At 37.9% G+C, this 72,089-nt stretch overlaps 3 protein-coding genes across 6 annotated transcripts in view; 2 read left to right on the plus strand and 1 right to left on the minus strand.

Annotated features, from left to right (window-relative positions):
• Positions 1 to 19,556: 19,556 nt before the first annotated feature.
• LOC122359003 (class A basic helix-loop-helix protein 9) lies at positions 19,557 to 33,335 on the minus strand. 4 transcript variants are annotated; one of them, XM_043259061.1, is made up of 5 exons: positions 30,791 to 33,335; positions 25,924 to 26,056; positions 21,901 to 22,019; positions 21,755 to 21,823; positions 19,557 to 21,571 (listed from the first exon to the last, which is right to left on the minus strand). In XM_043259061.1, the coding sequence occupies exon 5, from the start codon at positions 20,648 to 20,650 to the stop codon at positions 19,844 to 19,846; it is 807 nt and encodes a 268-aa protein (XP_043114996.1). In that variant the 5' UTR covers positions 20,651 to 21,571; positions 21,755 to 21,823; positions 21,901 to 22,019; positions 25,924 to 26,056; positions 30,791 to 33,335; the 3' UTR covers positions 19,557 to 19,843. The 4 variants fall into 4 exon arrangements, 3 of the variants coding, with proteins under 3 accessions (XP_043114996.1, XP_043114995.1, XP_043114997.1); XM_043259060.1 differs by lacking the exon at positions 21,901 to 22,019 and having other exon boundaries at positions 21,755 to 21,863; XR_006252671.1 differs by lacking the exons at positions 19,557 to 21,571; positions 21,755 to 21,823; positions 21,901 to 22,019 and adding exons at positions 22,028 to 23,621; positions 23,726 to 23,816 and having other exon boundaries at positions 30,791 to 33,310.
• nufip2 (nuclear FMR1 interacting protein 2) lies at positions 30,218 to 40,806 on the plus strand. Its single transcript, XM_043259059.1, has 4 exons — positions 30,218 to 30,532; positions 33,342 to 35,036; positions 36,916 to 36,948; positions 37,148 to 40,806. Exons 1-4 carry the CDS (start codon positions 30,388 to 30,390, stop codon positions 37,198 to 37,200), a joined length of 1,926 nt encoding a protein of 641 aa, XP_043114994.1. The 5' UTR covers positions 30,218 to 30,387; the 3' UTR covers positions 37,201 to 40,806.
• Positions 40,807 to 49,826: 9,020 nt separating this feature from the next.
• nlk2 (nemo-like kinase, type 2) overlaps positions 49,827 to 72,089 on the plus strand; it is a 65,183-nt gene continuing 42,920 nt past the window's right edge. Inside the window, exon 1 of the mRNA XM_043258239.1 lies at positions 49,827 to 51,550. Within this exon, the coding sequence (XP_043114174.1) occupies positions 51,075 to 51,550 (476 nt within the window). The 5' untranslated portion in view covers positions 49,827 to 51,074. The remainder of the gene's footprint in view (positions 51,551 to 72,089) is intronic.

The raw sequence follows: 72,089 nt of genomic DNA on the forward strand, positions 1-72,089 counted from the left end.
TGTTTGTTTTTGTTTTGCGTTATCTTTGAATTGTAAAGCACTTTGGCCAATTATATAATCAAATATAAATATTGGTATATAAATAAATAACTAAGACTAAGATTTAAAATTTCATATGTTGCTTAACATATATATATATATATATATATGAACATTTTTGACAGTATTACTGTTATTAATTGTACTTTGTTGTAAAGGGTAAAATTAAATTTAAAAATCTAAACTAAAAATATAACTATATATTATATAAGTAACTGAACTGAGCCCTGTTCTGAACAACAAGAAAGTAGCTCTTTACTCTTCGCCTCCGGACTTCCAATAACCAGAGGATGCATTCAGAAAATGACACAGACAGACAAGGACGACGAAAAAAACTTGCCACCAAGTGGTTAAATTGTGGCTGATGAGATCCTGATGACCCCTTGCACAATAGCTTCAGATTTCACACCGTAAGAGTTGACAAATTACACACTCCCTCTGATTGGTGTAAATGTTCCTTCTTAAAACTGAGGCGTTGGCTTGCTGGAAAGCAAATGGCTGTAATCAAGCCTCACACAATCCATCTTTGCTTCTTGATGTATTTGATGAACACACACACCCACCTCTAAATATAACAATCACTCTAAATGAAAGCATTGGCCTGCTTCTAAGACTCTTGATTTTGCAGATATTTCATCAGCAGCCATAAGCCTGCAGGTTGGTTTTAAAGATTTCTTTATAACCGCAGCATCCGACGTATTTAAAGATATGAAATGACACTTTTTTTAGGTTATTCTCAGTATCTTGTGGATCACGTATCCACATGTTGCTATCTTTTGGGCCTGTGAGATCATTCATTTTTAGCAGGTGAAATACACAGGCAGTAGCAGACAATTCGTATGTCAACGGGGTGCGACGTCTTTTAAAATTTGTGTGAGATATGAAATATTCTTTTTTTCTGACAGGGGCAATTTACATCTTGTTTGGTAAGACTGTTATTTGTCCATCTTTATATCCATTGTCGTTTATCCATATTCAATGCTTTGATGTGGCAGACATTCCACAGTTTAACCTCAATGCCATAAAAACAATAATATTTTTACTACTGCATCTTATAAAAGAAAATGATCATTACCGCAAATGAAAAACTACTGAATATATACATCAATTATTGATTTAACTATTTAAATAATTATAATTATTTATAAATTAATAATTATTGATGTATATTAGTGCTTTTAATGATTAAATGCATTCAAATTGAAAGTTTACATAATATGTATGTTTGTGTGCTGTGTATATTATGTATATGTGTGTATGTATATATATATATATATATATATATATATATATATATATATATATGTATGTGTGTGTGTGTGTGTGTGTGTGTGTGTGTGTGTGTGTGTGTATATAGTTTCTGCACTTTTTTTTTTACATTTACACCAAAAACACTGATTTCTGATTTTCTATTCTATAAACTATTTTCACTCAAAAAATGCTATCACATTTAATACTTGCATAGAAGCAGCAAGCAATACATTTAATTAAATCTGAAGCTGAAGTAGAAAATATAAAATCATATCTGAAATTACATGAAAACTTTTTTACAATAGCGGCGGTGCAATGCGGGAGATACAGCGACTGTTTCATTGACGAAGGAATATGAAATACCTCTCCTCTGAACGCTGTGATACACCATTAAGAACTCCGTATTAAAGCCATGTAATCAAAATAAAGCAGATTGTGGTTTAAGCCACTTCCGTGCTCTGCATCTCAATCGTCCGAAACTGATTGTTGTGGGAATGTCACGAGAACGACATTTCAAGAATTGGAATAAAACTGCTACACTGCTGTTTTCTTTATAATACAACCTTACCATATCTCTCTCCAGTTCCCAAGTGTATCCCTGATTCATGTTAGCTGCCATTTACAATCAGTATTTCCTCTAGAGCCTGCAACCAAAATCTTGTACAGTTTTTTTTTTTTTTTTAGCTTATTCTAGAAGTGATGTACTTCTGGGAGCATAAAAACATCTGACTTTGATACGCATCTCTATTTTTTAGCACATGCCATAGAGGCACATCATAAACTCTGCAAAATTTAGCGAACTGCATCAATGAATAGCAGTTTGATACCTTAAAGGCCCCTGGGATAAATAAAACACAAGAAAGGATCTTCTCAAACCGGTCTCCTACAAGATCCAGCTATTGAACGTGAGCTCTTACCTGCAGCGCTAGATCAAAAGCATCGCATTTAACTGCTGTTTATTGCAGCAAATAGCCCAGAAGCACCTGCAACCACACAAGAGCTGCATACTCCCAAAATGAATGAGTCTGTTTACAGAATAATTAAAATTTAACTGCCTGATCGATGGCTCTGATTGTGTGTTTGATAGGGATGGTCCCCGGGGCCGGCTGGAGCCTGGAGCCGCATACACAAACCTCTTTGCCTCAGATATTAATTAATGCATGGATTTTCTGTCAGCCGTGGCAACAGTATTATAGGAGCCCAATAATGCTTTTAAATACAGTATTTTACATCTGCATTGATCTCTGCACCTCAGGGCTTGACTTGTTCAGCAGAACAACAAACTTAAGAGTCGGGAAAGTTTTCACATTAGATAAGATTATTTAACAGGGAGGTGCAGAGATTGTCCCTGCATTGCAGCAGCTTCTGAACAAGATGAGAAAGCATTGATTCTGCACCATTTCAACATCTGTGCCTGTCTAGAAAATGAAGCGTCAATATACTGTGGTATATGGATCCGTTTTTGTTTCCCTAGTTTACATATATTGAAAAAATCAAATTAAAAAAATTATATAAAATACAAATTCTACATAATAATAATAACAGGACGGGGGATTAGGTAAAACAGAAACATTTGAAATATTAAACATTCTAGACAAAAACAACAACGGCAATACCAATAATATTAATACTAATAAGAAGAAGTAGAAGAAGAAGTCATCGAAGACTAGGGAGAGCCCGAAATTAACTCACAATAAAATAAAATAAAATATATTTCAAATTTGGAAAAAGATACATTTGAAATATTGAACATTCTAGACAACAACAACAATATTGATAAAAACAACACTAAATAATAATAAGGCTAAAACTAATTCACAATAAAATTAAATGAATATTTAGAAACATTCAAAAGGTAAACATCTAGGCAACACTACTGCTACTACTGCTAAAATAATAATTGTAATAATAGTATTATTATCATTCTTATTATTATTAAGACTAGGTTAAGGCCAAAAATTAATTCACAATACAATAAAATAAAATATTATTATGAATATTATTATTATCATTATTATTATTCATCATAATCATCATCCTGCAACGTTCTACACTATTTCTAGGTCTCGAATCAAATATTACTGCAATAAGTAAATGACATGAAAGAAATTCACTTTTATCAACTCATGTTGATTCCAAAAACATGAGTCCAAAGGTAATTAAAAATGGACTTTTTACTTCCCCTATCTCATAACGCAAGGCTTCTAGAAGCAAGGTCCCATATCAGCAGAGAAGGCCAGCAGGGAAATAACCCCGGCCCAGTCTGTGTGGGCAATAGCTGCTCACTGCCATCCAAAGAGCAGTCACATTTCCCAATCCCCATCTGTTATACCGAGAGAGCCATTGGATGCAGGATACTGGCTGCAGTGGCTGACAGTGCGGTCCCATTTCTTTCTATCAGCACATTACTCAGATAGCTCATCAGGGTGACAACTAACCTGCTTGCAGCCGCCAGGCACAACAAGCTGAGACAGTGATAAAGATGCACTTTCAAATTCCTGCGATGGTGGTCCGCGAGTAGAGGTCTCCGTTGTCATTTCACTGATGTTGATATACAGACTGCTTGTGTGTCACGCCTATTTTTAGCACTGGGAAAAATTTTGAAAGTTATGTCACGGACGCAAAAGGAAGGGTTGATGAATACGTTCTGCCATTTATCTTCTCTGTGTCCCACTGTGTTTTATCACAAGCCATGCATCTGGACGGGAAAGCCTGAAAAGTCAACGAGCTTTTGGGTCATTCTGTGAAACGGTGCCTTTCCGGATAATAATGTGATTTTTAAAGTAAACATTCTGTGAGATAAAAATGTGCTACAGTATTATTAAATTGGTCGGTCGCAAAGTGTATAAATTATAGATAATATCTACATATAATATCTATTAGGACTTAATTATGTCTTCAGAAAGCTGACAATTTTTATAAATAATACATTAAATAAATTGCAAGCCTTGCTGATGGTTATGAATATAAATGTTCGCTTTATTATTATACAAACGCATAGATTTTCCACTTCTAACAGAGATAAGATAAAAGAAAAGAAAGTAATTAATTAAGAAAGTAATTAAAAGAAAAAATGAAAGAAAGAAAAAGTAATTAAGACTTCAACTCATCATTTAAGAGTTTAATTGCATAATAATGTAGTTATGAGTTAATAGCTATAATAATAATAATAATACAAAATAATAATTATTTTTATTTGATTTATGAATCTAGAGAATAAAATAAAATAAAACTAAATATCTGTATTTAATACATAAAATTAAATGTAAAAAATGCATTTCAATTACATTATTCTGTTGTTGTATTTAAAAACAAAATCTATATTTAAAACAAAAATATAAAATAAAGTGAAACATAATATAATAAAATAATTTTATAAAATAAAATTGCTGTATTTAAAACAAAATTGTATTTAACACACATAAAATAATTTTTATAAATTTAAAACGTATCTGGAGAATAAAATGAAATAAATGCTGTATTTTGAAAAATATAAACATAAAATAAATAAAATAATTAAAAATAAGGAAATTAAGGAAATTAAAAATGTTGCTGTGTTTAAAAAAACTTTTACAACTAAATTTACAGCTAAAAATAAAATAAAAAGGAATAAAATAAAACTACTATATTTATGTTGCTGTATATTCTAATATGTATGTATTTAAGGAAAAGAAAGGGACTCCTTCTTTTGTAGAATAACATTTGTAATGCAGAAAGCATATAGCTTACTAGGTGCATGGAAGAGCTACACGGCCTCTGCACCACATCTTGATCTACATGAAGGACGGCCAACCAGTGACCTCCATCTGATTACATCCATCCAGGCATTTCTTAATCTGCTTCTGCTATTTGGGCTGAAATTTCACGGCTGTCAATTTAAAAGGACATACTTTTTACAGCGCAAGAGGTCATCAACCTTTATAAGCCTGACTATTTTTCCAACGCCAGTTCGGAAAGCCTGCCTCAACGAGCAGCTGCCTACACGGCGTTTCATTACAGCTGTTTGCGAAAAATATGTCAGGCGGGACATACGATGGCAGCGGGTGCTATCTGAAAGCAGGAATAACCTCTATCTCGGTCCTGATGGATAAGAAGATAGGAAGGCAAGGTAGTGGCTGTGCATGTCGCAAAAGACATTAATGTAATGGAATAAGTTGAGAGCCCTCCGTCAAACTCAGTGCTCTTCGCCACTCTTCCTTTCCTGCTGCTTGTCTGTTGATTCATGCCAGATGAATTGCCTCTCCGCCAGCCTGCCCTCTCTAACTCGATGTAAAAGCCTTGAGCTCAGTGCATAATTCATTAGCAATGTGATTAGCTTCAAGTGCTACACTGATCGGTTGAACTGAGCTGGAGCTAGAAAAGAGCAAGGCAAGGAGACTTTCAAATAGCTCCAAGCTTACACATTAAACATGTGCTTCTAAATCCTAACCACATAATTAACTACCGCAAGTATTTCAATATTTTGTTTCATGTCGCACGTAAAGCTAACATTACGGGATGGGTGTTATTATACTAGCGCTGCTCTGTGTTGATAGAGGCCATAAACTATAATCGCTCTTGAGTACCAGCCTTATTAACCTCTTCTCAGATGGATTGGTACACAAGTCATCAATTTGCTCCTAGAAAACTTGCTTTAAGTTCGCCATCCGTCTTTGTCAGGAACAATCGCCAGCTTCATCACTCAAGCCAGGGAGGCAAGCGAGCGGGATTGGCACGGCGGTTCTTGTGACTTTCTTACTCCCTGCTGCCAGATTCTGCCTTCTTCCCAAGCTCTGTCAGAGGGGTTCTTCCGGAAGGTTGTCAAGGGCAAGGACAGGAGTGATGCCCAAGTGGTAACATTTCCAGTGGGCTTTGCCAACCCGATTATACATGCTATCTGCAAGTGGTCAGGCCTCAGCGGGGTGTCATGAGTGGACTATCCAGGACCTCCCTAATCCGTTAGAAGCTGCTGAATATGTGTGGTCAGAGAGAGGTCAGGCTTCAGCGCTTAGCAAAAATCTGCTGGAAAAAAAAGGTACTTTGGGAGAGACGGGCATGCTCATAACAAGGCTGTGCGCTTAAGGATGTCCTTTAAACTGCGATTCAGATCCTAAATTTAAACTGAATTTGAGGTGATGTACCAAACAGGATGCATTATTGCAAGGTATACAAACTAAAAAATTAAAATTAGATTACTGACTTTTTGAAAGACAGACAAATATGCACGGATGGACGGACAGAGAGACAGACAGACAGATAGATAGCCAGATTTCCTTTTTTTGTGCTCTCAGGCTATTGTTATTACAATATCTGATCGAAAGCTTCAGTTCACACCTTATTGAGTTTTGTGCAGTCTTTGCAATTTCCTGCAAAGTTGCCCGTTCTTTCCATTTCACCCTGTGTGAGCACGAGCCCGAGTCTGTCGGGAGCTGTCCGCGGTGCTGAAACCTGAGCTTTGCCAAACTAAACTGAACACTTTCCACTCTGTTCAACTGCTTTTGTTTCTCTCGCTAAACTCCAGGAGTGACTGCTTCTATTTTGTCACCGAGTCTTCAGGGATGACGTGCAATACTCCTAACCTCGTCTTTAATCCACAGTGCAACAGTAAAGAAATAAAACTCAGAGCTGCACTAAGGGCCAATTTACACTGAGGCTGACTCTTGAGGTTTTTAAGCTCAGGGAGCAAATGAGCCAAATCGATCAGGAATGCCGTCTCCTTTGGTAATGAGGAGACACAGGCCTCCCTGTGGAGAGAAGAACCTGGACTGCATGCAGGCTGGAAGGCAGCCTATTCACAATGAGATCCCTAGAGAAAAGACGGTGGCCCAAACAGCCACAAAGGGCTCTACTAGAGACCAATTAGGGACACTGCAATGTCAGGTAGAAAGTGGGTGAGCTGAAAAGGTTGCTTCTTTAAACCTACAGTTACAAGTGCATTTTTGGGTTTATTATTTTATGACCAATGTCTGAAGTCGTTGGTGTTGCTTTCAGCCACGCAGTACGTCACAATTAAGATAACTAGTGGAGTTTCGCTTCAGTCCTGTTTCTAGTTATGTGGCAAAGTACTGAAGCCCACAGAATAACAAAATAACAATAATTATGATAATAAGGTAATTGTGACTTTTTATCTCACGATTTAGACTTTGCAGAATTGCAAGATATAAACACTGAATCACAAGTTTGTGACAATATAAACGCAGAATTCAATCTTTTTTCTAGCAGTTCAAAGTTTACATCACACATTTGTAAGTTTGTACGTTTCACTAGGATTAAGCTTTTTCTGTGAAACTGGAGTAAATCTCACTTTTTACATTTTATCTGACAACTGAACTTTATTAGTTGAGCTGAAGTTGCTTGCAAGTCTGGGTTTATAGCTCTTAATTATGACTCTTTTTTTCTAAATTCTGAGTTGACATCCCACAGTTAACATGAAAAAAAAGACCAAACTGTGAGATATAAACTCCGAAGTGAGAGAAAAATAAAATCTGAATTGTGAGATAAAAAGTCCCTTTTACCTTTTTTCTTTTTTTTTTATTCTGTGGCGAAAAGAAGCTTCCATATTTGTCACAACGACTAAAGCTTGAGAGGGTTCCATTCACTCTCCTCCGCACCGGTGGAGAAATCAGCAGGCGTTGACGGCTTTCATTTTCACACCCTCGCTATCTGACAGGCCTGAGGGCATTATGTTTTAATAACAAATCAATAGCTGGGAGAAACTCTTCCTAACAGCAGCCAGAGCTGACAAACTAGCAACAAAACCCAGTTTTCCTTTCAAACGTTAATCTAACCTAACATGTAGCACAGGGGGAGGTGGCCGAGAATACGATCTGAAAGAATGGGTGCAGCGAAATAAGGTTATTCCATGAAATGTGAATGGGAGATGTAATGATGAAGATAGCAGGAAATTATTTCCTGCATGGGAAGCCTTCCACTTGCAGATATAATATGAGTGTTTAATTGAAACATTCAGCTCTCCCCTCGAGTTCTGCTTTCTAATCGATAGTTTTGCCTCAGGCTGGCTTAACAGTTGCTGGAGAATGGGGAGGTGAGATGGGGGCAAAAGGGGAAGGAAATGTGCACGCAATTAATTATAAATGGAGCTCTGCAGATTGAGCAAACTGCACGGGTCATAGAATTCGCAAGAACGCAGTTTAGCTGCCGTTTCCTTCGTAGATTGAAGCCCTCCATCTTGCGCCATGGGCTAATGAACGGCCTGATTGCTTTCCCTAATGAGAAGCACACTCTGGGAAATAGGTTCCTGCATCAGAATGGAAGAGTGGGTCAAGAATTAAGAAAAAAATCTAATTTGTCACTGATACAGACTGCATCGCTTTCTCTATCCTATATTTTTTTTCCCTCAGTGTTTTCTTACAGCCGTCCTGCTCTGGATTTTAAAGGCCAATCTGGCAAAGCCAAGACACTGGCACAAATGTAAACTGCTTAATTTCTATTCCATATCAGTTACCGGCCAATGTTAGACATTTTAGAATTTAATGAATCAGCTGATATTGTATATTCTGCTGAGTATAAGCAAAATATCAGCAACAAATATTAGAATGATTTTCTAAGGATTATGTCACACACTGAAGACTGGAGTAATGGTAGCTGGAAAAAGTAGCTTTTTTAATCAAAATAGAAAGGTTGTTATATTTACCAATTTTACACTTTTTATTGTCAGTACAGCCTCAGTGAACATAAGATGTCTTTCAAAGAGATAAAAATCTATAAACATTTTAAATAATAGTGTATGTTGTAGTGTGTTTATTTGAATTTTTGACCATTCTTCCAGAAGCGTATTTGTGAGGTCACACGCTGATGTTGAATGAGAAGGCCTGGCTCTTAGTCTCTGCTCTAATTCATCCCAAAGGTGTTCTATCGGGGTGAGGTCAGGGCTCTGTGCAGGCCAGTCAAGTTCATTCACACCAGACTCTGTCATCCATGTCTTGATGGACCTTGCTTTGTGCACTGGTGCACAGTCATGTTGGAAAAGGAAGGGGCCAGCTATAAACTGTTCCCACAAAGTTGGGAGCATTGAAATGTCCAAAATGTCTCGGTATGCTGAAGCATTTAGAGTTCCTTTCTCTAGAACTAAGGGGCCAAGCCCATCTCCTGAAAAACAACCCCACACCAAAATCCCACCTCCACCAAACTTGCACAGTGCAGTCAGACAAGTACCAGACTCTTCCATCAGATTGCCAGAAGAAGAAAGGCGAGTTGTCAATCAGAGAACGCGTCTCCACTTCTCTAGAGTCCAGTGGCGGCGTGCTTTACACCACTGCATCTGACGCTTTGCATTGCACTTGGAGATGTATGGCTTGGATGCAGCTGCTCAGACATGGAAACCTATTCCATGAAGCTCTCTGCACACTGTTCCTAAGCTAATCTGAAGGCCACATGAAGTTTGGAGGTCTGCAAATTACTGAAAGATGGTGACCTCTTTGCACTGTGCAATGAAATTTTATGACTGGATTTGTTGCACAGGTGGCATCCTATCACAGTTCCTGAGGTCGACCCATTCTTTCACAAATGTTTGTAAAAACGTGCTTGATTTTATACACCTGCGGCCATGGAAGTGATTGGAACGCCTGATTACGATTATTTGGATGGGTGAACAAATACTTTTGGCAATATAGTTCAGGTACGTATAAATGCTCTATCATGTTGGAAATATGTCCTACACCAAATCCAACCCTAAATCCACCCAATAATGTTAACAAATATTACGAATATTATTTTATGCAGATTTGAACTGTTTTGTCGAACCAAACGTCTATGAAAACCCATGGATATAAAGCCGGATATGTGTGATTCTAACATTTAAAAGCAACAGTTTTTAAATCTCCCAGCATATAATAAAGAGATAAAGAAAAATGTGTGTGAAAAGGAATAAAAGGTGTCTGAGTTTTACTGCCTCTGGTGTTCATTTCTTTTGGAAACTGCAGTGATATGTACTTATAGGTACGTATTTCGTGTCTCGTTTATGCCATAAGACCAGGTAGATTTATTTTGCACTGTATAATTTCAATATTACAAGAAACTAAGTATCTGCTCATTTGAATTGACCAGAGCTATGATATCAAAGCATGCCTACTTTCTCTCAATATTTTTAACAGCTCATGATTTGGGGCTTTACATTGGGAAGAGTGGATGGATTACAGTGCCTAAGGCCCAAATAATAAGACACAGACCTCATTGTCTTGGAAGTGATGGCAATATCAGGGCTTTTTCTCTGGAGAGTCACTTGCAACTTGTTTGTTCTAGCAGAACAATTTACCAGGCTGGAGTCTCGTGATTCCTGTTGTGTATTAATTGACCTGAGAGCACAAAAATAACCACGCTGTGTCTGCACTGGTTATCGTCAATTAGACGATTCTACATGACTGCATCTAGTCATCATAGTTCAACCTTGCTTACAATTACAGATTATGTCAAGCAGATGACCACAACCCCTCCACTTGCCCGGTGGGTGCTAACAAGCTGTTTTTACTCTCTAGTTTTAATTAACAAAGACATAGCATGCTGTAGACACTAACTCTGGGGAACAGCGGCATTTCATAGACAGATGAGGCATGAGCTGCTTTTCCCTGAGCACTGTACTTTACTCTGTAAGGATGCAGTAAAAGTCAAGTGGATATATGTAGCAAATGCTCTAACATATCAGGCCAGGCACAGCACATGCAAATGAGAGAGTGCAAGAAAATTGGATCGCGGAGCTTTGAAGGTTATCACCATGCGTCTGGCCACTGGCAGCTCTGTGGTAAATAAGTGTTGAGAAAAGACTGAGGGTCTCGTCTTAGGAAGCAGAAAGGTGAGTCACTCTAATAAAGAGATACCGTCAAAAACTCTCTTTTCGCTTCAAATGCATCGCATCATTTGCAGCAGCTGGACATGTTCAAGGATTTATTTCTTAGGAAAAAAAATGCATGAACAAGATTTGTGATTCTTTTGAAATCTTTTTGGAATTTTTATCAGTTGTATTCATTGTACATAGAGTATGGGGCCAAATGTGACACTTAGTAATCATTTAAGAAAATGATGAATCAAGGATGATCAACACGACTGAATTTACAAAGTAAAAAACACAGTCACATTGTAGTTTGGGGGCTACTAAATTTTACCTAGGAAGGCATTGATGTTTCCTTTAAATACCAAACAGCCAATATGTTAATATAATATGCATTCTGATAAACAACACAAATGAAATGGGCCACAACAAACAAACAAACGGTGTATATTATTGGAATATGTTTTACAAGAAAACTTTTAGTTTTTCTACTTAGTTTAAACATCATACTTAATTTGATGTTAGAGGTTTTGATAAAACTGATAAATCAATCAATTAACATGAACAAATAGACAGAAATATGCAGTTTGATCATCAAAAATAGTCAACTGATAAAAACTAAGCAAACAGAAAATACAAAATGCAATTTACAATATCTACATTGTATTAAATAATTGTCAAATTGCATATTTTAAAATTTATTTTTGCACATGCTGATAACTTAATTTTTATCTATTTTTTACACTGATTTTTTAATTTGCAATTAAAACACGGAATATTGAATTGTGTTACAAATAAAAAAATAATACTACTTTCTCAGAGAAAATAATTTCTACATCACATAATGACCCTAAACATATTGAGTACCCAGCAGAGGTGGCCATTAAAGAAGCGGTTTAGGGATATTCCCTAGTATTTCAACTGCAGGCTGTTTATAAATGCTGTCCTGGTTGGCATATCACAGTTACAAATAACACCAACATCTGGGTTCATCCCCTTGGTGTTGCCTGCCAGGCAGATGATGTCTCCAGGGAGGAAAAAGAGATAAGAATCCGCTCCTGAGGAGAGGCAGCAGAAGGCCGCACACGGGGCCCGCGAGCACTGGCCTCAACACCTCTACACCTGCTTCCTCCGAGCAGCCAATGTCACCACACAGCCTGAGTGGCAGCTCATACAGTAGCCCAAAAAGCATCAGTAACACACAACAATTTCTGAATGTCATTGCATAAGACACAAGATATGACATCGACTCTAAACAAATTACTGTGCCATTCTTGTAATTAAAAGAGTAATTCACTCAAAAATGAAAAGTCTGTCATTAATTACTCACCCTTGTGTCCTTGCAAACCTGCAAGACCTTTGTTAATCTTTGGAAGACAAAATAAGATATTTTACTGAAATCCAAGAGTTCTCTGACCCTGCATAGACCTCAAGGGGACTACCACATTCAAGGCCTAAAAAGGTAGACCTCGTTAAAATATGTCCACGTGACATCAATTTTTCAACCTTAAGTTTGTGAAGCGAAGATGATACTTTTTGTGTGCGAAGAAAACCAAAATATTACTTTATTTAACAATTTATTGTCTTCCATGTCAGAATTCAAAAATATCTTAATATGCGTTCAGAAAATGAATAAACATCTTACAGGTTTGGAATAACATTTGGGTGAGTAATTAATGATGTTTTTTTTCTTTCTTTTTTTTTTAAATGTATGAAGACTTTGTATATGTATGCATGGGTAGAAAATTATGCAGCAGAATGACAAATAATTGTGATATTGTTTTAAAATAATACTCTTCTTACTTTTTATTATTTTTCCCAAGTAAATGCCACCTGGTTTTACATTTTATCTGCCTCGGTGGAATTTAAACATGAAGTGTGGACTTAAATATCTAAACACTTTGATTCCACTGTTAATTCATGCTGCCTGAGTGCCTGTAAAGCACACAGAGAGAGAGATAACAGAGAGAGAGAGAGAGAGAGAGAAAACAGCAGCAGTCTAAAGAAGAACCAGCCATTTTGAGACGAGGGACAAAGGAAGAGAGAATAGGAAACATTAGATTCAAGGACGGTGCATTTATAGTTTGGACGGATGGCAAAACCTTTTAAATGCCCCTAGAAGATAAAAGGCAATGGATAAAAGAAGGTAATGATATCAGTCAGGAGCTCTGTCAGGTTGATATAAGATCAGGTGTCGGCTTTCTTTGGAGCCACGGCGGCATCAGAGGAACACATCTTCAGCCAGACTCGCTTCCCGCCGCGCTGCTCTGAACAGACTGTGACTGAGGGCTGAATGACTCTGGCTGTCTCCGAGATTGAATCGACTAATGCTGCCTGGAGCACAGCGCAAAATCCCATAAAATTTATTTTCACAGGCCCGATTTCTATCCTGAATCGTTTGTTGACGTATTTCCTGTTGAGACAGGAATGAGGGAGTTCAATTTAAATTGCACGCGCAGTGCGCAAAAGAGAAAATGCTTTAATCTCAATCAAATTTTAAAGATTAAAAACCTTTGACCGTTACTCATTAGCATATCAGATTGGCATTTAAATACATTTTGGCTTCAAGTTACGTTACGTTGCATTTCCTTTTCCAGGGTTACCCCCCCCCCTGCCCAAAATGAACATTTTGTCATTTCCCCATGTTCTTCCAAATCCGTAAAAGCTTTGTTCGTCTTCAGAAGGCAGTTTAAGATATTTTTGCCGAAAACCAGGAGGCTTGTGACTGTCCCATTGACTGCCAAACGATGGCCATTGTCAAAGACGACGCAATGGAAAGATACGCTGTTTGTACAAAGCAAAACGTGCAGAATCGTTGAATAAATCCTTTATTTTAGTTTTCTTTCCGTATAAAAAGTATTCTCGTAGCTTTACAATATTAAGGTTGAACCACTGATGGCAGATGGAGCATTCAGACGACATCGTTCATACTTTTCTGTACCTTGACAGCGCCATTCGTTTGGAAGTCAATGGTACAGCCACAAGCCTCCCGGTTTTCATATCTTAAAAATATCTTAAACTGTGTTCAGAAGATGAAGAAAGCTTTTACAGATTTGGAACGACATGGGGGTAAGTGATGTATGACAAAATGTTCATTTTGGGGAGGAGTAACTCTATATATAGGGGACATGGGGAATGCAACGTAACCCAATATTTTTTAAATGCGAATGAGATGTGCTAAAGACAAAGATAACATAAATGATCTCATTGATGTTTAAAAACTTTTCAAACAGATCCTCCACCTCCTCCTCTACGCCTGCCACATCACACTGGCATCAACGCCACAATCCCAGTCCAAATTTCATAGAACGAGTGTCATGTTGAAATAACACGCTGTCCGTTTCCCTGTACAGAGCATGACTAATTCATACTGTCTGTCATCCCAGATCTGACACGTCTCTGTGGATTGGCCATGTGTTTATGCCGCTGTTATTTAATGATTAACAGACCCTGTCTTTATTGTGATGGGGCACAAACTGGCCTTTGTTGTGCTGACAGGCTCACTTAACTCTCAGTGTGTGATCAGAGGCAAACGTAACCAATGGTGAGCTCCACTATGGGATGTGTGACTATCAATAGCCTGCTATTTAAAGGTTTCTCACCATGTTTCATCATGTAAAAAATTTCTTTCTGCGCTTTATTCAGTCATTTGTTTCATTAGTCCTATGAGTGTGGACTTTCTGCAAGGGTTTACAGACGCTTGCATTTTTAAATATTGCAAGTGTCGGTATACTGCGACACCTCAAAAACACGATAACGTGATATTTCATTATTTGAATATCACAGTTATGCGAAAAAACGACCCTATAGGTAATTTGTGCAAGCACTTCAAGCATTTCAGATCAGTCTCAAAGCAGTCACCTGGAACTGATAAAGGTTAGTGGTCGGTAAAGATCTGTGCAGATAGAACAGGTTGATGTGCACGTCACTTCTGTCTCTCGCCGTCATCCATTCAGCACTGTGGAGAAAAGTTCTCTCTGCATATTTTTTGTGTCTTACCCTCAAGGCAATAAATCAAAGAATCGACTTTGTGCATGTAAAACTGTGTAGAGGCCTGTGTGTGTGTGTGTGTTGAGGTGTGGGAATAAGTGCTGATCTGTCACAGGAGCTCAATGACAAGAATGACTTTGTAGGAGGTAAAGGAAGGACATACTCAAAAAAACTTGCAGCGGAACAGACGGGGTTTCTGTATCAGGCTCTCACACAAATCTCCTGACTGTCCACAAATTCATGGAAGGGGAGCTGGAGGGGAGGGTGTGAAAAAAAAAAAAAAGATGGAAATACTTAATATCTCTCCGCGGACACTCCGTAGCCTTGTTCTGTTATCTCTCTCTATTCATCCATGGATTATTTTTGGAACAAATTGCAAATTAAGCTAGACCTTGTGCCAGAACTGCAGTCAACAGCATTGAAAATACCTTTTGATTTTTAGGTGACCTCATCTCCCAATCGATGTACCTTGATGGTTGTAATTTAATGTTCGCTTTAACGAAACTTCTATCAGAAAAAGAGAAAAGATATGTAGAATATTTTAAAAATGAGGTAAATGCTGAACCACAGCACAGCAGTTCTTTCGGCCAATGCAAGTTTAACTCTGACATTCGATTTTTCCAATCCCATTAACCCACTTTCTACAGTGATTTCCTGTTGCTTTTTAATGAAACAGTCTAATGAAAGAGACAAAGAAATTACAATAATATTAATATAAATTAGTTATAATGAATGTGTGAATTGTGGTGCCGAGTAATGACCGATCATAAGTTGATTTCCACAAAGCCAGTACAGGAAAGCAATATAATGTATTAATATTTCCTATCGCTAGATGCCCTAACATTATTGAAAGCTTTTGAAAGTATAGATTCACAAATGAGATGCAATGGCAGGAAAAAAAAAAAATCATTGGCTTTGACAAGGAATCGACTTTCTAGCTGCTACAAGTTAACATTATGCAGAGGAAGCGACTGTACATAAATTGCAGCAGCGCATAATACATCATATCATGAGCACAATGAATGATTATCAGTGTGTGAAGCAAACTCTGTCACGGTGGTGTCAATTTCTGACACAGATTTTCATGAATCATTTGTTTTTATATTATATATTAAATCAAAATTGCTCCACAGTAAAGTCGTATTTATGCTCACCAAGACTGTATTTATTTGATCAGAAATACAGTAATATTGTGAATTATTACAATTATCTCAATGTTGTAAACGGGCTGCTTACATTTTTTGTGGAAAGTATGCTCAAAAAAGATCAAAAGAATATGATTTAATTGAAATAAAAGTCCTTTGTAACATAATTAAATGTCACTTTTATTTAAACGCATCATTGCCTTTTTTTTTTTTTTTAAAAAGAGCATTATTTGCCTAAAATAAAATCATCTATAATATGACACATTTGTGACTGTTATTTAAATGCATCACTGCTGAATAAATGCATTCAATTCTTCTTATAAAAAAATCTTACTGACCTCAAACTTTTGAAAGATATGTGCGTGGGCAGATGCACTGCTTTTCACACAAATTAGATTATGTGAATTTCGCTGAATTTGGCACATCAAATCTGCACTAATTTGCATAAAGTAAAATTCCTCTAAACTTTATTGTGTCACCGAACATGCCCACAGGTTGCTGTCACTCACATGGTTATAAATACAATCTTGTTACAAAATAAGCAGCAAAAAGCCTTGTTCAAAAAATCCTTCTGTATAAACAAGCTCACTGATCAATATCGTTTTTTCCATTCAAACAGTGTCACATAGGTCATTACCTTAAGCTTAATGGCACATGCCTATAATGGGCTCATTAGACCAGACTAGCTCAAACAACCTCCTCTCTACCGACAGCGATCATCTCCACTGTCACTGTGCAATCTGTCATTTAGCTTGCTAGCGGTTAGCCTTTGCCCAATCCATCAGGGAGTGTGTGCACTCCGGTGTCAGCTGGACTCTGAAAAACATGAGACGTGCTGCTCACGAGGTTGTTTATGTGGCGATGGATTCATCTGTCTTCTATGCCGTAGCTGGCTTTTGTTAGTCCCAAACTGTTTATGCTCCCATTGACGTGCTGTATTAGTCATATACAATGTCTGAAAGACGGTTCTGAGGCCTTAAAAGGATTTGTGGCATAGACTTGAACTCATTCTACCCTGCCATTTGATGAAATGATAACAAGACCTTGATGTGTGGGCAGTCTGACTTTTAAGTAAAAATAAATGTGAACTTTGTGCTAATGGTATCACGGGATTCAAGTGTGGGGACTTAAAACAAAGCAGGGGTATATTTGAAGCAAAGGCACAGGACAGCTAGGATAAAGGAATAGTTCAACCAAAAATAAAAGCTCCAATCATTTACTCAGTCATTATCATGTCATTTCAGACTTGCAGTGCTAATATATATATAGATAAAGATATATATATATATATATATATATATATATATATATATATATATATATATATATATATATATATATATATATATATATAATGGTATCAAAATATACAGATCAGAACATAAGAACAAATCACAAAGCCGAGGAGGTTATAATATTTAATCTGATAACAGCTTGCAATTTTAGCAAGATTAGCTCAAAATATACAGGATAACCGAGTTCAGAAAAAAATTAACCGTGTGTCTTTCTGAATATAAAGAAGACGCGTGGACTGTACTTGTATGTATTTGCTGCCACCAAGTGGCCCACTTGTGTAACGGCCTAAAAAAGATAGTAACCCTCCAGTCCAAAACGCACACATTTTGGCTGTTTGGCACGACTTCATTTACAAATACTTTCCCACAATTCTTCCTTGCAACCTGAACCTGTTATTTAGTTCAGTCTGACTGAACTTGAGCCCCACTGACTCGAATGGCAATGCTTTTGAAACTACTGAGCTGTTACTACTTGGCTGCTGTTCTGTCGAGAGCGAGAGACATGTCATCACGCTGTGTAAAGGGGGTGGAGAGGAACAGAATCTAACAAAGATCCCCTGACTGGACGTGATCAAGAGACAAAGCTGAGTCATATCTGCCTTGAGGGAGCGCTGAGCTCCTTCCTGTTCCTCGTTCCCCCATCTTACTGGAATCACCTCCTTCTAGAAGTCCTGAGGGGGGGACCATCGCTGCCCCCTTCTGCAGGAATACAATATGTTATATTATTATTGATCACACTTTATATTAGGCGGCCTTAATGTACTTGCATCAAAAAATAAAGTAAAATGTAATTGTATTTAAAAATTACATATACATACATACACACAAGTACAATGTAAAAACTTGAACGTACACCAAATTATTAATATAAATGTAAGTTCCTAGTAGTTAGGGCCACCTAATATGAAGTGGGACCTTATTTTTAAAACACTTGCTAATTTGCAAAACTTAAAAACCTTAAGAAGGATTTTCCGACTTTTAATGAGAAAAAACATTTTGGTATAGAATTCTTCAACTGCATGAATTTTCAAATTTAAAATTTTTAGTCATGCACAACAAATCATGCTAGAGTGATTACAGAATAAGTCAATTTGACAACAGAATCTGATTGTGACTTCACGAATCAGTAATAATACTTTGTACATTAAGCTACACCATTTATTTGCATCTGTATTGTTACACAGATACAAGACTTGCTGTCATTTTTTTGTGTTTCCCTGTCAGTAAACATTTATTGACTGTGGCCACTTTAACAGCAAATTCTGAAAATTACGACAATTCATACTGACATGCAGCACAGCTTTGCAAGAATTATAACTCATAAACAATAACAGAAATCAAGCTTAATGCCACAATATGCAATGCGAAGTTACTAGAAAGTAGACTAGCAGACTAGAAAGCAGAAGTTATACATTTGTGTTCAACACATTCCATATGAGGATTTTGGCTTTTCTTTTGACTTCTCCCTCCCTCAAAAGTGTCATCGCATTTTCTGCATTGCTAGCACTCTTTACTCTTACAACAAGCAATGAAAATCTGCTATTCAAAACAATAAATAGTCAAACAGCACTGAATTATAGGCCTGGGTTCATAGACAGGGCTTAAGTAATTTTTTATAAACTTGCCTTAGATAAAAGCATTACTGGTGTGTATCTTAAGACAAAACAAAAGCGCTGATATGTTTTAAGATATGATTTGTCAGTTTCTTTCATTTGAAACAGCTCAGATTTTCATTTTAGTCTAGAACGAGGCTTATAGCCTTGTCTATGGGAAATAAAATATATAGGACAAAGCTGCAACTGCAAGACGTAAAGTCACATAGCAAGAATTAAAGTCATATTAGTAGATTGTAAAATTTTGAGACTTAAAGTGTATTGGGAAAAATAAAATGGCAAATCTAAATTTAAATTTCAGTTAACATCATTCACTATGAGGCAGGAACATATATCCATATTAACATGAATTAGGGTCAGGTAACGTAATATATATATGTATATATATAAAACGCGAATCTCTTTCATTGTTCAAATGGTTTAATCAAAAGTATGGCTTTAATGTTATATCTTAAGTAAATAAACTGCATTGCATTTAAAATATATTTATAATTTCAGTGGTTTGAGTCAGGTTTATGATAAGCTGCTTTATTTGGGGTTTTGTGCATATGAAAAAATGCTATGAATCATTAAGTACTAACAAAATCTAGAATGTACGATAAACAAACATTTACAGAAGATTTTTTTTCAAAGGCATTTGCTGTAATATACAGTATATATTCTTTAACCTGAGAAACTGATACAAACATAATCTTCATATTATTACATTTACAAATTGCTAAAGCTTTGTGTCTAGCACAAGAAAACTCAGTGCATACTCAGGGATTGCTGGTATCCGTGATATTGAAGGTAGCCCAGCTGCCAAGCCAAAGACGAGTTAGCAGAGTCTGCATAAGTGTCCATATGATTCTGATGGCAGGTGACCCTTGTCCCATGTTGATATCCAGGTCCTCCATTGTAGTAATCACTGCTTTGGTCCTCCCAGTGTTGACTGAAGCGTTCATGGCTGTTGTTTGCACAGTGGCTGTAGTGAGGAGATGGTACAGGGTTTGATATGTCCTGGTACAAAGTCCCTGGAGGTATCTCTGGAGAAACTGTGAGAGGCTCTGGCTGATGGGGCATGTAATTCTCCATCGGTTCCTGGAAATTTCCCGTCTTTCTGGGCAGAGAATTGTTGTCTTCCGGCTGCCGATAACACTCCGTATGGGTACACGGAGATGAGTGCGCTTCAGCGTCTGAATGTGTCCGCAGATATAAAGACAGTGTTGAAATGCGATGGATGGCACGGCGGAGAGTAGCGATCTTTGAGAGACGTTTTCCACTGAGGTCATGTTTGAGGACAGTGCGCAAGGCGTTGAAGGCCTGGTTGTAGTCCAGGATACGCTTCCTCTCTCGGATATTGGCGGCGACTCTCCGTGCTTTGGACCGCTTGGGCCGGGTCCGCCTCTTAGCCGCTTTGATGCCCTCAGTGTCATTCGGGGTGGGTGACACTGAAAGCTCTGAACGAATCTTTGCAGGGCTTTCACCGTCACAGTCGTCATCCTCACCCAAGGGACAATCTTCCAACTCATCCTCTGAAACTTCCGATTCTGTACTGGTGCTGCCCAGACTCATCGTTGTTGATTTTTGTCCTCTGCGAAATGCAAATCTTAGCTTTGGTTTGAGAGATGAGAGTCCTTGTGGCCTGTGTGAACTACAAACAGTTAGCTTTGCAAAACAAGCGCATGTTGGATTCCTCTCCTCACCTTCTAGATCAAATCTGGCAGTCTCGGAGAGGACGAGACAGGTTTTTAAAGGCAATCTGTGGATGCGTCACGTGAGCCAGCTGCCTATAAGCAAAGGTGTATTCTGTGTTTACAAGTGCCCTCCAGGCAAGCGTAGACATCAGTCAACGAGCTTTGACACACCTCCTCAACACACAGGATCTGATCTTTCCAATTTAACCGTGCTGAAAATGAGGAATGGCATTTGCAAAGCTGACAGTTGCACGTAACTCCAAGGTGTGTACGTTTGGTTTTGACAGTTATGTACTGATATTGCAGATGCTTGCTCCTCATAAATATTATGGAATCATTCCCAATATTATGAATGAACCCAATGTTATGGGTTCATTCATAATTGTATTCAGAAAAAACACTATAGAGGGACACACTTTTAAAAATAAAGGTTCTTTATTGCTATCCATGGTTCCATGAAGAACATTTAACAAAAAAGTGGTGTTTTTTTACAACAACAACTTTTGACTAAAATATTCTTGTTTGGCTTTGTTGTCCAATCCTGCTCCTTGGAGGACCAATGTTCTGCAGATGTTAGCTCCAACAAACTTGACTGGAAGTTTTAGAGAGTCAGACGTAAGAACCCTTGTCCCAAGCATAAAGAACCATTTCAGCATAAAAGGGTTTTCTATAACCATATGAACTGTGATGACAAAGAAATAAATAGTGTATAATTCGTAAAGATGAACATTGGCCACTCATAATGCATTCCTGGTTTCCTACACTTTGATCCAGATGGATTGTCTAAGCTGTGTCCTGGCTGTTGAGAGAAAAATGGGAACATTCATGACAAATTACAGCTTTATCAGATAAGCCTCTTTTACCAATTTGCCTTTACACCTTTTCTCTGCCAGAGGGATGGAAAAACACTTATCATATGTCACATAAACTCCATATCTCCGCATGGTCACAATTAGCTGTTGTGTATTAAGCGATTACTAACCTTCCTGGGCTGCAGCGAGGGACAGTGTAATTTGGTTGTCTGCAAAGTCATAAATCTAATGTGCGCTTCCTACGGGGCAAGAACAGACAGTAGCCACCTCACTTCAAAGCTGGGGAAAAGGAACACAGATATTTTACAATTATTACCTGTGATGGCTGTGAGTTAAGGGCTTCGGTTGCCTTTTTATTCTCACTCGCAAACAGCTTGTGTATCCTCTACTTGAACTCAGATGCGTTTCAGATGTAATCCACAAATGTGTTTTGTACTGAAAGTGCACAATAGTGAAACTTTAACTAGCTGACCTCTTTCTATAATTCAGTATTTGGTGTGAATAAGAAATGGAAGCTTATAACCACCATGTTGGAATGTGGTCTCAAACCTCACATTATTTCCTGCAGGAGAAAAACTTCAGGTCACTACTTTTAAACTTGTCTCTGTATTGTTAGAGTGAAGATACACTAACATTTTGCTTCAGGACAAGGAGATTAAGTCAGACCGAACACAATATTTAAAAAAAATAAATAAATAAAAACATTATGACTGACGAAACACAGGATATGTTTTTTTGTTTTTTGTTTGTTTGTATGAATACAACTCCTGTAGTAATACATGAAGTAATAAAATCTACCATGGCATAAACGTACCTTAGTGCACTTTTTAGGCCAACACAAAATATGTACCAATAAGTACACATCACTAGAGACTCAGAAACCTTTTATTTTTATTTTATTTTCACACAAGTTTCGATTAATAAAGCGTAATTTTTACACAATTACTTGAAGAATATCATGTTATAACTTCAAAGCAATATCAATATGATGGCATATCTGAAAATGTTTGTTTTTGAACATTAGCATCACACATATCCAGCTTCATATCTATGGGTTTTCATAGACGATAGGTTTATTCAGTAACAGAGTACAGAGATGTACTTGAGAGACGAGGAGCTTGATTCCCGTGTAACTATATTTGGACAAAACTGTTCAGATCTGTATAAAAGGAAGTTGAAATTACACAGCTGCATCAACAAATGTTTTTTATATCAGTTTTGCATTTGGGGTTGATTTTGGGCATATTTCCAATTGGATAGAGCATTAAAATTTCAGCATTTCAAATTTCTCTTTGAAACTGTGATGAAATGTGCAGTAAGGCACGTAAAAACTGTGTAAATAATGAAAGAATTTTCATTTTTGACTGAAAGATCCCTTTTGACTGAATAGCATGAAGTCACAATCAACTGAGGAAGCCACAATAGACAGACCTGCTGTCAGGTCAAAATGGCAAAAGTGTTCCATCTTCTCTTGGGCTGTACCTATTTTACAATTTTTAAGCCTCCAGTCATACCAGTGGCTCAAGAGTGCTAACAGCTAAGATTATATCAGCAGTGGGTGGCGGTGCAATAACCTTTAAACAAGAAAAGAGCCGACATTTCAAACATTGCTTCCTTCCTGTCCAACTTTTACTGCCCAGTAATGACTTCGACAATGTAGGTATAGGCGTCCGGTGATATTTTGCACTCGGTGCAATAGACTTGCTCATGACTACCAAAACTACAACGACTAAGCTATCTTTTAACCCAGCCTTTAACATAACACAATTTTTACTGTGAAAATGTATCTTATGTGCAGTTTTATTTCTGATGGGGGACAATAAGCATATACATATTTACAACTTCTTTCCTAGTAGCTGAGAATGGTTAGTCAAGCCATTTAGCTGATGTATGTTTTGACCGATAGACGTGTTGATTTGATGTCCCTCATGGGCGTGGGGTGTTTTCCAGATCTCCAGTGAAAGGCAAATCGGTTTTTGTTAGCGGAAAATATAGTTGCTTAAGTGGGAATTACAACATCCTCTTCCTTTTCTTGTTCTGCAATTATAATCCAAAATGCAGGTTTGTTTAAACACAGGGCTCTGGATTGTGTCATACTGTGTTTACTCTATAATTTGAAATTAGTTGTAAAATGCCACAACCTTTGCATGCTAATTACAGGCTCCTTTGGAACTTTACACTCAAACGGGAATAAAATCAATCAGACTTTGGATGTCGGACATCTTTGTTGACCTGATAAACATAATAAACATAATGATCCCAAATGAAAAGTAAGTAAAGACGAAAACATACGTGTTGCAGCCAGACAGAGGAGAGCGTGGGAATGTCAGTGTAATTGTTTTTGGCGCTTTTTCTCAATGGCCATGAGAGGAAAAATTAGGGGTCATAAGCACAGAAAGGAGAGACTGATGTACTTGGTAATTGAGGGGTTTGTTTGCAAGGTTTGGGAACTGAAACACTTAAAATAACAGGATTTTTTGTCTTTTGCAGGTATCAAAAACAGTGCAACAAAAACACCATTTAGCTATATCTAAAACGCTTATTACCAAAAAAATATATATAATTTCTTCAGTGTCACCCAATTTTTCACCAAATATATAACTTGTCACCCAAAGAGTGGTTTATAATAGTAACAGCTTTGAACTATTGATGGCCGTGTCAGAGGTTAAAGAGCACCCTGGAGCTGGACACTTAACCTGAACTGCCCTTCAAACCAATAAGAATTGATTCCCAGCTCATCTGATCCATTATTAGTATTATTAGTATTATTATTAGTAACAAACAGGATGCAGAATTGAATTGCATAACTAGAAAAGCTAAGTTGTAATAAAATAGATAAACTAAGTGAATTGAAAGTTTATTTCTGGATTTTTCACAGCCCTGCGTTGAAGCAGTATTCGCACTAGTTCACAAAATAAATATGCGTTTCATTTTCTCTACCTCCTTGCGTTTATATTAAGTCGTTTCATTTCATGAGTGTGATTCTCTGCACGACACATCCAGCAATGTGTGATTAATTTGTAATGGAAACATTTGCACACTTGAATCACCTACTGCCCCGGTCTAAGTGATGTAGTCCAACACATAAACAGTGATGATTTACAAGAAGAGTTGGCAGATTAATTGTCTTTTACGGAGAACTTCAAGCATGCTCTTAAAACCCACCCCAGCCTAGTCCTTTTTTTGACAAATGGGAAGACACTAGCAATTATCAGTCGCCATGTATAAATCAAGGTCCTTTTAGATAGCCGTGCGCTTGCTGGGAGAACCAGAGATAGCCCAGCCATAACTGTGAATTGTCTAAAGATTTGTAAATCTTGAGTCTGAGGTTAGATAATGAGAAGCTGCTTTCTGGCAGTTATTAGAAGACAGTGACACAATTATTTAGATACGTGCTTTTAAAGGGGTGGTGAGGCTTGAGAAGTATGCAGGGAAATTAGAGGTCCACATGGAAAACATGAATTCGTTACAGCATTCTTAGGAACATTTTTTGGTCTATGTTACTGTAGGCTACCAGCCACTAATGCTTTAATGAAAGTGCTTGCATTTGTGCTATTCTGTTCTTAAATTAGTTTAAGCACTGTTAATATTGCAAATATGTCACAACTAGACAAAAACATTTTGTTAACTGAAATTAAACCATCCTAAAATGACTCCAAAACAAACTGTAACTAAATTAAAATGGCTAATTATTTTTAGTGTTCATTGCTGATAGACTATATACTGGAAAACGAGAAATCGTCGAACAAATAGTCAATATCGTGATATGCATCATATTAATAGTAGTAGTGAATGAACAAGTTATTTTGACTTACAATCAACAATTTAATGGCATAAAAAAGTGCATTTTTAGTGCCCTAAAATAAAAGTTCCTTAGGATAACTATAAATAAGTTAAATAAAACACTCAATCAAAGCTAAATCTAAACATTTAAAAATTTTCTAAACTGAATTTGCAAAATTCTTACTATTTTTACTCCGCTCTCAACTAATTGCTTCGGCAGGACCAAGGCTGAAAAAATGCATTTGCAACATGTCAGGCATGCTCATATACATTCTCGAGGCTTTAACGGTACAAGAAACATAAATTAACATCACAGTCCTTCCTTCGGCTGAGTGCATTCGTTTCAATACAACAAAAGGCTTAGCAAGGCTTCCAGCCATTCTTAGTCTGTTTTGATTAGCTATACTGTTCATTTACAGTAGGGGGTTCCCAAACGATATGCTATGATCGCTGCAGGCGCATATAACGGTGTAATGGAAATGTCTGGGACCTCCTTGGCCCTTGTAAAAGAGTACAACAGCACATTGTTGACACATGCCTCCTGATCTTCACTCACCCTTGTTAGCTGGCACGGCTGCCTGAGGTTTGATGAGGTTATGTTAAAGAAGGGTGTTCTGTCTTGTCAGGAGAGGATGGGTTGATCTTTCTCTTCGTCCCCTGACTCACAGCACTGGATGTTTCTGTTCCATCTACAGATGTAAAAGAAGAACATGGCCCAGAAATGAATCACTCCCAGACACCCAGAGTTAGAAAAGAGCTAAACAATTCTTCTTTGAAGACAGATGCTTGTGGATATTTTATCTTTATGTAATGTACAAGCACTACAAATTAGATTACAAATACCTTTATGGTATGCGGCATATCACCAAGTACAAGATATTCCTGGATCAATATTTCAATCAATCAATCGGATTTGAGGGATAATGTTTTAGGCTTATGTTCAGGGTTAGGTGCTTCTACATCCATGTTAATCAGCTATCGAATTTAAGGGACACATTTTGGGTAGGGTTAGGTTTTGGGGAAGGGATTGGGATAAGTCTATATTTTTGGACAGTGATGCTGATCCAGGATAATTTCTTACTTGGCAAAATCACAGCGACCCTACATGAAGACATGTAGGAAATTTCAAAAGAAGAACACAGCTTTCAGTCAAAAATCAGCAATATTCGTAATAGTTTAGCCATACACAAACTAAAAAAACGTTAAATATTCAAACAAAGTTTGCTGGTGCGTTTAAAAGAAAATGCATTTTAGTATTTCTGCATTAAATCTGAAGAAAGAATATTATTGTATTATATTATTTTAATCAGCCGTTTAGATTCTATGGTGGCTGAGAGAGCTCAGCGTGCTGCAACTTCAGAAAACACATGCAAATAAAAAAAGCACCAGCAAATCAAGAAAACATCATGAGTTTGACAGCAGGTGCTGAGAATGCTCATGACGCAAACAAATAAAGAACTGGATTTGCTGTGCGTTTCTTTGTCTGGTTGTGTTATGAGTATATACAGTGCATTTCTTTATCTGCTTGTGCTATGAGCATTTGTAGCACTAAATGAGTTTTTTTTTTTTTTTGCAGGTGTTTTTTCTATTTAAATGTATCCAAACTTTTGTTTAAAAGAACAAACAAACTCAGCTACGTATTAAATCGCCTGAAGGCAAGTACATTTTTGGCATATATAAATTTTTGAAAGAATTATTCATTTAATCCATTACTTGCAGTTTGCCTGTAATAATTTTTGTAATTCACTAGCATTTTCTAAATGAAAGTTCAAAATACACCCCACACTGATTGAAACAAGAAGAAAATAACTGCAGAGAAGAAAAGACGTTGCTTGCGTTTGTGTATGTGGGTAATGCTCGCAAGCCTTATTATTTAACATTCACTGCTGTAACACATAATCTGATCTAACACATGGAAATGCATGTGCACGAAGACAATACTACCTGGATTAATATGAAAGTTGCCTCGCTAATCACTGCTGTATTTGTGATGGGCTTGTCTCCATGGTGACAGCCAGCGGGTGCAAGAGTCAAACTGACTTTTTTTTACAGCCTGCATCTTATTTTTTTCCATGTCTGACATCAAGTAAACAACCCTAATGATTTCCCTTTCAGGTTCACCAAAACGAGCACACACTTCACAACACCACCACCACCGCAGGCGTTACATTTAAACAAGTTTGAATTGATCCATACTGTAGCAAATTGTATTTGTTTTTGAAACGGTACTGTATCGGAACATTCCAGAACAGTGAAATATGAGCCGTTAATAACACTAACTGATGTTCAGATGAAAGCGTGTTGACAAGACGCAGGGGATATGAAATCACTCCTGGCCTTTCGGTGATAAGATGGCATGCTCAAGGCTAGTCGCCCCAATACCTGTATAGCAGCATTACAGAGACGGAGGACTAGCATTACTCCAGCGGCTCTCTGCAATTAAAAGAACCAGCCTTTCACTCAAGGATTGCTAAATTGCTAGATTACTAGAGCCGAGTTACGTGATTTATGCTCTGGCTGGAGTCTGTGTTTGACAGAACTTAAGATGCGATGACATGGCCTGTAGGTAATACTTGTTATGTCCTAGGAATGCAAGTTGTAACCTTTCTTCATAGTTCAGACTGCCCTGAAGATATACGCATTAAGACTATTGCGCCTAAAACATTACATGTCTAAGCATATTCAAATTTCTTTAGATTTTCCATTTAAGCATCAGTTCAGGCCGAGAATGATAGTTTTACTGCACATATTTGTTTTCTCTGAAATAAAACACACAACCTATTATTTTCAGCTTTGGTAGTCCAAGAGACTCACAGAAAAACACATTCTGACATGCTCGACCATAAAAGGTGTTTTGAATACAATATTAAAGCTGCGTTTAAAGTCAAAATCGGTTTCTGACAAACACTGTAATCAAGCATCAACTGTTTGTGCTATAATTGGAGTTGTTTTGCACAAAGGTCCACCAATGCCAATTACGCAAGCAGTAAGGGGAAGGCTTAAGATAATTCTTAACACATAAAAAAGAAGCGAAAATACAGTTATTTACAGAGATTTCGAAAGGGCTGCCTGAACGAAACTGATTTGTAACTGCTATTTTGGATTCGCCTAAATGCGGAACTTAGCCTTTGCTTTCAACGAGTCTTAACACTCAGGACAGTTCAAGAGTTCACACAGGAGTTCACGGAGGTTGCTGTCCATGCTGAGAAATCTGACCACTTCAGAAGGATTCGGGCACGCTAAAAATAGTTTACACTTTCCCCAGCTTTATTCAAAGGAATTGAATGTCCGACTATGTACGCCGCTGGACAAAAAAAAATACATTTAAAAAATCAAATGTTTTTATGATTCTACATCAAATACACTATAACAAATTAATTAAAAATGTGATCTAACAATGCATGTAATATGATTCTATATTTAGTATGACTATTTTAAAGATGCCAGATGTCATAACAGTGTTTGTCTGCCCCCCTCTGGTTAATTTCAGAGAATGCATGGAATTTAAAGCATCTAAAAATAGTAAATAGTTGAGGGAAAACATATTCTAATTTTGCAAATCATTACATTATGGGACTATTTGAATTTAAAGGATTACTGTAATGAAACACTACTGTTCAAATGTTTTTAAAAGAAGTCTTCTATGCTTACTAGGGCTGCATTTAACAGTTATAAAGTGCAATAAAAACTGTTTTTTGTGATAATTATTTTTTTATTTAGGCCTACTAGATGAATAGAAAGCATTTATTAAATAACAGGATTTATTTATTTAGTAAATATTTAAAAGCTTTACTGAGTTTTGGTAATGCATCACTGAAAAGTATACAAGATAAAATAAAAGGTAATGAATGTTAGAGAACACAGCATTTGTTTCGGTCAACATTTTCCACCCATTTTCACCTAAATTCAAGAACTGTCAGAAAGGACTATAAACTATACTATTAATTACAACATCATTCCAATTAACTGCCCACAAATCCTCAGAGAACAAACAGAACCTGCCCCAGATCTACAATCTACCCCCACTCTGCTAGTTAAACGAGTGTTGGTCCAAAGTGCATCATTCTAGGATAACCATTGCTATCTGTGGTTTATTCTATCACCTTCTGTAAGCTTAAATAGGCAGGCAATTGCTTTCGATAAGCACGCTGAGGTCAGAGGAAGAAACGTGCAGCGTCAATCAAACTACACTGCCAATTTTTGCCTCCAGCCAAATGTACCAAAACTATACCACTCACATCTAGGCTACATATAGTGGTGGTGTTTCACTTGTGCATTACACAGATTCAAATACATGTTTTAAGTGAACAAATGTGACCCTGGACCACAAAACCAGTCGTAAGTCGCAGCGATAGCCAACGATACCTTGCACGGGTCAAAATTGTTGTAAAACATCATTACGATAGGATATTAAGTATCATGAAAGATCATGTTCCATTAAGATATTTTGTATGTTTCCTATATTAAATATCAAAAGTAATGTTTTGATGAGCAATATGCATTGCTAGGGATTTCATTTGAACAAAAGTAAAGGCTTAACAGGTCATCCACAAAAAGGAAAAACAAATATCTGTATTTTCTGAGAAACACGTACGACGCTTAAACAGCTCTTCATTCTGTGGCCTTAGTAAATCTGTAATAAACTAGTAAAGTACAGTTAGTTAAGAGATCGCGAACAGCCTACTCGTTCACAAAAGGTCAATACGTCGCCACCTACTGGCAAAAAGGCGCACCAAGTAGTGACCAATTTTTTTATTATTATTCACTAAATAACAACATTTTCAACGGAGTGCCACGGACAGCACTGACACAGCACCAGGGTGATTGCACGAGTTTGCGTGACAGCTTCCTGTGGCCTTGACTGGGAAGCTTCCACGCCTTGCATCGCGACGCACTAAACACCGCCCGCCTCTCTCTGGCACCCCCAAACGCAGGCGGTGATTGGGCAGCGCAAATGTCTCAACTCCCCTCGTCCACCGAGCACCGGTTGAGCACATTTTGTCACTTGCGCTAGCGTTAAATGGAGGAACGTCCCTGCGAAGGGGCAACCGGAGTATATATCAGTCATGGAGCAGAGAACGGCCCTGATCGATCGAACATATCGGTAAACAATGATCAGAACCACAGTCAGTTCCAGAACGAGAAAACGCAGACGAAGAAAACAGGTTGGTAACTAGCAACGCTCGTTGTTGTTTTTTCTCCATCTGACAAGCTTCAAATACACGTCGTAGTTTGTTTGTTTACAGTAATACGGCGTTAGTTAAGTGAAATGAGGAGCGTGTTTTCCTGACTGTACTGTTTGAAATAGTTGTATCCAGCGTTAGCCGCAAAGCTAGCTAGCGTAAAGGGACATTGACCTTGTGCACCGGTCTCTCAGCACGCATTACACACTTCCCTGACTTATAATTCATTTGCAAACATACCTCTCAGTTTGGGTCGTTTTTAAAATGAACGCGGCCGTCGGAGATCCAGAATAGCCTGTTAGCTCTGCCCCGTTGCTGCCACAGCAACATGAACCGGCTCCTGTGGAATGTTCCTGCTCGTAGCTTAAGCTTGTTCTGTTATTTCCTGTCCGCCATGATGGACGGCCGAATCTCACAAACTTCACCACTGCCTATTTCTCGCACGTACCCGAATGCTGTGGTAATTCCGTTCGGGCGACGCGGTCAGCCTCGCTGGCTTTCGCTGTCAGAGTCGCTATTAGTGTGGTTTCGGGGCGCACGTTTTGCCAGTTTAGCTCGAATCGCGGCCTATTGCTCTTTGACAGTCATGTGAGTGGGCCTGGCAGTGACTGGGCTCGCGCTTACCGCCTATTCGAACTCGGCACCAAGTGGCCTGAATAGAACGTGTCGGAAAATTCTATCGGTGCACGAATGCAAACGTTCTGAAACCGCGAATGGAAGCGACCGGAAAATCCTATACACAAACTGTCAAAATGCACGCGATGACGTGTAGAATTACACAATCTTTTGATCAAAGAGTGATATTTTTATTTTTATTTTGAAGTGCATTTTCTTGACCTCGTTTAACCTGCGTTATACTTGTGTGCAACGAAGCTCGTGGCGACGAAGGCTGCCAACTCTTGTAGAACTCGCGCGTGTTCGATTTTAATCAAAAAGTGACAAAACAGCGTTATTGTGTGCGTTCTTTCCAGCGACCGCGAGCTTTTGTGTTGAACTGCACCCCAGGCGCGGGGTTAACTGTTGATATCAAGCTATTTGGGACAGTTCTGTTGGCTATCGTGACATGTAAACGGTTTCGCAGGAGTACACCGCTGATAAAACCGCTAACAATCACTAAACCCGTTCGCATTCGGTCCATTAAAACGCCCAGCGCTTACAAAAATGTATCTTTGCAGTTGTCACTTTATAAAAGCGCTGCGATGCAGCAACAATCGCATCTTTCTGCGGCTAGTCATTCAGGCTGCCCACTTAGCATGCTAGGCTAGCTGATGACTTGGCCGGTTTGTTGACCGAATACGCACAAACTTGTTAAAAAAAAAAAAAGCATTTTGTAAATGATGCCGTGCAGTATAAACGTATCTGACTGCCATGTCGCGATTAACCCACTTCTACGAGTGTGACTTTACCACACAAATGAAAATAGCCACAGAAGATGGCATGGCTTGAGACACAAACAATCCACACAGATGTAAGCTCAGTTAAACGCTTTAAATGGGGTTCTGTGCTCAATTGCGCGTTTTTTAAAAATAATTTTGGGATTTTAAGACGTGTCCACCAATGCTGGGGAACTACCCAAATATAACCGAGTACTCCATTTTGACACGTCATACCTCCGGTTAAAAATAGGGCGATGTCAGACTTGAGCCGGCCGATGAAAGCACACTTGCATGGGGTGCTCTCTTCATGCCTCATATTTTCAGCCTCAAAGGACGGGTGTCGTTAAGACCCGTTTTAGTGATCAGTACACTTTTTTTACCGCATTAATTGCACCCTTGACTTGGGCGTTACATTTCTCTGCTACCTTTGTTCGTTCAGTTTGTTTACATACACTGTACAAAGACAGATTTTCTCTTCTGTGAATTAATTTGAATCTGTGTACCAGGTTGCCAGAATGAAATTGTTGCTAATGCCAGTCTTAAGTTCCTATGAGGACATTCCATCAGCTGCCATAAATAGTTTCCATATAAATCATGAAGTCAACCTGACGGTCTTATACGCACTTGTCTGGCAAGGAACATTTTATGTCTTTATTTTTATTAAGGATATACAGATATAATGATCCTGTTGCAGAGGATGCCTCTAGATAGAGACCGCTGTACTGTTACATATTTAAAGACAACATATGTTGATTGCCTAAGTTGTATGTTATACAACAATAAATAAATGAAATACCCAAAAATCAATGATGGCTTCCTCACATTCCTTTATATCAGAGTATTGTTGATAAAGGTTGCGCTGATAAATTTTTTTAAGAACCAAATCAGCATGTTACAAAGATTTAATAGTGATTTAAAATATATGAAAATAATTATTACATTGCCATAATTTATTTTGCTATAATACACACACACATATATAAAGCAGATTTGTAACAATACATACAAAACAGATAATTTGTTTTTCTGCAGTCCCAGTATGAAATCTGATGATCTCTGATTACAGATTTGATTTGGTAAGCTTGCTCTGTTCAGATTTAGATTTGTTATAGCTATTAAATCACAGATATTCCAACATTTGAGTCATTTTTACACTGGTTTAAATTGGAAGTGCACTGATTTGAGTTGGAGTCAGCTTGTCATCTGCCTGACCCTGGCTTCATTCCACAGAACATACCTAGTCTAAATATTCCTTGATCTTGTGCAAACATTGACTAGACTTGACCCGTTCCCTTACTGGAACTTGAGATCTGATCTGGATGTTTGCCAAAAGTTGTTGGTTCAGAGGATCAATTGATGCAGATTTGCGGTTTTCATTCCATCTATTTATTGCTTTTTTTTCCTCCTCTCTGCAGAAAATGGCAAAATAAATGGAACTCTGAAGGAGGGAGAGGTGACTCCCGCTTCCTTTAACCCAGACAGCTCCCTGCACCCCACGAACAGCAATGGCGACAGACACCTGCTAGACATCAACTTGAAACAGAAGCCCACTCGACGGGCCTTCACCGCTGACTCAACAGGGGACAGAAAAGGTAGAAACACTAGCAGAAACAGCATGGACTTCAAAAATGACAAGCCCTCAGAGTTGAACACACTTGAGGGCAAAAAAGAGGCTCTGGCTACTCTGAACGGTGTGGTGTCACTCAACTCTGTACTGCTTACCAACGGTTACCCTAGCAAACCTGGAGCGGATAATGACGGCAGTGGCTCCGAGAGTGGATACACTACTCCCAAGAAGCGCCGGGCTCAGAGGAATGGCAAAGCCGGGGAAAATGTGACTGCTTCTGCCCAGGGAAAAGCCATGCAGCAGGGCAGCAAACAAGACCACGGGCCTGTGGCGCCGGACTCAGCCTATGGCTCTCAGGTGGAGAGTGGTAGAACCGGTTCAAAAGCCGAGCTGCACCTAAAAGCCAAGGAACCACCTGCCTCCGCCACCCCACCTCCTCTGCCGGTGGCTGAACTTCAGCGTAAGAACTCGGACAGCAAAGCGGCTGGCAAGCGGTTCGAGGATCGCTCCAGCAAGGTCAAGGTGGCTACCTCCACCAAAGAGGACTCATGGACTTTGTTCAAGCCTCCGCCTGTCTTTCCTGTGGACAATAGTAGCGCTAAGATTGTGCCTAAGATCAGTTATGCAAGCAAAGTGAAGGAGAACCTCAATAAGACTGCCCAAGCTGGCGGGGAGGCTCTCACTCATGCTCCCCAGGTGCCTGGGAGACCGCCACAGGTCCCCATGTCTGCGGTGAAAACCATCACCTCGGCTAGCTTTACCAACGGTCCCCTTCCGGGGGAAGGGAATGGCTGTCCCCTGCCCGGCCCCCATTTCAGCGCAGGCCCTCTGCTGGTGACCCCGGCTGTTGCAGCTGAGAATGTAGCATCTCCCCCTGGTAGCGGCACTTCGGCCGTCGGAAGTTCTGCGATCTCTGTGGCTGAGCCCAGGAAGCCCAGTCTGTTCGTTTACCCTGTCACCTCCTCCAATATGCAACTCTCGCTCCCTAGTGGCCGCCAAGCCGATCCCCCTGCTGCTCCGACAAATCAGAAGTCTCTGGGGGACATTTTTCAGAATCAGTGGGGCTTGTCCTTTATCAACGAGCCTAGCGCCGGACCAGAAGGCGTGGCGTGCCGCTCGAACGGAAAGGACGTGCCGGTGGAGGTGAGCTTTCAGGGAGGCTGTCCTGCTACAGTGGCCACTCAGACTTCCAGTACCTCTCAGAGACCGGATCAACCACCCTTCCCCAAGGCTCATGAGCCAGAGAAACGGACTAACGCTCAGAATCTGAGTCGAGGTGCGAGCGGCGGTGCCACGGCGGCTAGCGGGGCCGTACCCGAGACCTCTGTCGTCAACCAGGATGCCCAGAGAGATGAGACGGGGGTTCATGGTGCAATAGTGTTTTGTTCTTCCTCTAAGGACATTTGTGCCGAGCTGCCTCCCACCTCCCCAGCTGCACCTAAGGTGGCTTTGGCCAAGGACCAGGGCCATACTAAGGGCTTTGACAGGAGGTCTAGTTGGGGGTCGTTTGATCTAAAAGCTGCTGTAATTTATCACACTAAAGGTAACTCGCCATTTTATTTTTTTTCTAATTACTTTTAATATGTACCACAAGGATATACTGTCTTGCGTACATTAGAGATGGATTAATGCTAGTGTCTTCAATCAATTAAAAAATTCAATCTTGTTAATCGCAGTTATGGACTGCGAGAAATCATGATAAATCGCAAATTTAAAATAGTAGCATTTATCTGAAAATGTGTTGAATTAAAGACATGCATGACAAAAGAAATCAGAACCATAACTCTTCCAGGTATGAGACATTATTCTTATTACTCTTTTATCATCATTCATATTTTTATTCAGCCATTATCAGCTTTTATAAAGGCAACAAAAAATGCAAACATTTACCCCACATTAATAAAAACAATTAATACAACAAAACATTTTCTTGTGACCTTACGTGAAGTATTATGACAAAATAGATTGTGAAGAACTACACCTGTTCTGTAGCTGCATTAGATTATAAAATTAATTATAAGATTAATAGTACACTTTTACTCAAAACTCACTTTAAACCGCCATCGAGTGTTTGTAATAAATTCCTTTTGCAATCACATGTGGAATTTGGTGCGTTGTTAAAATATTATTTATAGACTTTTTGAGCAAATTAGCATATGTACACCATTGTTATGAAGTTTTCCAAATCACAAGAAAATCACATCCAAACCATCTCCTATCGTAATCATGTATTTATAATCTTTTATAGTTTTATGTTTATTTGTGCTGTGTGAAAGCCTTAACATGTAGTTGTGACTGAAACTCCACGTTCTTACGTTGCCAGGTATACATTTTGAGTGAAAAAACGCAACGCAAGCCCAGTTCTGTCATTTTTCCCGCAACTGCATGTTCAAAACAGCCAAACTGGGGGGAAAACGGTGCCCCTGGCAACACTGGTTCACTGTAACCTTATCACAAAGATAACCTTTCGCACTGTGATAACTGCAAGACGCTAAGGGTCAAACCTTATCAAATGATTAATTTGTGTTAATTTAAATATATAAATTAAGCCTTAATTAATACAACACCGTCTAATTCCTAATCATTACATCAAAAATGTATTAATTCATAATATTATTATACTGTTACTGATAATAATTACTTGTTTTCATTTAGGGTTAGGGTTATGCCTTTATAATTATATGAAATTGTTTGTCAAAAATTGATTTTCATGTGTTTTTGGTTGTCTAATTGCAAAAAAGAAATGTAATTCATTTCCTCTATTTTGTAAATGCCACAACACATCAATAGAACCAAGTTTTTTTCTTTTTTTAACAATCTCTTTCTCTCAAATCTACATCATAAAAGGGCTGTCGCTGCTTCTGTTTCATTGTAACTTTAAATGGGAGCTGTTTAAAAACTGAGTAATTATTAAAAACAAAAAGACAATACAAATAATTTTATTTTGGGGGCACATGACTTTTGATTACTGATTGGCATTTTAAAAACCTAATATAATCAAATTACAAGTATTTAATTTTTGGAATCTGATTACGTGATGCAGATTACATGTAACCAGTAACCAATTGCTGATTGGTGCCATTATGGTCGACCTAATTTAAAAATGTAAATGTCTGTACAAAAATTTGGGCTTTGTGTGCTGCAGATAAGACTGCATCCTGAGTTGTTACCTAGCCTTCTAAAATTAAAATGTCACGATTGTTACTTGCACGCAAATGTTTTGTGTGCCTGAATATATATAAATGTTATTTCAGTGTTGTTATATAAAGCAACAAGACAGCAGTATTTTCAAGCTTTTCTGTTAGTGTGAGTTCAAACAGCTCAGTCCTTTTAGATCTTTCAAGTAAAAAATAAAAGGACAGATTGAATCGTAGCTGTACTTGGGTATTTTTACACTAAACTTTCATCTCTCTTTTTTGCAGAAATGGAATATATTTTGAATTTGCAAAAACAAGGTAAGGTAACATTTACCTCTTGCGTTTGTTGACGTGTTTATAGACAACTCTTGCCTCAGCGTGTGATTAAACCCTAAATGATTCAGCATTTAGATATTGCCCCATCTTGCTCGCATCCCTCAACCCTTCCCATATCATTTTTGTTTCTTTTAAGAGTTCCCATCTCTCACCTACATTCATCTTTCTCACTTTCTCGCAGATCCAAATCGAATAGTCCTCTACAGCGAGTCATGGGATGGACCTGCTCAGTGAAGCTGCGTCTGGACACTATATCTCAGATGAACTCTGCTGCAAAAAGATGTGCTTGAGGAACGTGGCTGCTGCCTCTGAACATCCCGAATCAGAACTAATCCAATGGTTTAGAAAGGACCTTGTTACCCGTCAGCAGTCAAGGCTGAGCGCAGAGGAACAGAGCGCGCTTGGGGAAAACGGGTTAGCTGGTTTTAGGATATTAGAATGGAAGAACGGGAGCTGTGGAACTCAACTCTAATGCGGATATGTTGCTGAAGACAATATCAATGACTTTGGGGACATACAACTCACACGTCAAACACTCATGATAACCGCTGTCATGACATTTGGTTGGGCGGGAAGCTTCTCCTTTAAGTACTCGCAGACCTAAAGAGAGCATCCAGGAGGAAAGCATGTCACCGCGTGTGCCCTCTTGAATTCAAATAATCATGTAGTGGTCACATTGAATTCATTTGGGCACAGAACCCGAAGAGAGTCGCTCTACGGTGAATTAACATACTGTGGCCAGAGGAACTACATGGCTTTTTTTTTTTTTTTTTTTTTTTTGTTTTGTTTAGTTTTTTTTGTGGAGATTCAGGGGAATCGAACTCCACTTATGTGTGGGGGGCGGTTAGTTTCAAGCCTTTGGGATTAAATAATTGTCTTAATTTAATTTCTGGACAAGATTGGGTCAGTGCTGTTAGTGACGCGTCTCCACTTTGTTTTTTTTCTTCTTCTTCTTTCTTTTTTTTTTTTTTTTTTCATTGAAATACTTAAAAACTCCCAGGGCAGGTACACTCGGATTGGGAAACCACACGCCCTGTAGTGTGCATGTTGCAGTATGCTGCTCTGTGCGTCCTCTTTTGGAAGAGTTCAAAGTGCTATCGTTCAATAGTCTTATTGTCGTCTCTTCACGCTTCTGTCACCTGACAGCCGTTTGAGTCTCTTGCTCGTTGTGTGAGTGTGTAAACTGAGGGCAGAGATCACGCTATACTCTTTTTATCTCGAGTGTTTTTATGTTTTTAATTTTTAAGTAGCCGTTAGAACCCAGAACTAATCAATAAGACGTGCCACACCACAGAGTTGCTTTAGCTTCGATGCTATAGGTACATTATGGAGGCTTTAGTTAGCGTTGGTTAAGTTCTGCAGAGCTGCTCTTTGAAATAGGGTTTTGGTTTTTTTTGCCTGGAAAGGCAGTAGCGACTACTTTTGCTTTAGGACTACACCACATTTTAGAGGGAACCTAGAGAGCAGTCGCCGTGGCGAACGATCTGGACTTTTTATTTCACTCAAGAACTAGAAGCCCCTAGTGTTTTTTTTTGTTTGTTTTAATTATTATTATTATTATTATTGAGCACCACAATCACACTTTTATTCTTTTTATTTCTTGTCTGTTTTAATTTGTACCCGAGTTTCCATGCTTATCGGTTAAACGCTTGCTAAAGCACATATGAGCCTCATCAGTAGAACCGCCGTTGACAGGAATTCTGCCGTTGTGTAAATGTTTCTCTTTTTAATGTCGGAAAACGCATTCTAAACTTACAGTCTGTCCTCTGTTTTATCATTTCACAGATTAATTGATTTATACATAAGAATCAGTAGCACTTTATGTATTATGTTCTTGAATTGTATTTCCTTAAACATTGACATATCAGTACATATTTGAAATTCTAGTAATTAATCATAGGCTACTAACTTTAACCTCTACCTAAGGACTGTCTGTCCGCAATCTCAAAAGAAAATAAATATAAACAAAAGAAAATAATAAAAAAAAAAAAAGCGAAAAAGGAAAGAAAATAAAAAAGACACTCAGGTAGAATTAGGGCAGTGTTCTTCTATCTAACAAAAAAAAAATGCACCAACAGTGTTATTGCCAAATATGAAAAGAACGTCCCATGTTTGTACCAGCTGTTTTTTAAATTGTAACCTTTTGAGGGATTTAATTTTTGACTGAAAGCCAATGCTTGCATCTTTACACGTATCATTTGGCATTGATGTTTTCTGTACGTGACCATGAAACACTGCCAGGTGAAAAGATTTAAGTACACATGGAAGACGTTAACCACACTACGTATCTTTGTCGTTACTTTGCAAGAGGTTTTTTTATTTTTTTTTTTTTTTTTAATGTTTTAAATGCAGCATGTAATGGTTTCCAATGTGGTCTGTCTTCAGAAAACGTGGGATGTTTCATGATTGTTCTTAATCTGTTCTCGAGGTATCCGGCGTCTGTTCGATGTCTTGGTTCAAAAGATATTGCAGCTGTCGATGAAACGGATGTACGGTTGTTAAATTCTGCTTCATCTTTTCTAATTCCGTTTGGATTCCACTTAAAAGCTTTGTGCAATGTAGAGAAATCCATCGATTGATAATTAGCTCGTTCCTTGGCTTTTTAGGTGCACATCTCATCGTTGCTTCACTTGAGTTTTATTGTAGTTATCTAAATTCTGTCTTTAAACGACTCACATAGAGCTTTTTTTTTTTTTTTTTTTTTTTGATATCCAAGGGATTTGCTTAAGGAGTTACTGATGTAGGCATAATTTATAACCATCTGTTATTACATTAACTTAATTATGAAATACCTCTGTGAACATGCATTGTCCCGGTATCCCTATTCCCCCTTAAAGGGGTCTTTCACATCAAAATTAATATCCTGTCATCATTCACTCAACCTCACGTCATTCCAAACCTGTGAGACTTACTGGCCCTATACCAACGTATAGTGAATGTCTTGTCTGTTCCGGACCCCAACTGACTTTGAAAAGCGGTTTAATCCGGTTGGGAATAACGCGAGGGTGAGTAAATAACGGCAGGATTCGGATTTTGGGTGAGCTGTCTCCTTTACTCAGTTACGTGTTTATAAACGCTGTCAGCAGAATGAACTGAACCTGGCCTTTGTTTCAAAAAAACTCAACTCCAGGGGTCAAATGCACATATAGAGGTTCTATGCACAGAATGCAAACAGAACAGAGTTTATATTTTGGGGGGGGTTGCACATTAGCTTAATTTCCTCAATTTAAATAAGCACTTACTACCCCACAAATGATATAATTGCAATATAAATTATTTACATAAATCCTAAATAGCTCCCCTTAGTGTTTAAAGCAATGAGAGCACGTACGGATGGGAGAGAGGTACAGAGAGACTTAAATGGTGTGTTTGATTGCGAGGTCTGTACCGAGAGAAATGCATCTTTGTTGGCATATTCAAACTTCACGTGTTTTCTTGATGTATGAATGATACTTTGTCCTGTCCTGACAACTCAACTGGTTTTTCGCGTGTGGATGCATATGTGTGTGTTCGTGTGCAAGCATGTGTATTTGTCTTCATTCATACGCTCAATTATATGCAAAGTTAATATTGCGAACTTTTCAAGTTCAGGGTGCCTGTGTTAAGCGATATATTAAACGGAATCACATCAGAACATGAAAAACTCTTGCTTTTCCCCTGTCCCTACACCCCTATTATCCCCCAAACGATCTTCAGTTGTGCCATGTTTTGACTGTTAAAAGTTTGAATTAATATTTCATTTTATGTCGCTCCCACTGAATATCCTACGGTGGATATGAAGCGGGGGTTACATTATGTCTCAAGAATCTTTGTCACTGCTAATAAACTTGTTGAAAAAGATCTTGTTCTCTTTAAGTCTTCTGAATGTGTAATGTTAAATGTGCCTTTCATTCGAAGCGAAGGAATATACTGGGTTCGATACAGGCCTAATGTCGATGGCTCAAATTTTATTTTAGAAATGGGACAGTTAAATTGAGTTACTTGAAATGGAGGTGAATGGGAAAACTCTAAACGTTAATGCAATTTTTAATTGTAATAAATGCACTGGTGGCACTTTATAAGTTGTCATTTGTTACTATTAGTTAATGCATTAACTAGCGTAAACGAATTATGAAGAATACTTGTATTACAGTGTTCATCTTTAACATTAGTTCATAAAAAAAAATAATTAGTTAACAGTAAATCAACTAATCATAAAAACAACTTGTCATTTAATTAATGTATTAACATTAAATGCTGTAGAAGTATTTTTCATTCATGTTGTTAGATAATGTTAACTAACGGACGTTATTGTAAAGTGTTACCAAAGCACTTACCGTTTCTAACCTTTGGATAAAATTCGATTAGCTAAACTATCTTTATAACTCTAAAACAACAGTTCAGATAACGCTTGATATATTAGGAATGTCAGCTTTTAAGTGCTCCAGAAACCGGCTCCGTTCACTTCCGTTGTAACCTTGTTTTTAGTTTATAAAGACACGCTTAATCGTTACACCGCAATTGGGGCTTTGTTTGTTCTTAACTTGTATGAAACTATAAGTCATAAGCATACCATACCTGACCCGCCCCTTGGATTTTTCTCTTTCGGTCTTCCTCATTAAAACCCTGCCTTACTGTTATTATAGCGTTATAAACGGCACGGACGGAACTTGTGTTTTCCCGGGGAAAGTCCCAGCACCCCTCTGGCGTCTCTGAACTGGTAAGTAAAGGTGAGTCAAAGGAAGATCATGTCGAAGGGTGAGGTGTTTATAGGCACATCGGGATGAGTGCGGTGGCTTAGCTTGTTCTAAACATTACTGGTTATTTCTTACTTGCCTACACATTTAGTTATTATCTGGTGCGCTCTAAACGTAGAAACCTGACCGTTTGAGCTACTGCTTCTTAAGGAACGGTCTTAACTCGGTAGGTATTTAGAAGAGTAACACTAGATGTCGCTGTTGTCCATCATAAAGTGAAAAGTAAGCACATAAGCCACCATCAAGAGTGAGAAGTGTACTACAAGATGATTAATGGAAGACAAATAGGCTTACGTACAGAAATCCCCCTAAGCGTGTGCAAAAACATTCAGCCATATATTCAAGTGGAAATAATTGAGTCACGCTATAATTTATCTTTAAAAATATATAATGAACTTCGTTAACAAGAAAGTGATCTCATTGTTCTTCTATATATATATATATATTTTTTTTTTTTAACCACTGTAATGATTCTAAATATTCGCAAAATTATGCTATCTAAAAAAGATGAAGATGCTAATTGTTTTGCTTCAAATCGCACTTGAAGGTCGGTATAAGTAATTTTTGTATTATAACAAATTAATACACAGAATGCGGGCAGTGTTGCGTTGTAGAATTAGCATTAAGGAATAAAACATGCGATTTTGTACTGTTATGTTTATAAAAACTCGTTAGAAATTAAAATATCTGCATATAAATGTTGTCTGCGTTAGATTTAAGCGGTGTTTTTGCTCACTGTGCGTATGCACGGGCATCTGTTATACAGAACAAAGATGCCTGTGGAGAGAAAAGACCAGGATGATCTTGATTCACATGCCTATAGGGAAAATCCACTGTGAAATACATTAATGATAAATGTACGAAGCCCCCGGGGGTCCTGACGTGTCCCAGCATCTCCTGTGAAGATCTGCAGATGATAAAAGTAGCCCATAACGCTTCAGTCCTTAGTTTCTAATAATACCATTAAGCATCACACAAACCTACTTGCATCAAAACAACGCTCCATATTTGGACTGTGATTGACACATCTAATAAAAACGAAGCGTGCTTCCTCCAAAGTGATAGAATTGTCGCAAACGGCAGTGATTTCAGTCTCTTCCCCCCGTCCCCCCCGTCAGAAATATGCCCAAGACGGGAGAGTAAAAATAGACAGCAGAAAGAATCCTTGTGCTTTAAATAGAGCTGACTCTCAGAGTATGAGGTCAGTGTCACTGAATGTCTTTGTAGGCTCTATTCTATGCTTCTGTGACTAAAGCCAAGCAGATACTGCTCCCTTTCTCTCTGCCACAGGCTGATCAACAATGCTTCAGTCTCTCACCAGTGCAACACTTGCAGCCTTAGTCACTATGTACACAGTACCACTGTGATGTGTGGCGAGCACACAGCGTTTCGCTCTGAAAGAAGGCCTGGAGGCTTCTGTGACTGTAGCTGCATGAACGGCGACATTTTTTCATTATACAACCTGATTTTGCAATTAAAACTTGTACCTAGAGTATTGGATTCATTAAATCCAATCATGAATAATTTACATGCACATAATTTAAAAAATCAATTACATACTTCCGTGACATTCCTCATGTGGTCTTTTCTTCGTTTTCGAGCCATGTACGAATTATGTTCTTTTGTTCCGCTCTGTAATCTTTACTACATGTTATGTTTGAATGGCTTACATGTACAAGTGACGGCCAAAAGAACATGTACCCACCATAAAACATGAAACTGGGTCCCTGTCTGACCTCAACAGTATGGGATCAAATCCCTGCAGCTATGCTCCAACTTCTAGTGGAAATCCTTCCCATGGGGGTGTAAGCTTTTATTGCAACAAATGGATGAGCAGTTTATTATTAATGCCAATGGCTTTGAAATTAAGTGTTCAACAAGCTCATTTGGGAGTGATATTTGGGTGTATACTTATTTTTTATAGTGTTGTGTATAGTCGGACTAATTATAGGCAATGTTATAGGCACATTGCAATTTATTAACATGTTCACATATTTTAAGGTCCGATTCTGGCCATTAACAAACCATTAACTATGACTCGTGCCTCAACATACTCCTAATTTGCTGCTTATTATTAGTTTGTTAGGTATAGGTATATTAGATAGGATTAGGGATGTCAAAATATGTGCTTTATAAGTACTAATAAGTCAATATGTTAATAATATGTGCTAATAAGCAACTTGTTAATAGTGGGACTTGGTCTATATTTAAGTGTTATACCTCTTCTTCTGAATATCTTAAAGGAACACTCCGCTTTTTTTGTAAATAGACTCATTCTACAACTCCCCCATAGTTAATAAGTTGAGTTTTACTGTTTTGGAATCTATTCAGTCGATCTCTGGGACTGATGATGGCACTTAGCATATATCAAAGCTTAGCATAGATCATTGAACCCAATTAGACCAGTAGCATCGCGTTCAAAAATGGCCATCGGCTTAGAAAATTGCAACAGTCTAGTTTGAAAAATATTGAAACTCTTTGGTCATTGTTGAATGCGACGCTACCGGTCTAATCAGATTCAGTGATTTATGCTAAGCTATGCTAAAAGTGCTTTCGCCAGAGCCGGAGATCGACTGAATGGATTCAAAAATGATAAAACTCAACTGTGTGTCGAGTGAGCCTATTTTCAAAAAAGTGGAGTGCTCCTTTAATAATTGAGGTTATCATCTGAACTATGATTCAGTGTGAGGACATTGCTGGTACACATCAGAGAACTGGAAAGTGAGAACCTGATCTGCTTCCTATTGAAATATGATTGGTTTGAATATAAATAAACTAAAAAAAGCCCAAATCAACTGACATCTGGTTCTGTTAACGGATGATTCTTATGAGCCGATACTTTATAGCGAATCAAAAACATACAGCGTAATGTAGCCCAACTCATAAACAAAAACCTCTGTTGAGTCGATTTTTTTTTAGTTCATCAAAAACATACAGCACAATCAGTATAGTCTGACTCTCAAACAAATGAGTCTTGTAAGCCAGTTCATTTTACCGAATCAAAAACATACAGCAGTGCATCAGTGCAGTCTGACTCTTGAATCCATGGCTTTTGCGAGACCGTTCTTTTAAATGAATCACAAACACATAGCACAATCAGTGAAGTATGACTCCTGAAAGTTATGAGATGATTTGATCGTTGTTTCTGTATAAGAGTTTTATATAACCTAAAAGTTACAGAACACACTTTACAGTTAAAAGAAAAAACATTTTGGCAGGTTTCATCAGATTTAGCTCACTTCTGTATACAAATTTGCGCACACAGAGCTCATATAGTATATAATTAGCAGCTGTTATTAGACAATGGGTAGTTATTATGATATGTGCCAGTATTATGAAATATGTTTACTACATTTTTCTTTGGCGTTGTTGAGTAGTATAATGCCAATTACTGGACTGAATAACAGGATGCTTCCAACACTGTCCACATGGTTTTAAGGTCAAGATTAGAGCATCTAGTAAATCCTAACGCCATATCGCACCATATGAACGTTATGCTTATAACACGTTATTTTCCTGTTACCTCCGTTTTTTTAACACATTTCACACCGTGATAGTACATCCAACAGCTTCAGCTTCTCTCATGCCTCACGTTCTACCAATATTTTAACTTAAAACATGTCCGAGAATTTTTATTCCATACATGTAGTAAAGTTCTGTTCAACGGAAATGTTAAGGAAGCCGATTTGTAATCTTTGTGATTTCCGCCCCCAATCGTGTTGCACCACCAAATCGGATGATTTTACCCAATGTGCTACTCCGTGTTTTGATGTGTTTTCTTTTGCATGCTCAGTACCATCTGTTTTCTGCTCCAATTACATACTATGGTCTGCCTGGAGTTATTCAGCACTACATTCCTGCAGCTTCCCCTCCACAGTGCCCCAAGCAGTACTCACTGTCAATGCCAGGGCCTAATTAGGACACCGAATCTCTGTGCAGATCCCCACGTCTGGGTTATCCTCAACCATTCGGTAAATCCTTGTAGCAAAGAGAATTTCACTATATCATTGTCCACTCTAAGATTTGTGTGCGTACAAGCTTAGACATTACGAGATACGGTCAAGAGCGCAGTCGTGTTTTTCCTTTGCATCCTTCGGTCTCTCAACAGGATTTGAAGTGAATCTCTCAGTGTGTCTGAGTGGCCGGTCAAACTGAATGAACAATGAAAAATGCATGTTATTGAATTATTGATCATGCCTGGTGTGGAAAATTATAGGCTGCATTAATGACATCCTCAGCCACTTTTTTGCACTGTTGTGTCAATATGTCAAACCTTGCACGAAGTTATAGCCCTTAAAAAAAAGAAAATTGGAAATTCTGAAAAATATGAAGAATCACGCGCATCAAACGAGCCTTTCAACAATGGCATCGGAAAACTTTTGCCTCCGTGCCAGTAGGTGTCAGTATAACGTCTAAGACCTGAGTTGTATTGGCCAGCAAGACATTAGCTGAATTCAGATCTCTGCAATCCTTTTATTAACAGTGCATAATTACACCTGACAAGGATATTTAAATTGTTTGTTTTTTGAAGAGACTTTATAATCTAGGCCCGAATGCAATTACAAACAGCTTTACCTTGCTGGGAGATGGTGTTTGCTGTGTTGTGCTTGCGAAGACACACTCGAGTGTACTTGAGGAAAACATTTTCTAGCAACGAACAAACATCAAACAGATATCTTATGCATACAGAATGTCCAAAATGGATTCATCAAAACCTCTCTCATCAAAACCCATGGACACAAAAGCTTGCGTTTTGCATAACACTTCAAGGCAGTTTAATGCATTTAAACATGGTGCGTACATAATGAGGTTTATTTAAATCGCAATAAAAAAAAAAGAAATAAATAAAAAGAAATTAAACTGTAAAACCTACTAAGACGTGCACCATTTAAAAGCATGCATCAACTTGTAACATATATGAGATATTATTTTTTCACCCTCATGTTGTTCCATACCAGTATGTATTTCTTTCTTCTGAGGAACACGGCACTTGATATAAAGAAGGCTCGTAGTCAGACAGTTTCTTTTACGTGAAATGAAGCACAATGAGGGTGAATAAATTATGTTTTCTGTCCTTAAACGTTCCAAATAAGAATGTTTTACAGATTTTTTTATGAAAATACATATCTGTGGCCTCAACAAATACATTTTATGTATAAACTCCTATTGCAATGACCCAGAATCCAGATTCGGTTGAGAACCCAACAGTGAGATTCAAATGTAAGCTATTCTTGAATATCACAACATCCTATGGACACTGCATGGGTAATATCACTCCTGCTGCTGTGAAAAAATTCTTATCTTCCTCCTTCATTACTTCGTTAATAATCCGCCAGCCTAAAAGTTATTTCTGGCTGAGATGTGTTTATTGCTTTTGAAAATGCACAAAAGAAATCTATCAGGAACAGTTTTTTTTTTTGCTGTGAAAGCTTAATAAGGTGAGGCTGGACATGTCCCATTCATCAATGTACCCAATAACTGATTTGACCTGATGTTAGTAACAGCATGCAGCCTAGGAAATTGCTGCATCTTCATCTATACAGTACAAATCAGCAGGGTTCCTCTATAATGCCTTTAATCCAGTTAATCAGCGCTCAAATGCTGCACAACTCTCAAACCTAAAATATTCACCACAATCCAGCAGTTAAAGGGATAGTTCACCTTAAAATTACAATTTTCATTTACTCACTCTAACGTTGTTTCAAACCTCTCCATAAAAATACGTTGTTTCAAACTCTAAAGAGTTTCCATTGTTTGGATAAAAACACGATGGCTACACAGCCTTCAAAATCTCTTCTTTGGTTCTCAACAGCAGAACGAATACCCAATTTTAATTTCTGAAGGACTATTTCTAGGTTATGGACAACCCACTTTTAGCATAGCTTCTGTCAGCAAAGACCTGACCGTTTTATTTGTTGACAGCATTTAATTGTTTTAGGTAGCTACTCCAAAAATGTAACTCTGTGTGTTTACATTCATAATAAAGTCCCACTTTAAAGAGACAGAGGTATACTAATAAAACTTATGATCATTTCATTTCTGTCTTGCAGTGTTAATTAGTTAACACAAATATATCTTACTGTGGAGCTTTCAGGGTCATGGATCAATTGTTAAACAGACAGTGATCAATTAATTCACGCACATTGTGACTAACAATGAACTAAATCTCTGGAAGTTTTCATGTGCCATATGCTGCCTGATGAAAAAGATGAAACGCTGAGAAAGATGAGACAGGATGCCGAATGCAGGCATCATCATAATAGACTGTAATTTAAATATTGCACTAATAATATTTGAAAGCACCGTTCGTGTCGCTGTCGTGATGCCGCTTTCATGAAAAGCCACATTTTTAGGACTCTAACCAGACCGATAAAACTTAGTCGGGGTAGTGCCATATTGACAAGAGTGAAAATGAGGTTGTGAGGGATAGAAATACAGTGCATTCAATGGACTGTGCTGTTGTTTGAAAGCATGCAGCTTGTACAGCTGAAAACAATCATAAATAAGAAAATGTTGTCAAACTCAATAAAAACTGATTTTTAACGTGTTCAGAATCATTTACATCCATGTTAAATTCGTATGACATCTGACCTGACTAAGGGGATTATTTATATAAATTACATGTGTGTGCAAGTGCAAAATCAGCACAGTAATTTCAGCTGAAGAGATGCGAAGTCATCGTGGATGATGACTTGTCATTATTGATTAAAATACTGCAGCTGCTATATTTTCAGACGGAACAATGTACAAATCAGTGGGGCCTGATTTAGTCCTGGGAACGTCTTTTTTATTTTGAGGGACAGTCAGCACCCTCCCTCTGGTGCAGGCGGACTCAATGTAGAGCACGTCCCACTCATCCATAAGAACTAGGCCTGTACTTAAAGGAGGGCACCAGTTTATTTTGGACCTTGACAAGAGGATGAATTATTCTGTTCAAAATATTTCCAGTGGTTAATTAGACAAGAACATCAGTCACTCTTTCTAGAAGATTCTGCAGCCAATTGCTTTGCTTTAGTTTCAGCCTTTAATGCCCTTGTGGATAAATTCCAGGAAACTACAAAACATACTTACAGCAGCACCCCACTGCAACAATGGTTTGCCAAAATTTTTTAAAGGCCATAAAAGCAGATTAAACAAGGTCTATAACCTCACATGCTATCAAATAATTGTTGAAAATTACTCAAAGATTCTGGGTTTCAGCGGACCCACGGCTGAGTTAATGCTTAAACAGAGCTTTAAGTTATATCACAAATAAACACGTCACCTGCCTGCTTCAGTACACTGCCAGTGCTGTGAGAGCCAGCTGAGATGAAGCATTTATCCTTAAGCAAACACATAAGAGTTGAGGTCAAAGGTGTGGAATGTACAGCTGTACACTCTAAACTGCTCAAGTCAACTTGATTAAGTTTTCCAGTCTACTTTAAAAAAAAGTGTAGTTGCTACACTTTGTACTCCAGTAAATAATTATCATATTGTCAACTGATGTGTAGATACAAACGCAAATATATTTGACTCAAAATAATCTAATGACCAGAAAAAAAAGTTTGACACGTTTACCGAACAGTGGGAATAAACAGTAAATCAATGACTTAACAGGAAGCAGCAATATACAAAAATATCATATTTATATAATATCATATCAATATATTTTTTGGCCAATAGAAATGCCAATAAATCATTTAAAACATTGTAGACAAACGTCATTATCACATGAATAATAATAAAATAAACAAACATTCAATAAACAGTTTATAGATGTGATGAACATATCGAATTATGAACAAATTATTCATTAAGTAGCCTATTCCCATGTAGACTTTCGAAGTTAAACAAATTTTAATGTAGTGTAACAACAAACCATAAACTTTGTAAACTGTTAACTAACATATTGCTATAATGTACATTGTATAATGTTTGACCGTCCTTGTTACTGTGCATTTTTCCTTCGATTTGAAAAACGATTGGACAGCGAATCATGGCTCTCCTTTCAGACAAGGGACTCACTTCAATGGCAGGTGCTAATTGGATGGCATGTCTCGCGTAATAGCGCTGGGTAAGTGGGGCCCCTCTCTCTCCATTTCGGCTCAAAGCCTCCGTAGACTCTCACTGTCTTTTACAGTATCGCGTAGCCGTAATGGCGCTAGCTTCCACACGCAACAAGGGCCTGTTTATTATGGCTGGACCGCCGTCTCTTCCTTTCGTCCGCTGATTGGCTGTGCTACTTCCGAAGCGGGACGCGATTGGCTCAGGGACCTGTCGATCAGAAGAGGAATAGACGGGTACCCAAGACGGCAGGGTTGCGCGTGTGCCTTCCCAGGTCCTAGCAGCACCATCCGGCGAGGGGGTGAGGACGCTGGCCGCCTGTTTTATGACTGCAAGGAACACTGGATGTTTTTATTTTGATTTTTTCTTCACTGGATATACATGCCCGCGATATTGAGCGCAGGAAAGCGGCACGCCGGCGAACGAGCACAGCGTTATCGATGGGGAAGATAAGTTGAAGGCTTCGGAAGAATGTTTTCCTTGTTTCGGGAAAACGGATTGCTCCGTTGATCAACGTGATGGGTGTTTCGAGGGGATTTTGACATTTGGAGCGGATCTGGAGCTATCCATCTACAGCTTCGGGCTCGAGCGCAACTGAAAGCGGCAACAGAGCGCCATACTGCAAAACAAGCTTCCCGGATCGATACAGTGTAGCAGTCTTTTCGCACGGGAGAATTGCGCGTTTTCATGTAAATGTAAACAAGTAAGCTGGCGAGCAAGTACCAAGTCAGCAACGGTGGCCTGATTGAGATCCACGTAACTTCTGCAAACTGCATGCAGCCCTGGCGGTGGAAACAGGGCTGGATGAGCCCAAAATGGCAAATATGAAGAAATCTAAAAGATGAATGTTGCATTTCCCCCGTAACTTGTACTATCCACCTAATTTCCCTTTCCACAGAAGCCCGAGTTTCGAGCGAAGCAAGGTGCTCCTCATGCCTCCAACATGAGGGAGATTTAAGGCCGTGCGGAATTGATTTATTATGGGGGGAGCGCATTATTTTGATTTGATCCCTCTCTCCTTTTTTACTTTTCTTTTGTTTACCCTCCGCGAGGGCTTTCTCGGATGTCCGCGGTTGTCATTTTGCTAGTTTGCGACGTATAACGCGAAAGATCCTCCGAAGTAGGTCAGATCAAAGCTGGAGAGTTGTTAGTATGACACCTTTTCACGCTCATCTCGATGTACGCCGGACATTTCTGCTTTGATTTGACCCGTCGTTTGGCTCGATGACAGCCAAATGAGAGTTTGACATCTCGGCAGCCTCCCTCTCCATCTCGTTCGCCTCTTTGTTTTGTTTTTCCACCTCTCATTTCGGGCTGTTGAGCGAGCGAATGGCTCTGTGCGGAACGACGGCTTCCAATGCCGCGAAAATGATGGCTGCGTACAACGGCGGCACCGCGGCAGTGGCAGCGCATCACCCGCACCATCACCACCAGCTGCCCCATCTCCCACCACCCGCCCACCTCCACCACCATCACCACCCGGGCCAGCATCACCTCCAGCACCCCGGCTCGGCCGCCGCCGTGCACCCCGTGCAGCAGCACGCCTCCACGGCCGCGGCCGCCGCTGCTGCCGCTGCGGCGGCGGTGATGCTGAACCCGAGCCAGCAGCAGCCGTACTTCCCCTCGCCCGCTCCCGGACAAGCTCCGGGGCCGGCGGCCGCTGCAGCCCCAGCGCAAGTTCAAGCCGCCGCCGCCGCCGCCGTGAAGGCGCATCACCACCACCACCAACACTCGCATCACTTACAGCAACAGCTGGATATAGAGCCGGACAGACCGATCGGATACGGAGCTTTCGGCGTGGTTTGGTTAGCGTTTAAACGCCTTTCTCACAACTTCTGCGAGCGAATGTCTGAAACGAGCGCGCGGCTTTGATTGGGACTCTGAAGGAGAAGTTTATGCCAATGAAGAAGTTTTACAAATTAGCAAATGTGTTTGAAATGACACGCACTCTCGTGTCATGAAGTCTGAAAGTCTTCTAGAAAAAAAAGCTGTTATTACACATCCACACACAGCTGGGCTCCTCTAATGGGTGCCGCCATGTTAGTGTCACATGACCAACTGTGGCATGCAGTTGACTACCAGGAATATTGACAATATTAATGTCAATCGACAATGTTATTTGTGCTGAAAAGTGAAATAAAACGAGCCTGAAGGTCCACCCTTAGAAAACCCCCCCAAACACGTTCAAATTAGATTTAACCACAAATACTGTATAAATTGTTACAAATTGCCATTAGAGTGTGTGGGTTTGCTTAAAAAAAGTGCTCTATAAAGAAAAGATCGATATGTTTGCGTGCCGTCAAACAGAACAGTGGACAAATAGCGCAGCAACAATCAGAGTTGGCCATTGCGACAAGAACAAACAAACTAAACCTATAACAAAACTTACTCGGTGCACCTTTAAAGCGTTTCACCTGTCGAGCTTGTCGGGAGGGAGAGGTACTGTATTTTTAGCTTTCTGTGTGACAGTTCAAGGGGAACGAGGAACAGCTTTTGGCAAAGAATTTAAGATGTACACTAAGGGAACATCGCTGCGCTTAAGGGATAAGCTCAGACTTAAATGCTCAAGATTTAGTGCATGTCAGTTCGAGTGTCTTGAGAACAGTTCCTAACCCAGGTGTTTACTCCACTCCGCGTTTAAACCTATAGACACTGGACGTTTGGTTATATATATAATACAGTCACATTGTCGAGTGCTCAGTGAGTGACTTTGATATCCGGTCTGTTGCTTATTAAAAAGTTTCTTCGAACCAAACCGGTTCACAAGACTGCATCTCCAGTGGCGTGCAATTCAGAGCAAAGATGAAAAGTTGAGTAATATGTGTAATGCTTAAAGGAAAGAGAGAGTGCGTGTTCTCAGAATGAGTTTGTAACTCGGAGGAAATGCAATATCCTTTTAAGCACACACCCTCCTGCCTCGTAGAAGTTTTAGTCATGGCTTCTGTTCAGAGGTCAATCGGTTAATTTCTTGGGTGAGCGGTGTATTGAAAAGCAGCAAACTTTGCAATAAGTGTATAAAAATGCGCAATGGACGATTTTAGCCCTCTGACATGTTGTTCTAGTATATGTTTAGACTGTGTGCATTTACCCGCGAAGAAGTCACCTGTAACCGCGGCCTACGGAGGGGCCACAGAACTAGGGGAGCTTTCACCAGCTGCCACCCTGCCTACCTCCACCCGTGTAATCTTAGCCTGACCTTTCCTCAAAATCGCTTCCTGTTGCTCATTGTCTGCTTTTAATCGGCGCTGTTGGCTGCTGCTGTATTTATAGCTGTCCTCCAGAGGCATGGCCATAGATGAATAATCATTTAAAGTTTGCACCCTCTGGAAAGGGGGGGGGGCGGACGGATCCATGCTTGCAAACTAAAAGGACAGTTCACCCAGAAATGAATGTGTTTCATGTATGATCACTCAAGTCGTTGTATTTACTGTACTCCCCTTTCCAAACCGTGTGACTTTCTTTCTCTTTTGGAATACAAAAGGAGGTATTTTGATGAAATGTGCTGGTTGCGCTTTTCCTTACAATCACGGTGAAACGGGGACCGGAGCCGATGTGTTTCGGAAATCACGCAAAAGCACGCGGTTCATGATGGCTTACGTTTCAGCTCGTGTCACACAAAGTTATGCTTTAGCTTAGCCTTAAAATAAAGTAAATACGGTCATATATATTGATACTTTGTAGTGCTTTCGCTGCATCCAATACGTTCTTCAAATTAAAAAAGTAAAAGTTTGATTTACTCAAAGTGTTTCTTATATATTGTTAGCGTATCTAAACGTCACAGAAAGCAAGGATGAGGAAATTTACCCGCCTGTCACTGCGCGTGACCCAAGTACTTCAAGTAGTTTGGCAAAAATAAAGCACGTTAAAAAGTAAAAATAAGGCTCTAGCATTATTAGGTTTAATTAGTCCTAGTTGTCAGTTACAGTTATGACGCAATGATGACAACCTGTTGACATGAAGTTGCAAACGTAAGTAACTTTAACTCTTTAGTAGAATGTTTAAAGTGGACTAACGAAATAAAGAGTTAACAATTATGATAATCGCCAAATAAGATAAAATACAAATCTATTATGACCACATATAACCGCATATATATCGCATGTTAACTACAGACATTTATCGTTCAGCTTCAGTGCTACATGGTCATAAAGGAAGAGTCTTATCTATAGAAGGCTGTTTTTGGATGGTGCATCCTAGTTAGTGCCCTTTCAGTCGTGCAGCTGTAAAAGTTTAGATAAATTGCCTTTGGCCCTGCGGCAAAATGTGTGTGTGTGTCACATGCTTGGTTCTGATGCAGATGGCGTTGGATTTTAATTATCTCTGACTCGACGACTTGACTATATGCATAATCTATATTACCATTTTGCGTCTGCTTAATTGCTGGAAATATTGCTTTATTAAAGCAAGCGCATTGTGCAGTGAGTTTGCAAACAGTTTTGGACTACATCCTGTCCTCCGAGTGAAAATGAAAGCAAAACGAGATGGAATATAATCGATGGCTCGTGTTAAAGAGGCCCCCCGCGCGATGCACGTCACTCGATCGTATTCTAGTGTACAGGAAGCAAAGTGCAAACTGCTGGGTCTGATGCTTTCTGAGAAAAACCCATATCTGTCATTTATACTGTCCTTAAAATTGTCACTCCGGTATGATTTTTAAAAGCATGGAGTACTTACGTGGAGGACATAATGGCATAACAGTCTTTGTCTTGGTGCTCAGCCAAAAAGTTTATTTTGAAACCCATTGGCCCGCATGTACTGTTTACGCTTGTAGTTTGAGATTGACTCATAGTGTATGTGAACAAAGTTACGGGAAACAGGAGCGCTAAATGCTAAACCGCTGTAATTTTAGAAGGCTTCGGTTGACGGCGATGCCTCATTTGTGGGTTCTGGGAATTCCATGTGTGTCCTGTATTATGTTTTGCATGGCTTATTAATGTGACATGTTGTAAGCCAGGTTTAAAATGCAGCTGTGGTCACTTCTTGACCGTTGATAGCTTTTTACATTTACATGCAATTTACATTTTTGTATTTGGTACATGCTTTTAGCCCAAGCAAGTTCTTGTTTTCCTTGGAAATCGTATATATGTATGACCTTGGCATTTTTAGAGTTATGCTTAAATATTTGAGCTACAGGAAGGCACTTACACTGAAATTTTTTGCTGTAGCAGCTGTTCCCTTATTCTTAAATAAGCACACTACCCAGGGAGCTGTCGAATCCGCAGTTATTTTACTTTTATGGATATACTGCTAAAGTTAATTTCAATTAATATTATAAATTGCTAAAATCTAAAACGTTACATTTAGTCTTATTATAGTGTTATATTTTCATTTTAGTTTTAATTTTATTTTAGTGCCTCAACCTAAACTAAAAAAATTAAGAATTTTTAAATAGTTTTCCTTTTTAGTTAACAATAATAACCATGTGTCGCTTTCAAAACGTATTTAATTTATTTTAATTTTATTTTATAATTTATGATGTTTATTAATAATTGCATTTATTATACATTATTTGACATTTATATATGAGTTAGAATTGTTAGGTTAGATTCTTCATTTGTTAATTGTTTTTAAATTCTGCAATTATATTTTTGAAATGTTCCTTTTAATATCGATTAACTGTTTTGCTTCATAAAAGCAGCAATGAAGAGTATAGCCATGTTATTGCAGTATTTAATGTATGATCTGCTGTATTTAATGTATGACCTTGCAGTCGTGTTGCAGGTAATTTTGTCATGTGTGTCTTGATGTTTGTGAATCAAGGCCCCTGCTAGCCCTCAAAAGATACTGTGATTCACGACACTGGGAACTAGGGAGCGGAGTGACACAGACAGCAAGTTTGTTGCCAACAGTTTGCTCATATTTATATTAACAATACAAATCATAAAAACAGATTTGGCCTGTTCAACCTGCGTCCCACAGGCCTCCTGCTGCTCGAACCAGATCCAAAAACAGAGACCTACTAGATAACAGTATCTCTGTCTCCATCTTAATCACGGCCCTCATGACTTGCTTGTATTTACACGTGCAGCCTCCATCCGTGAGCTGTTAAAGCCAGCGCTGATGAAGATGAAATGCCAGACTCATGCATTCTTATGTCATGTGTCCCTATATAATAGGCTATTGTTTGATTGTGTTTGGGTTTAGTCTATTTTCCAAATTTCTAGTATTTAGTGCAGCTCCAGCTGAAGGAGAGATGGGTTGAACCGCAGTTCTTAACTATGCCCCCATTGGCCCCTGTCTCTCGGGGAAGAGGCATGGTGCTGCACAGGAATGTAGCCTTTGCTGGCCATTAAAGCGTCGGTCTGCGTCTGTTGTGCTCACGGTTTGGTCTAACATTCGGTTTGGGGAATGTTATCGTGGTCGCTGACAGCTCGACTTAAGCGTGATGTTCTTAAGATCTTGTCTGGCAGATTGGTGCACCAAAAATATGCAGAGTCTCAGCCTGTTGTGGATGGATGATAATGTCCTGTTTTGTTATTTAGCATCATTTAACATGACACTTGTGGACTAAGTGCTTTAGTTTGAATGAATGGAACAGAAAGTGTGATTTGTGTGATGTGTGTTAGCAACAAAAAACCTAAAAAGAAATGCATATAAAATTTGCATGCATGTGTAAATACTTTTTTTTTTTTTTTTATGCACACCAAGCCTTCATTTACAAAAAAAGTAAATATTATTCCAGTTTAAAATAGCTGTTTTCTATGCGAGTATGTTTTAAATGTAATGTAGATATTCAGCAGCAATTACTTCAGTCTTCAGTGTCGCAATTCTTCAGAAATCATTCTAATATACAATCATTTCTTATTTTCAGTGTAGAAAACAATTGTGCTGCTAAGTAGTTTTGTGTAAACGGTGTTTCCTTTTTTTTCATCATCTATGATGAGTAGTTTAAAAACATTTATTTCAAGCGGAGACCTATTGTAAAATCAAAAATGTCTTTAATGTCAATTTAATGTGTCCTTGCTGAAGAAAATTAATAATTTCATTCCAGAGAAAACCTTACAGAACGATAATTTGTGTGACACCTAAGGTTGTGTTGTGTTTTCAGATAATATCAAGGCTTCAATTTTAAAAGATTTATGAGGACTTTAAGTTTGCATAGACTCCAGATCTCTGAAGATCACAGAGTTTTCTTAAAGCACATGTAAAGTTTTGGGAGAACTTCAAAAAAAAAATGCACTAGTGGTAGCTGCTATTGATGTAATGACTCATTTATTCCCGTCTCCATTGTAAATGTAAAATTTAAATGAAATGTGAGTGATTAAAGTTTGATGTGTTTTCTTTTTTGGGAGAGGAACCTCATATCCTCCTCGACTGTCTCCCTCAACTGAAAATGAAGTCATTTATCTGCTGATCAAACATGCTTAAACAACATTATTATATTAAATATGATTTGTCATGCAGTGTGTGTTTCTTCCCAGTGTGATGAACAGCACGATTGAACCCGAAAATCTTACAATTTTCGTTTTTTTTTTTAATTCTCATCATCTATTATATGAAATCTAATAATGTCTTAATTAGTCAGATGCGATCATTTGTCAATATCATTCCCGTAATTGAAAGAGTCATTACATGATTGTCAAATAGAGTTGAACTTTCTCTTTTCATTCTGTGGATTTGCTGCAGCTGTGTGTGTGTGTGTGTGTGTGTGTGTGTGTGTGTGTGTTTAGGAATATTATAATGGCAGGCGGCCTGGAGCTTTTATACCCTGAACTTGAAAGGCTCACAGACAGGACTTTTTTTTTTTTTTACAACCACAACAGTCAAAAGCAGCTCTTAAGAGGCTCTGGGTTTGGCAGATGCAGAGAAATGCCTTACCTTTGAAGTGTTGGGGGTGAAAGCGTGCAGGAGTGTGTACATTAACCCTTCGCTCACCCGCCTCTGTCAGCCTATTCTGGGCCGCACTTGTGCAGTCATCTTGACAGCACTGCTGAGGATGAGTCGACGTCTGTTTACTTTCCCTTGATGTTTGAGTGAATGTCACAGAGAAAAGTCACATTTCATCCCAAAATCAAAAGGCAAAAAAAGAGAATTTTATTTTATTTTGCGTAAGGTTTTACAAGCATAAGTGTAAAATTTTGCTAAACATTCACTCACCCTTAGGCGTTTGTTTCTTCGTCAGAAAAGATATTAATAGGTAGAGAAATAGATATGCGAAAAAGGCACAAATGTAGCATTGCATGACTTGCTCATCTTGCTCTGCGGTGAATGGGTGCCGTCAGAATGAGATTTTAAGCAGCTGTCAAAAACATTCCAATAATCTACAAGTAATACACAACAACAATCCTTCATTTAACACATTATGAAGTAAACATTTCATCTGTCTAAAATGCATAATCCAACCCTCTACAACGGGGTCATCGAACTTGATCCTGGAGGGCCGCTGTCCTGCAGAGTTTAGCTCCAACTTGCCTGAAAGTTTGAAGTATACCTAGTTAGAGTTTGATGAGCTCCTTCAGGTGTGTTTTATTAGGGTTGGCGCTAATCCAGGACTGAACTTGAAAACCACTCTTCTACAATGTGAGTCTGTCACTCGCATGTTTGTCTGTTTTGTTGTATTGTCCTGTCGAAATAACAGCGAATTCTAGAATAAATAACAGAATTCCACATCTTTGTAATTCTTCAGCTTTTAAGAACTGCCGGATTCTCTTGTATTAGGCGGAAACCAATGCGCATATGGCCAGCTCATTGGGTGGCGCTCACCTTTTATCGTCCCTGTTTTGATTTCTGCAAATCATTTAGAGTAAAAACGGACAACATGATTAATGTTCTTTAGCTCAACAGCTCATTTTATGTTGTTATTAATAGTAGAATTTATAGTAGTATAGAAACATATTTCAAACACTATTTAAAACACCACCACAAGTCCTAAGTTCAGGTAAAACACTATTTAAAACACCACCACAAGTCCTAAGTTCAGGTAACATGACACAACACAGTGATTACCTGAGCCATCATAGCTGGTTATTTTAATTACTAAAGTTTCTGGTCACATTATTTTCAGTGTATCAACCAGTTCTCTTTAAGTGTATTGTTATGTTTCTAAAAACGTCTGATTTGAACATTTATAGAATTTTTAATTATTACTTTTGTCAGATAACACCCATTCACTGCAAAGGACCCACTTCTCTGTACATAGCTGGTTATTTTAATTACTAAAGTTGGGTTGGATAACCTAGGGGCGAGAAAATATTCAGCGAGTTTTATGTATGGGTGAACTCACAATAGATTTTTGGATTTGTTGTTGTGGTTACATTGATTGATATCAACTGCAAATTTTGACACTGACTCTACTGATTAATTTGCAATTAATCTTGTTTTTGTAATTTATTATACCACTGCTGCTGTTTTCTCATTTTTTTTCTTTTCTTTGCAGTTTTTCAAAACAAAACAAACAAATATTGCATACTTGATTTTCCAAAACAACTGCATAATAGCTTAACGGATTACCTGGGTGTGATTTTATAAATAAACCACAAAATTAAAATTAAAATTCACATTCGTAAATGCGTGTTATAAAACTATGGTATCATGAAAATCTTGTCAGAGCATAATATAAAAAAACAGTTCAAATTCGGTGCAAAACGGTCTTCATTTTCCTCATACATATTACATTTATAATTTCTTTTGATCTTGGACTGAAATGTGACTCAGACGATTCTTAATGGTTTTTTGCGAGATTCAGCCGTTTCCGCTTCATCCTATTTGGCTGTTCTTCGGTTTCTTCTGTGATGCTCAAAGTGTGAGCGTTTGTTGTGATGTTTCAGCGCTGGTGGAGATTTCACCAGTGTCCTTTAGCCACAACAGAGAGGATGTGGTTGTGTTTTGTGCCTGGTGTGGAGCAGAGGTCTGACTGCTTTAGCTTTAATACTGTGAAGACCATCTCTTCCTCAGAGGGCAGAACTGTTAATTAAAAAGCCCTCTGCTCAGACCGAACCGTTCCATTTAGAGCCCTGACACCCATGACACTCCTTGTGCTTATTTATAGCTGTCCTATTAGCTGCCTGCTCTGAATTCTGCCTAAAAGCTACCTGGATTCCTCTGAAGTGTACTATAGATGAATGTTATAGATGTGGTTTGGATCACCCTCGGTCAGATTTGAATATAGAAACAATATCCACCGACAGGATGTCTTTAAAACAAGGAATTTGAATATATCCCTGGCCATCTGTCTGGTTTGTTTGCCATCCATTCAAAATAGACTTGTGAAACACACCCTTAGCAAAACCAGCCCTGTTTTTGTACCCTTCGAAATTCAGATGAGCTCCTTGAATGTGCTTTTTTTGGGTTTCAAGGAATGTACAAAACTAGACCGTACAGCTGCACGATATTGGAAATACAAGACAAAACACTGTGTCTCTTTTTTTCTGTGATGCATATTGTAATATGAAACAATGCAGGAATTCTCCAAATTGTTTAAATAGCTGTATCTGGAAAGAATTGAGCATTCTAGAGTGATTTGGAGGATTTTGTTAAGAAGTGCATTGCATATGAAATAAAAAGCTGAATTACATATATAAGATTTTCAGCTAGTTGTCAAGGTATAGTTTCTCATTTACTTTTAGTAACAAATAAGGTTGTGCCGACAGTATCGTGTATTGATGATAACCATAAATATTAAGCATACCAGATATCTTTGTCAAAAGACGATATTAGGGTTATTTTCCTATGAATATATAAAATTACTATTATTATTATTATTAGGGGGGCTATTATTATGGGGCTACAGTATATTATCAAATTGCCCTTCTATTTCTTCTATTGCCGCACATAAACGCAAATGATACTTCTACTCTTAATTGGAAATGTTTTAACTCTAAAACTAAACCCACAACAAAAGAGTGAGAGAGTCAAGAGTGCTAAAATCTTTTTTAAACAGCTGTGAATAAGCATATTGCCACCAGCATTTCTTTTACTTTACATCACATTTACAAAAAACATTGATGTGTATTATCGTAATTATCATCATCATCATCATCATCATCATCATCATCGTTGTAATAAAAAATGATGCAGTTAGTAAGTTATCAGTCTAAAACAGGGCTCGTCGTGGGGCGCACAGTCCAAAGCGCTGTATTATTTATGTATCCATTTAATATAACTTTACTTAAAATATGAACTTAGGCTACTTAAACATTTTTATTTTTTTTATGTTCGTTTATGTCTAATATTTAGTGTTACACCATTGGTCTTTTTTTTTTTTTCCAGTAGTCTATGTTTGAAAGTATATTATTTAGCTTATTGGTGCTTCCAGTCTCTTTCTCTCTCTCTCACGTACCCGTGGTTTAAAATCATATCATGCATCTCCGATCTCACAGGCTGGCAATATGATGATATGAAAAATGACCGTATCGCCTAACCCTGGTAACAAACTAAAGCTGAAATAAAAATGAATAAAATGTGCTTTATCTAGATTTGTATGTCTATATAGTATATAGTATATTTTATAGACGGAAATAAATGAATATGACAAAAAATACTTTTTAACATGCGTTTATTTCATTAAATTGGAACATTTGCAGTTGTTAGACTGTGATGTTAAACCATATCCTGTATCGATTTTATTTCGTATATCACGCAGCCTTACTTGTCAGTTTGAAAGCATCACTGCTTGATGTACTTAGGGTCATCCCCGTGAGGTTTCAGGTTGCAGGCTCTCACCTGTAAACTAGCTTTAGCTTGCTGCTCTGAAGTGGACTCACGACATGAAGCGCAAGCAAACAGTTGCTTGACTGAGGCTTGTTTGCCTTAACACTTTTTCTGAGTGCGGTGGCGAGAGGCCAGGACTCCCCCCACGCCGCGCGCAGTGGGCCGCTCAGGCATGACTGTCCTCGGGGCATCACCAACATTATTTTGTGATGCTCACGCTTGTTCTGGAGTCCTGCTAGCGGAGATGCTCCAGGGAAAGCAAAGAGAGAATATCCAGGAAGTGTGATCGCTGATCGGGAGCGATGATGGACTAGGAAGTCGGGGAATGGATGGGTGGAAGGGGCCATTTTGGCGTAATTATCTCTTCACCCATTTCCTCAGCACAACAAACACCACCCTGTTTTGGCGCTGTCAGTGTACAGTTTGATCAGGAGCTCCGGTTTTTTTCTCAAGCTACGCCTAGCTGGACCGAGTACGATTGGTTCTTGGCGAATGCGGCAGGAAGTGGCAGTGGCATCTGCCATTACTGGAACCGTCCTCACTAGGAGAGCTCCCCGGATAATAGCATCCATTTATCTAGAGCATGGTTTGGCCTTCCTAAGTGGCTCCAAAAGGTGATTGAGAGTATTGTTGTTATGTGGGCTGATTTTTTTAATTTTTTTTTTCTCCTAAAATTAAATGAACCAAAACCTCACTTCCACACATCACTGCGTTATTAAACCGCTTCTAGGACTGGTATGTGTTGCAGGTAGAGCACACACACCGCAGCATTCATGCAGCTGCCAAAAGGCCCGCTTCGAGTTATCTACATATAACGATAGAGAAACAAATAAACAGTTGCTGTTGGTTATGGTTGCCAAGGTATACGTATGGATTGGATTTTTAAATGAGAATCTAAAATTAGCATATTTTCTTTTTTTGCTAGTTTGAGTAGTATGTTTTTAATTTGGTTGCACGAATACGCTGGTATTCATGTTACTATCAAAAAATACTAAAACGTTTTGATGCCTGCTTTTAGAACGATGAACTCTTTTAAATATAAATGTTATTTATTTAGACAACATAATGTCGAATTTGAATGTCTGCTTTTTTCATATAGTTTCAACTTGATATTGTACGTTTTTTCACAATATTGTCAATGTTGAAAACAGTAAAAAAAATTTGGTGGAAACAGTGATGCTCTTTTTCACGGTTTTTGGTAATATTTTAAATAGCATCATATAACTCATTTATCGAACGCTATAGTCATGCGCCTCTCATCAGTAAAGCTAGCTCTGTGATTAATAGTAACACATGCTTTCAGATGGAGCAGCACTTACTACACAGACCCGTAGTTCACTGACAAGCTACGGCAACAACATATATAATAGCACAATTATAAAATAGAAGATAGCATTCCCGATAATGAAGCTGTTTTGCATGTAAAAATACCACATTTAATAATGAAAGCAATTGCATTTCATTTCGATTTATCTTGCACCCCTAATCATTTTTTTAATCGGTAAAATGCGTCCTTGCTAAACAAGTGTATTTATTTTAAAATAATTCATCTTCCTTTTTTTTTTTTTTTAAGTAGTGTGGTATTGCTGTCAGGAAAAAAAAAAAAGACTTCGTCATCATGATATAAGATTTCAGTCATGCTACCCACCCATAACCACATCCATAAGTCTGGGTTTTGTGAAACCTGTCTTGAATACTAAGCACTTAAAGTTTTCTGTGTAGCGAGAATTCGTAGTTCCTTTGGGCAGCTTTTTTTCCCAACGGTTGGCTTTCACAGCTAAATGGTTTGGATATAAGAACAGAAGTATGCTCGTGTTTTAGCCAGATCCCGCTGTGAACCCTCATTTTTATTCTGCTTTTAAGGATGGCATCTGATCTAATCCAGTTAAATACCGCTTTCTCAGTTTGCGGCTGTCCTCGTACTGTGTCCTGTTAGCGAAGTCTCGCACATGCGATCTGTGTTTGTCTCGCTAAAAGTGACCCTCGATGTTGAGAGCGTGAAAGAGTGTGACAGAGTTAAAGCGTCCGGCCGCTCCACCCCGGGGCGTAACCCTGTGCTCGCACTGCCACTGTTATCAGTGTTCAACACATTCTCCTTCATCGTCATTCACACGCAAACACATATCCACTCCAGAGCCTGGACAGATCTCGTAGCTTAGCCCAAGTTTTCGCTGGCACTGGGTCTAACGAGTGCTTGGGGCCTCCGTGAGGAAATTAACCATGCAGTTTCGAAGCCAAACAAGCCACAATCAGCCTCCGATGATAACTCATCTTTTAGTCTCTTTGCTTTCGCCGTCTCTCTTTTCCCATGATGCACTAAAATGTTCCAGCACTGCAGACTGTGCCTGCTCCATGTATGCTGTCCCTTTTCTCTCCCAAGCTTTGTTGGCAATTTGGTGCAGCCATGATGTGTTTACTGTTTAGCTGCATGCCAGACCCTTCACAAATATTTGTTTTCTGATTTATAATTAATATGTATTATTATAATTACCATTATTATTGATAATGAATCATTAAAAACAATATTTATATTATTACTAAATATTATATATAATGAATAATGTACTTTTATTTAGAGAATTATTATTATTATGTTATTGATACTAGTAAATACTACAACTAATACTATAATAGAGTAATACTATTATTAATAAATAATACTAAAAATATAGGTAATTAGTATTAACACTGCATCACTATAATAATAATAAAATCTGATCATTATTATTAACATTTTTATAGCAACTTAATTCTAAAAATTTATAATAACATTAATAATAATATATTTTATTGCTAAATAATAATAATATTTTTTTGTAAATATTATTATTGATTTTTGTAATTTGCACATTTTATTTATATTTATTATATTTAATTTGATTTCATTTATTATTATAATTAGTAATAGTATTAAAGGGACCCCAAAAATACTGCAGCCTATTTTAAATAGATTTTAATATTGCCTTGCAAAGCTTAAAGTAAACATTCATTTTATTTAAAGCCAACATAATCAAGATCTGGTCTGTGCATCTTAATTAAATTTACGCTGTAAGTGAGGTGAACAAAACAGCACTATACTCAAGCTTGTACTTTTCTCTGTAGTGTAGTCTGTGCCTGGTCTCCCCCCCCCACCACCTTCTTTCAACCTGAAAATCCTCTCCAAATTACCTCTGTTGTTAGGCTGCCATATGTTCGCCTCTCTGATCCTATTTGAATGGGTTTACCTGAGTGCTTGAGTGGGGCTGGAGGATGGGAGGGGGTTGGGGGGGTTGGAATGTGTTGCTGGAGGGGCACATGCAGGACTTGCCCTTGGACTGGCATGCTGGTGTCCCTCCCAGCGTAGGCATGTGAGTCCCACAGCAGCCGGAGCCGCTGGTTACTGCAGCTTGACCGTGGCCCCTTGGACGTACACACACACACACACACACACACACACCGGAACACTCAATGTATATGTTGTATAGCCAGAGGGGCCTGTATTTCAGAATCTGTCTAGTTCCACTAATGGGCTCATGGAGGTTTCAAGCTTCCAGCTGACTGGAGGAAATGTCTAGATTGCTGGAGAACAGTTCTGATGATAAAAATAGAATAATACGTCCATTATTATGACAGACCATTTAAGAGTCGGTTATAAGTGATAATTCACCTAAAAATGAAAAACTGTCATCATGTACTTCTCCCTTATACTGTCTTTTATCGTTCCATCTGACTTTCTTCTGAGGAACACAAAAGGAGATGTACGGCACGGCGTTTGCTGCTTTTTCTTCCATTAAAAAAAGGATGAACACTCTTCAAATGACAGTTGACTTTTGCACTAGTCCTTTGAAGCCATACAACAGCTTTGGCTCGGAAAAAAAAAAAAAAAAAAAAAAAAAGTTTGTGCATTTTTCAATAATATTTTTATTTTATTGAAGAAGTCTGCACTTGTCCCGCGTTGAAATAAGGTCCCAAGGCTTTGAAAAAAATAATTTTAGTACGTAATATGAATATAAATATATATAAGTTGTAAAAATATCTTGAGAAAGATCTGAAAAAACGACTTTGAGAAGAAAAAGAGAGAGAAACAATTCTGAGATATCTCACAATCATGACTTTATAACTTTGTATTGCAATTGCTGACTTCCACTAACGATTCTGAGAAAATATCAGACTTTTTTGATCTCAGAAATGGATTTTATATCTCGCAATTGCAAACTTAGTCACGCAATTCTGAGGAAAAATTGCCAATTTACGCCTCGCAACAGAACAACACGGTGAACAACAGAGCGCACTTTTCATGTGAAACTAAATATTGCATCGATTCTGACTAAGGTTTATAGGCGAACTTAATACTGCATGATGGGAAAACTTCATTTCCTGCTCATATTTTGCTATTTTTTGTACCGTGGCATGCAGCGCATGCTATAATCTCAGCCACTGCGTATTAACAGCTTTGAGAGATGAATGAAAGGTGGTTAAGTCGTTCTATGTAAAACTGCACCAGTCTCACCGCAGGGAGCAGAGAAAGAGCCTCACATGTAGCACTTTGTATTTAACGTCCTCAGAGAGCCACTGTGCATATGCTCACTCGCTCTGCCTCCCTCCACACTAGCTTTGTTTTCTCATCCTCTGGGGTGCTTTGAAGAGAGATGAAATAAAATATTTGATTCTGGTTGGAAGGAACAAAACAAATAACACAGAGTATGGATTAGAGAAGCACTTTCATGTTTCCCTTACTGTTAATGCCCCCCCCCTCCCCTTAAATGAATACTTCCCCTAAATTTTTCGATGGCACCGAGCCCTCCCATTGTCCTCCTATGTTTTTCAGCTGCCGAGCCGGAGGGAGCACAAAAGAGTTGCACTATAATCCATTATCTGCCATCTTCCCTTGGGCCTCCACCGTCTCCCTCTGATCGATTCTGACAGTGCCACTGTCGTGTGTGTGTGTGTGTGTGTGTGTGTGTTGTCTGTCTGGGTGTGTTTTGTATGTTCTGTCTCTTTGCTTTCGTTTAGCGTTCATCCAGCCTCTAAGTAGTTTCCGATTGGGATTTTCAGAACAATCACCAGAAGAGGATACAATAATATTCTTCTTTGTACATTAAATATTTTTACGCTAGTGATAAACCAATCAGGAATTCATGACATGTCGGTAGTTTAGCAGTTAGTGGCTTTAAACTGCTCATTTAAAGTTAACTAAAACAAAGCACTTGCTCATCATAACACTTCTGAATGGAATCTTTGGCAAATCTCAAAATGAATAATATTTTGTTGTTGTTTAATAAATGCTACTATGTTGCAGTGTGTATTAAAACAAAGGCGCAAACAAAATTGTAATGTTTTATGCATATAAAATGTTTTATGTTTAAAACTATGATTTAAAAAGAATATTTATTCAGCAAAGCTGCATTAAATTGATTAAAAGTGACAATTAGGACATTGTTACGTTTCAATATAAAATAAATAATTATCTTTTAAAAAAAAACATGCAGATTTGCAAAAATATTGAGCGGCACACCTAATTTTAGGATTGATAATAACAAAAAAATTCAGCATATTAGAATGATTTCTGAAGTATCACCTGACACCGAAGACTGTAATGATGCTTTTTAATTAAAGTTGATTAAAATAAAGCACTAATCATTTAATAACACCGCTAAAGCAAAGCCAAAAATGATTTATTTTTTGTTAATATTTTTTGTACATCATTCATTCATTCATTCATTCATTAAATGCTACTGTGTTTTGCAGTTAAAAATGTGTCTTCCATTCAGAGAGTATTTCCATGGTCACAGTAGACAAAATATATCGCCTCTGTTTCAACTCAGCTTAATTATGGTTAATTGTTTCAAGAGGCATAAGAGCAATATTAATAATCTTTTTTGTTCCAGTGTTCGAAATGAGTCCGTTAACATGTTTTTATTTTTATTTTTTAGAAAGGGCACTTTTGTGTTCCTCACATCTTGTACTTCTCCATCTCAGTTGAACTCATGTTTGTAGCTTATGAAAATATAAACCTGACAACACCATATGCTGATTAACTTAAATAGTCATTAAGCAGGTGACAGCATGGTCAAAGCCTAAAATAGTTTTCGAAGCCACAATTAATTTCAAAAATATTCTAACTGATGATTCACAAGAAGCATTTTTTAACTGTTTTCCTTTGAAAAATGACAATTATTATCAGCTGTAACACTACTGGCGCTGGACGAGACTGTGCGAAATCACTCTCTATATTGTGTACAGCCTTTTGGTGTGGTTTTTTTTTTTTTTTTTTCCAATAAGTACACAGTTTATGGTTTCATTTGGCTGATTGCAGGTTGCAAACTATTTATCTTATTTCTTTCATTTACTCCCTCTCCCTTTCCCCCTTTTTATGTTTTGTTCTCCCTTTTTTCATTCCAGCAATAAAGGAGGGAGGATTGTTTTTGTAATATTTACAGCTCTAATACCGTTCTGTAGTTGTGTGCAATCTTTCTTTATACTGGCTGAACGGGCAACAGGGTGAAGATGAATCAGAGGCAGGGCTGGGTGCTTCTCTTTGGCCCAGAGGCTTCTGTCACGCAAGCGCTCCACTACCTCAGCCTAACACATCAGTGATGCAGAGGCCTGGAGAGGCTGGAGAGGCCGGAGCTGCCACATGAATATAATACAAACTTTACTGTATTACGTGACTGAGATGTGCATTGTAGCACAGGCAATTTTTCATGCAATGTGCATTAAAGTACAGACCTAAATTCACGTATATGTAGGTGACGTATTTATATGTTGTATCAGACACATAAAGAAAAGCGCATTCACTTATTTGCCTTTTTTTTTTTAAAAAAAAATGACATGTATACTTTATGCAGCTACAAATAAATAAAGCATGCAAAATCTTACTCTGGTTTTAAAAAAACACAAAGTGGTCACAGTACAAACAAACTAATTCAAACAATAGAACAAAGATGCAAATCAAGTGAACAGTGTTTTTTTTTTTAGCAGCAGCATCATGTAAAATTTAGGAATAAAAAAAACATCAAAAGAAAAGAAAACAGAACAAAAGTAATCAAATGTAGAACAAAACTACCTAAATAATTGCTGTAGTCTCCACTTCATGATTATTTTATATAATACATTGCTGATTTGATGCTCAGTTTGACTGTGAAGCAGGTCTGTAATTAAAATTAGCTGTGCTGTTTTATTCTTTCTTTTTTCGTTAGGCCTAGATTTGCTCGTGTTCGATTGGCTCAAGCCAGCAACAGTTATCCATCCAAAAAGCATAAGCAGTTTTCTGGTTTTCTTGTCAATATTGTGTTTTGATTAGTATTAACGACATAATATATAGTGGCAGGTTTATTAGGCTGTGTTTATACCTGTAATGCACTGATTCAATTATTGAATACTTTTTTTTTATACTAAAGCACTGGTATTTAGTCAAGTAGTGGGATGTATGTGATTGGATGTATTATATATTAGCTTAAACTATACTGTACTTCACCGTAAACATAATATCAGTTCCCCATCTTTGATTATGTGGAAGTTTTTTTGGTGCACAGAGAGCTGTAGAAGTGGGTTGGGGTAAAGTACTTTAGCTCTCTGTGGATGAAAGCGTCTGCATTAAATGATTCATATTTTAGACTTAAAATATACGTAGACCGATGTCATTACAAACCACCGGTTCCTCGCAAGACAGACAGCGTTGATCAGAACACATCCTTCCTTCAGCCCACTTGACATTTTGTGGTAAATTTGAGGCTGAAATGCGTAATAGATTTTGTGAGTCAGTATTTTTTCTGATAGCTAACATGTTGCGTCCTAGTGCTCATGTAAGAAACGCAGACTTGAATCCAGCCTGCGACGTCACACTTCCTCTTTCTCTACTGTAAAGTAACATAAATTTGATGTGGCTCGTTTTATATATATATATATATATATATATATATATATATATATATATATATATATATATATATATATATATATATATATATATATATATATTCTGCCACCTAAATTACCTCTTTAATCTGATTTATGGGCAGATTAGATTTGAGAAAGTGAATCTGTGAGCACGATTGGACATTTTTTCTCTGTTCTATTGGGCATGCTCAAATCGTTATGTCTCTCTAACACTTTTAATTTTCCAAATAACTAGGTCATTGACCTAAATCTACTGCCAGCCAGCAAACGATTTGTCAAAGCCACTAGCTGCATTCTAAAACCCCTATTTAACTAGCAGAGGATTGTGGGACAGATGCACTGATGTTTGTGAGATCTGGTTATCACACATCTGTGTGTGGGTCCTCGGCTCGTTCAGATCCGCAGCAATTCTGTTTCTTTTTCTCTTAGAGTCAAAATGACATTTGAAAGGCTGGCATTATATAAAGATGTTGAGATATTCAGATTTTGTGTAATTGGGTAGCAAGTGACAATGTGACATGCCACGCTTCCTATAAAGCTATTTTCAACTATTTTCAACTTTGTTGTATGATTATTGGACAAGCAGTTTTATGTATGCCTAATAGTGTATGTATGTATGTATGTATGTATATATGTGTGTGTATATATATATATATATATATATATATATATATATATATATATATATATACACACAATATATATATATATATACACACACAATATGTGTATATATATATATATATATATATATAATATATATATATGTGTATGTGTATATATATATATATATATATATATATATATATATATATATATATATATTTATTTATTTATATATATATATATATATATATATATATATATATATATATATATATATATATATATATATATATATATATATATATATATATATATATATATGTATATGTACAATTTTTGTCTATTTATAATATAGTAAAGAGAAAGAGATATAGACAGATAGATAGGTAAACATTAATATAGCTTACATCTAAGATCATTAAGATCATAAATTATATATTTATTTATATAAAATTTAATTAAATTTATATATTTATTATATATTTATATATATATTATAAAAATACGTTTTATTTCTATTTAATATAAAATATATATAAATACGTATTAACCTAATTTTGCTAATAACTATTAATAACTTCAATCTATAGTATAATTACTTTTTTAGTATATGTATAATTAAAAGGATATTTAATTATTTACAATTACTTGTTTATTAATATTTCTTTTTATATTAAAGCATGTCTAAGCATTTAAATCATTAAGCCTTTAGATCACGAAAAATGTTGGTTCAATCAGATGTCAAGTTTAGATTGCATTCTAAGATCTTGAAATTATAAACAGTTTTATTTGTCAGATGTCCACTATTATACTATGTTATATCTCATCATATTGCGGTTGTTCCCATGGGAGTCTGACAACACAGGCCTTTATTTGCTCACATTTGGAGCTAAAAGGCCATTCTACCTTCGTTCTTCACCAGAAGCTAAAGTTGTTTAGTGAAGTTTCACACTGGCTCCTTGTTCTGAGCGCCGGTGGAAGTGTGTCACATGAATCGTGCAGGGACTTCAGATCGTCTGACACGATGTGCCGCTGCCGTTTTGATTCATTATGCAGGCATATGCTAATCCTTGCTAGGCTAATTCAAACACAACCTTCAGACCCCATCCACCTCAAGGGGCCGACGTATTAAACAGTCAACGTGCGTAACGAGTCTGACGCAAACCCTGACTGACGTGCTGACTTTAACTCGGGCCCTCCGCTCCCCTCATCACCCCCCGCTGACAGGAAGTGTACATCAGCGAATCAGACGCCGTGTGTTATTTCAGGTTGAGGGGGAAGAATCTGTGCGGAGGGCTGGAAAAGAGGCCGGGCTCTGTAGATTAATTAGGAAAATCAAAGTGGCTGGGGACGGAGAGCTGTGTGGCACTGCCAAAAACCCTACAATCACTCTATCCTCCCAGGGCTCGCAATGAAAAAAGCCAGATTCTCTTAGCACTTTTCCTCTGCGACTGCAAAAAAGGCAGTGTATCATAAATCAACAATGTCTGGTTCCTCGTCAGAATGTTGCCCATGAAGTATTCAGGCTGTGATTTCCTGTGTGTGTGCACTTGAAACGGCGTCTGTCATCTTTCGACACGCGATAAGCCATTAAGTATTAATGCAGTTAAGTAAGCAGTTAATTGTCAAGTGCAACTGAATGTGTTTTATAAAACATTGCGTGCGTTCGTGCACTTGTTTATACTTCATTTTGGGGACCAAATGCCCCCACAAGGAGAGTAACACCTGCCTTTTTTTGACGCTAGGGTATTTTAAAAATTTTTTTAAATAGTATATGATGTTTATCTGAAAGTATAAGAATGAAGACAGAAACAAATTTTATCATCAGTGGACAAAACGGTTACTTCTACTAATAATGTTTTTTCGAGATTCTTTGAGAAATAAAAAAAAAACATAAATTAAAATATTTTGTAACATTATAAATATATTACTTTCACTTTTGAACTATTTGATGCATCTGTGTTTAATAAATGAATTTCTTTGGATAGAACCTAGATACGTATTTCTATATATTTTATTTATATATATATATATATATATATATATATATATATATATATATATATATATATATATATATATATATATTTTGCAGTCATTTTGTATGGGTTTTAACTTTAATAATTAATAAATTAAATAATGACTAAAAAAGTAGTTTATCCATTTACGTGTACATTTTGGTTGTTGTTGTTTTATATTTTTGTTGATAAA

The sequence above is a fragment of the Puntigrus tetrazona genome, chromosome 15, assembly GCF_018831695.1.
Source record: "Puntigrus tetrazona isolate hp1 chromosome 15, ASM1883169v1, whole genome shotgun sequence".
Classification (NCBI taxonomy): domain Eukaryota; kingdom Metazoa; phylum Chordata; class Actinopteri; order Cypriniformes; family Cyprinidae; genus Puntigrus; species Puntigrus tetrazona.

Excerpts from the sequence above, each read along its gene's own strand:
- LOC122359003 (XM_043259062.1), bottom strand. The coding sequence starts at position 20,650 with ATGAGTCTGGGCAGCACCAGTACAGAATCGGAAGTTTCAGAGGATGAG.
- nufip2 (XM_043259059.1), top strand. The coding sequence starts at position 30,388 with ATGGAGGAACGTCCCTGCGAAGGGGCAACCGGAGTATATATCAGTCAT. Across the intron at positions 30,533-33,341 it reads AACGCAGACGAAGAAAACAG|AAAATGGCAAAATAAATGGA; the intron begins GTTGGTAACTAG and ends TCCTCTCTGCAG. Across the intron at positions 36,949-37,147 it reads TTTGAATTTGCAAAAACAAG|ATCCAAATCGAATAGTCCTC; the intron begins GTAAGGTAACAT and ends ACTTTCTCGCAG.